Below are 72,089 nucleotides of genomic sequence, written 5' to 3' on the forward strand. Positions count from 1 at the left end.
TACGAGACACATTGAGGACTTCTAGTCTTGGATCCATGAAAAGAATGGGATGTTCTCCGTAAGATCTGCTTACCGCATGCTGGTTAACACCAAGATGAGGAGAGAAGCATGGCTAGAAGGCCGAGCTAATTCCTCAGATATTGACAGGGACTCAAAGGCATGGGAGCAGTTATGGAAAGTTAATGTACCCCCCAAGGTGAAGATCTTTTTATGGAGGCTTGCTCAGCAATCTATCCCCACGGCAGACTTGCTACATCACCGAAACTTGTCCACAAGCACACGGTGCGGCTTGTGCGGGGCAGAAGATTCATGGCAACACTCGTTACTACACTGCACAGTCGCACGTTGTGTGTGGGCGCTGCAAGATCCGGAGCTAGTTGAGGCTTTGAACAACACAACAGAGCCGGACGCGAAGAGGTGGTTGTTTGCCCTAATGGAAATGCTTTCGCCGACAGAGTTTACTCAGGTCGCGGTCACCATGTGGGCGCTTTGGCACTCACAGAGACAGGCGCTGCATGAGAACATATTCCAGAGTCCTTTGTTAACGCATAGCTTCATCTCAAAGTATATCCGGGAAATCGAGGAATGCAAGCCCAAAGTGACTCGAGGAGCTGTGAACCCAAACCGGGTCCAGGTTTAGGCTAAATGGATACCACCGCCGCCGGGAGTGGCGAAGATCAGAGTTGATGGAGCAACGGCGAGAAATACCCTTGATGGTACGTTCAGCGCAGTATGCAGAGATGATACGGGTGTATTTGTTGGGGCACGTAGTGGAAATTCAAAATTTTCTACGCATCACCAAGATCAATCTATGGAGTAATCTAGCAACGAGGGGAAGGGGAGTGCATCTACATACCCTTTTAGATCGCGATGCGGAAGCGTTGCAAGAACGCGGATGAAGGAGTCGTACTCGTAGCGATTCAGATCGCGGTTGATTCCGATCTAAGCGCCGAACCACGGCGCCTCCGCGTTCAACACACGTGCAGCCCGGTGACGTCTCCCACGCCTTGATCCAGCAAGGAGAGAGGGAGAGGTTGGGGAAGACTCCATCCAGCAGCAGCACGATGGCGTGGTGGTGGTGGAGGAGCGTGGCAATCCTGCAGGGCTTCGCCAAGCACCTCGGGAGAGGAGGAGGAGGGAGAGGGGTAGGGCTGCGCCAAGAGAGAGAAAGTCTCATGTCTATGGCAGCCCCAAAACCCCCACTATATATAGGGGAGGGGGAGGGGCTGCGCCCCCATCTAGGGTTCCCCCCCCAAGGGGTGCGCCAGCCCTAGATGGGAGTTGGGGGCGGCCAAGGGGGGGAGAGAGGGGGGCGCCCCACTAGATGGGCCTAAGGCCCATCTGAGCCTAGGGTTTCCCCCTTCCCCCCTTCCTGCGCCCTGGGCCTCTTGTGGGGGGGCGCACCAGCCCATCTGGGGCTGGTCCCCTCCCACACTTGGCCCACGCAGCCCTCTGGGGCCGGTGGCCCCACCTGGTGGACCCCCGGGACCCTCCCGGTGGTCCCGGTATGTTACCGATAGCACCCGAAACTTTGCCGGTGACCAAAACAGGACTTCCCATATATAAATCTTTACCTCCGGACCATTCCGGAACTCCTCGTGACGTCCGGGATCTCATCCGGGACTTCGAACAACATTCGGTAACCACGTATATCTATTCCCTATAACCCTAGCGTCATCGAACCTTAAGTGTGTAGACCCTACGGGTTCGGGAACCATGCAGACATGACCGACACGTTCTCCGGCCAATAACCAACAGCGGGATCTGGATACCCATGTTGGCTCCCACATGTTCCACGATGATCTCATCGGATGAACCACGATGTCGGGGATTCAATCAATCCCGTATACAATTCCCTTTGTCTATCGGTATGTTACTTGCCCGAGATTCGATCGTCGGTATCCCGATACCTTGTTCAATCTCGTTACCGGCAAGTCTCTTTACTCGTTCCGTAACTCACATCATCCCGTGATTAACTCCTTGGTCACATTGTGCACATTATCATGATGTCCTACCGAGTGGGCCCAGAGATACCTCTCCGTTTACACAGAGTGACAAATCCCAGTCTCGATTCGTGCCAACCCAACAGAGACTTTCGGAGATACCTGTAGTGCACCTTTATAGCCACCCAGTTACGTTGTGACGTCTGGTACACCCAAAGCATTCCTACGGTATCCGGGAGTTGCACAATCTCATGGTCTAAGGAAATGATACTTGACATTAGAAAAGCTCTTAGCAAACGAACTACACGATCTTGTGCTAGGCTTAGGATTGGGTCTTATCCATCACATCATTCTCCTAATGATGTGATCCCGTTATCAACGACATCCAATGTCTATGGTCAGGAAACCGTAACCATCTATTGATCAACGAACTAGTCAACTAGAGGCTTACTAGGGACATGGTGTTGTCTATGTATCCACACATGTATCTGAGTTTCCTATCAATACAATTCTAGCATGGATAATAAACGATTATCATGAACAAGGAAATATAATAATAACCAATTTATTATTGCCTCTAGGGCATATTTCCAACAGTCTCCCACTTGCATTAGAGTCAATAATCTAGTTCACATCACCATGTGATTAACACTCACAGGTCACATCACCATGTGACCAACATCCAAAGAGTTTACTAGAGTCAACAATCTAGTTCACATCACTATGTGATTAACACTCAATGAGTTCTGGTTTGATCATGTTATGCTTGTGAGAGAGGTTATTAGTCAACGGGTCTGAACCTTTCAGATCCGTGTGTGCTTTACGAATATCTATGTCATCTTGTGGATGCTACCACGCGCTACTTGGAGCCATTTCAAATAAATGCTCTACTATACGAATCTGGTTTACTACTCAGAGTCATCCGGATTAGTGTCAAAGTTCGCATCGACGTAACCCTTTACGACGAACTCCTTTTCACCTCCATAATCGAGAAAATTCCTTAGTCCACTAGATACTAAGGATAAGTTCGACCGCTGTCATGTGATCCATTCCCGGATCACTATTGTACCCCTTGACCAACTCATGGCAAGGCACATTTCATGTGCGGTACACAGCATAGCATACTGTAGAGCCTACGTCTAAAGCATAGGGGACGACCTTTGTCCTTTCTCTCTCTTCTACCGTGGTCAGGTCTTGAGTCTTACTCAATACTCACACCTTGTAACACAGCCAAGAACTCCTTCTTTGTTGGTCTATTTTGAACTCTTTCAAAATCATGTCAAGGTGTGCGTTCTTTGAAAGTATCATCAGGCGTCTTGATCTATCTCTATAGATCTTGATGCCCAATATGTAAGCAGCTTTATCCAGGTCTTCCTTTGAAAAACTCCTTTCAAACAACCCTGTATGCTTTCCAGAAATTTTACATCATTTCGGATCAACAATATGTCATTCACATATACTTATCAGAAATGTTGTAGCGCTCCCACTCACTTTATTGTAAATACAAGTTTCTAACAAACTTTGTATAATCCAAAAAACTTTGATCACTCCATCAAAGCGTATATTCTGACTCCGAGATGCTTGCTCTAGTCCATGGAAGGATCGCTGGAGCTAGCATACCTTTTAGCATCCTTAGGATCGACAAAACCTTTCTGATTGTATCACATACAACCTTTCCTTACGAAAACTGGTAAGGAAACTTGTTTTGACATCCATCTGCCAGATTTCATAAATGCAGCTAATGCTAACATGATTCCGACAGACTTAAGCATCGCTACGGATGAGAAACTCTCATCGTAGTCAACTCCTTGAACTTGTGAAAATACTCTTTGCCACAAGTCGAGCTTCATAGACGGTAACATTGCCGTCCACGTCCGTCTTCTTCTTAAAGATCCATTTATCTCAATGGCTTGCCAATCATCGGGCAAGTTCACCAAAGTCCATGCTTTGTTTTGATACATGGATCCTATCTCGGATTTCATGGCTTCTAACCATTTGTCAGAATATGGGCCCACCATCGCTTCTCCATAGCTCGTAGGTTCAGTGTTGTCTAGCAACATGACTTCCAAGACAGGATCACGTACCACTCTGAAGTAGCACGCATCCTCGTCGTCCTACGAGGTTTGGTAGTGACTTGATCCTGAAGTTTCATGATCACTATCATAAGCTTCCACTTCAATTGGTGTAGGTGCCACAGGAACAACTTCCTGTGCCCTGCTACACACTAGTTGAAGTGACGGTTCAATAACCTTATCAAGTTTCCACCATCCTCCCACTCAATTCTTTCGAGAGAAACTTTTCCTCGAGAAAGGACTCGTTTCTAGAAGCAATTACTTTTGCTTCCAGATCTGAAATAGGAGGTATACCCAATTGTTTTGGGTATTCTATGAAGATGCATTTATCCGCTTTGGGTTCGAGCTTATCGGCCTGAAACTTTTTCACATAAGCATCACAGCCCCAAACTTTTATGAAACGACAGCTTAGGTTTCTCTAAACCATAGGTCATACGGTGTCGTCTCAACGGAATTGCGTGGTGCCCTATTTAAAGTGAATGCGGTTGTCTCTAATGCCTAACCCATAAACGATAGTGGTAATTCGATAAGAGACATCATGGTATGCACCATATCCAATAGGGTGCAGTTATGCTGTTCGGACACACCATCACACTCTGGTGTTCCAGGCGCTATTAGTCGTGAAACAATTTCCACAATGTCTTAATTGTGTGCCAAACTCGTAACTCAGATACTCATCTCTATGATCATATCACAGACATTTTATCCTCTTGTCACGACGATCTTCAACTTCACTCTAAAATTACTTGAACCTTTCAATAATTCAGACTTGTGTTTCATCAAGTAAATACACTCAGCATCTACTCAAATCATCTGTGAAGTAAGAACATAACGATATCCACTGCGTGCCTCAGCACTCATTGGACTGCACACATCAAATGTATTACTTCCAACAAGTTGCTCTCTTGTTCCATCTTACTGAAAACGAGGCCTTTCAGTCATCTTGCCCATGTGGTATGATTTGCATGTCTCAAGTGATTCAAAATCAAGTGAGTCCAAACGATCCATCTGCATGGAGTTTCTTCATGCATATATACCAATAGACATGGTTCGCATGTCTCATTCTTTTCAAAAAACGAGTGAGTCCAAAGATCCATCTACATGGAGCTTCTTCATGCGTTCTATACCAATATGACTCAAATGGCAGTGCCACAAGTATGTGGTACTATCATTACTATTTTATATCTTTTGGCACGAACATGTGTATCACTGCGATCGAGATTCATTTTAGGTGCAAGACCATTGAAGGTATTATTCAAATAAACATAGTAACCATTATTCTCCTTAAATGAATAACCGTATTGCGATAAACATAATCCAATCATGTTTATGCTCAACGCAAACTCCAAATAACAATTATTTAGGTTTAACACCAATCTCGATGGTGGAGGGAGCATGCGATGCTTGACCACATCAACCTTGGAAACACTTCCAACGCATATCGTCATCTCACCTTTAGCTAGTCTCCGTTTATTCCGCAGCTTTTATTTCGAGTTACTAACACTTAGCAACCGAACCGGTATTTAATACCCTGGTGCTGCTGGGAGTACTAGTAAAGTACACATTCATATAATGTATATCCAATATACTTCTGTCGACCTTGCTTGCCTTCTCATCTACCAAGTATCTAGGGTAGTTCTGCTTCAGTGACCGTTCCCCTCATTACAGAAGCACTTAGTCTCGGGTTTGGGTTCAACCTTGGGATTCTTCACTAGAGCAGCAAATGATTTGCTGTTTCATGAAGTGTCCCTTTTGCCCTTGCCTTCTAGAAACTAGTGGTTTTACTAACCATCAACAATTGATGCTCCTTCTTGATTTCTACTTTCGCGGTGTCAAACATCGCGAGTTGCTCAAGGATCATCATGTCTATCCCTGATATGTTATAGTTCATCACGAAGCTCTAATAGCTTGGTGGCAGTGACTATGGAGAACCATCACTATCTCATCTGGAAGATTAACTCCCACTCGATTCAAGTGATTGTAGTACTCAGACAATCTGAGCACATGCTCAACGATTGAGCTTTTCTCCCTTAGTTTGCAGGCTTAAGAAACTTGTCAGAGGTCTCATACCTCTTGACGTGGGCACTAGTCTGAAATCCCAATTTTAGTTTTCGGAACATCTCATATGTTCTGCAACGTTTCAAAAACGTCTATGGTGCCACAATTCTAAACCGTTAGCATTACGCACTGAACTATCATGCAGTCATCAAAACGTGTATGTCAGATGTTTCGCAACATCTACAGACGACGCTGAGGTTCAGCACACCGAGCGGTGCATTAAGGACACAAGCCTTCTGTGCAGCAATGAGGACAATCCTCAGTTTACGGACCCAGTCCGCATAATTGCTACTATCAACTTTCAACTAAATTTTCTCTAGGAACATATCTCAAACAGTAGAACTAAAGCGTAAGCTATGACATAATTTGCAAAGACCTTTTGGCTATGTTCATGATAATTAAGTTTATCTGATTATTTAATGAACTCCCACTCAGATAGACATCCCTCTAGTCATCTAAGTGATACATGATCCGAGTCAAACTAGGCCGTGTCCGATCATCACGTGAGACGGACTAGTCATCATCGGTGAACATCTCCATGTTGATCGCATCTACTATACGACTCATGTTCGACCTTTCGATCTCTTGTGTTCCGAGGCCATGTCTGTACATGCTAGGCTCGTCAAGTCAACCTAAGTGTTTCGCATGTGTTCCGAGGCCATGTCTGTACATGCTAGGCTCGTCAACACCCGTTGTATTCGAACGTTAGAATCTATCACACCCGATCATCACGTGGTGCTTCGAAACAACGAACCTTCGCAACGGTGCACAGTTAGGGGGAACACGTCTCTTGAAATTTTAGTGAGGGATCGTCTTTTTTATGCTACCGTCGTTCTAAGCAAATAAGATGTAAACATGATAAACATCACATGCAAATCACAAGGTGACGTGATATGGCCAATATCATCTTGCGCCTTAGATCTCCATCTTCGAGGCGCGGCATGATCACCTTCGTCACCGGCATGACACCATGATCTTCATCATCATGATCTCCATCGTCGTGTCTTCATGAAGTTGTCTCGCCAACTATTACTTCTACTACTATGGCTAACGGTTAGCAATAAAGTAAAGTAATTACATGGTGTTTTCATTGACATGCAGGTCATACAATAAATTAAGACAACTCCTATGGCTCCTGCCGGTTGTCATACTCATCGACATGCAAGTCGTGATTCCTATTACAAGAACATGATCAATCTCATACATCACATATATCATTCATCACATCCTTTTGGCCATATCACATCACATAGCATACCCTGCAAAAACAAGTTAGACGTGCTCTAATTGTTGTTGCATGTTTTACGTGGCTGCTATGGGTTTCTAGCAAGAACGTTTCTTACCTACGCAAAAGCCACAACGTGATATGCCAATTTCTATTTACCCTTCATAAGGACCCTTTTCATTGAATCCGATCCGACTAAAGTGGGAGAGACAGACACCCGCTAGCCGCCTTATGCAACTAGTGCATGTCAGTCGGTGGAACCTGTCTCACGTAAGTGTACGTGTAAGGTCGGTCCGGGCCGCTTCATCCCACGATGCTGCCGAATCAAGATAAGACTAGTAACGGCAAGTAAATTGACAACATCGACGCCCACAACTACTTTGTGTTCTACTCGTGCATAGAAACTACGCATAGACCTAGCTCATGATGCCAAATTCAAAATTTTCTACGCATCACCAAGATCAATCTATGGAGTAATCTAGCAACGAGGGGAAGGGGAGTGCATCTACATACCCTTGTAGATCGCGATGCGGAAGCGTTGCAAGAACGCGGATGAAGGAGTCGTACTCGTAGCGATTCAGATCACGGTTGATTCCGATCTAAGCGCCGAACCACGGCGCCTCCGCGTTCAACACACGTGCAGCCCGGTGACGTCTCCCACGCCTTGATCCAGCAAGGAGAGAGGGAGAGGTTGGGGAAGACTCCATCCAGCAGCAGCACGACGGCGTGGTGGTGGTGGAGGAGCGTGGCAATCCTGCAGGGCTTCGCCAAGCACCTCGGGAGAGGAGGAGGAGGGAGAGGGGTAGGGCTGCGCCAAGAGAGAGGAAGTCTCATGTCTATGGCAGCCCCAAAACCCCCACTATATATAGGGGAGGGGGAGGGGCTGCGCCCCCATCTAGGAATCCCCCCCCCCAAGGGGTGCGGCCAGCCCTAGATGGGAGTTGGGGGCGGCCAAGGGGGGGAGAGAGGGGGGCGCCCCACTAGATGGGCCTAAGGCCCATCTGAGCCTAGGGTTTCCCCCTTCCCCCCCTTCCTGCGCCCTGGGCCTCTTGTGGGGGGGCGCACCAGCCCACCTGGGGCTGGTCCCCTCCCACACTTGGCCCACGCAGCCCTCTGGGGTCGGTGGCCCCACCTGGTGGACCCCCGGGACCCTCCCGGTGGTCCCGGTACGTTACCGATAGCACCCGAAACTTTTCCGGTGACCAAAACAGGACTTCCCATATATAAATCTTTACCTCCGGACCATTACGGAACTCCTCGTGACGTCCGGGATCTCATCCGGGACTCCGAACAACATTCGGTAACCACGTATATCTATTCCCTATAACCCTAGCGTCATCGAACCTTAAGTGTGTAGACCCTACGGGTTCGGGAACCATGCAGACATGACCGACACGTTCTCCGGCTAATAACCAACAGCGGGATCTGGATACCCATGTTGGCTCCCACATGTTCCACGATGATCTCATCGGATGAACCACGATGTCGGGGATTCAATCAATCCCGTATATAATTCCCTTTGTCTATCGGTATGTTACTTGCCCGAGATTCGATTGTCGGTATCCCGATACCTTGTTCAATCTCGTTACCGGCAAGTCTCTTTACTCGTTCCGTAACTCACATCACCCCGTGATCAAATCCTTGGTCACATTGTGCACATTATCATGATGTCCTACCGAGTGGGCCCAGAGATACCTCTCCGTTTACACGGAGTGACAAATCCCAGTCTCGATTCGTGCCAACCCAACAGACACTTTCGGAGATACCTGTAGTGCACCTTTATAGCCACCCAGTTACGTTGTGACGTCTGGTACACCCAAAGCATTCCTACGGTATCCGGGAGTTGCACAATCTCATGGTCTAAGGAAATGATACTTGACATTAGAAAAGCTCTTAGCAAACGAACTACACGATCTTGTGCTAGGCTTAGGATTGGGTCTTGTCCATCACATCATTCTCCTAATGATGTGATCCCGTTATCAACGACATCCAATGTCTATGGTCAGGAAACCGTAACCATCTATTGATCAACGAGCTAGTCAACTAGAGGCTTACTAGGGACATGGTGTTGTCTATGTATCCACACATGTATCTGAGTTTCCTATCAATACAATTCTAGCATGGATAATAAACGATTATCATGAACAAGGAAATATAATAATAACCAATTTATTATTGCCTCTAGGGCATATTTCCAACAGTATTCCTAGGAGCCTCGGTGATCAAGATTCCAGGAGTGGTGGATCCAGCTACTCTGGAAGCCTTGGCGTGTCGTGAGGCGCTTGCTCTAGCGTCGGACTTGGATCTTCCCCGGCTTGTTATTGCTTCGGACTGCCAGGGTGTGATCAGGGACATCAAAGAAGGCACAGGAGGATTATATGCTAGTACTGTCAAGGAGGTCAATGAGACGGCACAGGACTTTGATCAATGCACCTTCATATTTGAGGGCAGATCGACAAATATCGAGGCACATAGCCTCGCTAAACACGCTTTCGGACTAGATTATGGTCGCCATGTATGGCTTATAAACCCACCAGACATTCATTGTATTCCTATGAACTTTTATGATTAATAAAGTGTGTTTAGTCTAAAAAAAGCTGGCTATAAGAAATAAACTGTATATTTTTGCTTAGTTGGAGGAAAGAAAATGGGAGAGAGAAGGTAAGCGGGCTCTTGGTGAAGAGTCAGCTATAGCACGTGCTCCTAGGCACTTTGTGAGAGTGAAAGATGGGCCATATAATAAAAAAGTACTAGTACACTCTTTTTTTGGCGAATAGAGTAGTACACTCTTCTAATCAACTATTGTACATATTGGCTACAAGATGGGCTATACATGACATGGCAATGGCTTATAGCCAGCAATTGGCTATACTATTAACCATGCTTTAAGGGTAAAATTACATACGTCTGGTCAATGTTGGCGTTGCCTCTGTGCTGCGGATAATTTGGATGACTGAAAATACGGAAGGCTGTGCGGTTCGAATGAGCCGAAAGAACGCGAAATCACTAATTAAGGAGTACTCGTTGCAAAGAACACTCCACCTTCCCAGGTCACGACAAGTGGCGCACATGCAGCGCGCCACTTGTCGCAACCTGGTAGTTTTCCCTTTTTCTAAGATCCGTTTATTCACAAGTTTTTATCTCTTAAACCGTGCGTCCAAATCTCAAACCGTTTTCACCATTGGATTCCTCGCGTAGAGATCTTCAAAACTAGATCCAATGTTGATAGGTTTTGACGAACTTTTTTTTCATGAAAAAAAACCAACGAGAAAAACTAGACAAAAAACCCAACCGGGAGCATGGTTTTTCCCTTTCTGAAAGAGGCACGCCTGTGCCTTTCGTGAAATCACAACCGTGCCTCTCGGGGAAGCAAAACCGTGACTCTCGTGGAAGAAAAAAAATAGAAAACTCGTTTTTTTTCTTTCCGAAAGAGGCACGCCCGTGACTCTCGCGAAAGCACAACCGTGCCTCTGGCGAAAGCAAAACCGTGACTTTCGTGAAAGAAAAAAAAACAGAAAACGCGTATTTTTTTCCCTTTCCGAGAGACACGGCCATGACTCTCGCGAAAGCAAAACCGTGACTCTCGCGAAAGAAAAAAAAACAGAAAACGCGTTTTGTTTTTCCCTTTCCGAGAGGCACGGCCGTGACTCTCGCGAAAGCACAACCGTGTCTCTCGCGGAAGTAAAACCGTGACTCTCGAGAAAGGAAAAAAAACAGAAAACACGTTTTTTTGGTTTCCGAAAGGCACGGCCGTGAGCGAGAGTCGTGACTCTCGCGGAAGAAAAACCGTGACTTTTCGCAAAAGGGAAAAAAAAAAACACGTTTTTTCACGTAAAAAAAAATTTCGAAAATTTTTTTGGTCGCAAACCTAAGGAAGACCGGGGGAAAACCAAAACGTCGAAAAAACCGTTTAAAAAACCGAAAACGCGTGTGGAAAAAAAAATCTGAAGGGAGCGTACAAAGCGCGACACGTGGCGGATGACTGAGAACGCACTAAGTGGCGCTGATCGTTGCGAGGCTCCCGAAGAAGCGCTTGTTAACTAGTTGCTCTCGAAAGAACGTGGCCGACAGGGAGAAAATGGCCTTCCCTCTATTTGGGCCTGCATAGGCTCAGCAGGTGGAGCCCAATCCACTCGTCAAATAGAACGAAGCTGCCCATTTACCAAAATAATAAAGCTGCCGCACTGGCTCAACGCTGCAAAACGCCACGCGTCAGCTTGTCGCCGGCCCCACGCATGCTCCGAGCGCGTCAAGCAAAACTATATAACAGCGCACTCCACACAAGACACTGAGTTATCCATCCACGGTCCAGTATAATCCCAAGCTAAAGCAAAGCACCGAGCTAGCTAGTCACTCGCCGTTCACCGATCGACCGGCAGCAGTGCAGATGGACATGGGCAGCGAGCAATGGAGCTCCCCGTCCACGTCCACGTCGACGCACGACCAGCACGCGGCGGCGCCGCCGAAGCGCCCCGCGGGGCGCACCAAGTTCAAGGAGACGCGCCACCGGTGTTCCGCGGCGTGAGGCGCCGGGGCGGCGCCGGCCGGTGGGTGTGCGAGGTGCGCGTGCCCGGCAGGCGCGGGTGCAGGCTCTGGCTCGGGACCTACGTCACCGCCGAGTCCGCCGCGCGCGCGCACGACGCCGCCATGCTCGCGCTGGGCGGCCGCTCCGCCGCGTGCCTCAACTTCGCGGACTCCGCGTGGCTGCTCGCCGTCCCGTCCGCGCTCGCCGACCTGGCCGACGTCCGGCTCGCGGCGCTCGCCGCCGTCGCGGGCTTCCAGCGCCGGGAGGCCGCCGGTTGCGCCGCGACCGTTCCCGTGGACGAGGTGTTCGACACCTCCAGTTCGTCCACCTCTGGCTCGTGGGCAACGCCGCAGCCTTGTGCGGCCGCCGACGGAGTGTTCGACGTGCCGGCGGCAGCACTGGCCAGCGACATGTTCGACTTCGAGTTGGATGTGTCCTGGGTGATGGACCTGGGCTCGCCGGCGACGTCGCAGCCTGGTTGTGCGGACAAAGTGTTGGAGGTGCCGGCGGCCGCACTGGGCGGCGACATGTTCGACTTCGAGCTTGACATGTCCGGGGAGGGATGGCCAGCGCTCTCGCGACGTCCGCGCCCCACGCGCGTGCGCCGCCGCCCCCACCTCTGCCGCCCCCGCCGCTTGCCCTCCCTCCGCCCCCGTTCAAGCCCACCACCCTCGCCACCCCTGCATCCGGCCCGTCCGCGCCGCGGCGCCTCTCCTCCGCGTCGGCATCGGGGCTGGTTCCCGATCCAGATGCGCCGTCGCCGTCGCCGCATCCGGGGCTCTCCCGCTCGTCCCCCGGGATGGTCGCCGGTTTGCCCCCACCGTCCGGCGACTCGGCTCCATCGACTGAAGCCTCTCCGCCCCCGCCTCGTCTTCGATCCATTGTGGTCCGGGAGCCCGCCGCCGGGATTTGTGCTGACGGCCGTTCCGATGTTGCACGGGTCGCTGCTGGAGTGCCGCGGTCTGCCTGCTGCGTGCAGGCTTTCCCGGAGGTTGATGCCGTTGTTGCTGCTCCGCCCTCCTCTTCACGGACTCGTCCCAAATCTGTGGTAATCCGGGACGCGGCCTTGGCTCCGGGGGGAGGGGATTCCTCTCCTGCCTCAGACCATGGAGGATGGATTGAAGTGCGTGGGAGCAAGGGATGTGCAAATGCTTCCAGCAGCGGTCGGGCTGTGCCGCCGAAGGCGCGGCCGGTGGTTAGTCCGTCTGAGCGCGCCGCCTCCCTCAAATGGATGGACGGACGATGCTTTCGGTGTCTCAGCCGCAAGCATTTCGCCAAGGATTGCGAGGAGCCGCTAAAGTGCTGGCGTTGCTACAAAGATTTCCATCTTGCCAGTCAGTGCCCTGGCCCTTCGTCGAAGCTCTCCTCGACGGTGCCTTCCCACGGTCCTCGACTTGGTGTTGGGGATCGCCGTGACGCGCCGGCTAGCCATGCTTCTAGGCAGCGCTCATACGCCGAGGCTCTCTTAGCGCCACCCCTTGGAGATCGCTTGGCTCGTAGTGTGGACGGCTGTGTCTTCCCTCTCGCCCCGGTTGAGCAGGATCTCCTTGCTGCTATGCTCTCGGCTAGGCCGGTGGGCATCGATCCGTGGCCTAACGATCCTATGCTTGATGAAGCAATGGCGCCTTCCCCTCAGGTTTTGCCTGTCATCCTTGGTCCTAGGGACTGCTCCGCTTGGGGCGATGACATGTGGTTCAGCCATGGTGCCTCAGTCCGTAGGGAGTGAGGAATATGTTGATCCTATGTGCTCGGAGGCTACTCTTCTGTCGCCACACCATGGAGGCTCCTCCTCATCTTTTGTGGTGCACTCCCTTGTACGTCTGATGCCGAGTCCAGAGGAGCCGCTCGGTTTCAACGCGCCTGATGTTCTGGCTGAGCCTATGGACGAGGTGTGCAATGTTGTTGCGAAGGTGGCGCAAACTAAAGCGGCACCACTATCTCTGGAGGACTTTCTCAGCAAGGTTACATGTTCGCTCCCACAACCTCTGCTTGGGACCCCAGTGCCTTCGCATGGGGAGAAGAATGGCGGGCGACGGAGCGGGCGTCTGGATAAGAAGAACAAGGCGTGCAACATCCCGACATCCAAGCGTGCAGAGTATAGAATGTTGGAGGCTTTTGATGAGTTGCCGGAGGTCAGCAAAGCAGAGGGGCCAGAGCAAAAGATGCAAGCATACCTGGACATGTACAAAAAACCGCTCTCACCGCAAGTGATCGAGGCGTTGAGCTCTTTGGCGAGGATCGCTGGGAAGTCAAAGTTGGACCTGTCAGGATGTTTTCCACATGATAATGTTAACACATGATTCTTTGAGGCCGAGTCAGAATAGTCTTTCGGTATGGACAGTTTCCCTTCGGCGAGTGGCAGTTATTTTGGTTGCACTTGTGCCTCGCCTAACTGCCTTGGGCTTGGGTGCTTTGGTGTCTGGCTCTGATGATGTCCCTTGATGCTGCAGTTGTCTTATCCCTGTCCTTAAGTTCTAGTGCCTTTTTTCTCGTTTTCTTTTTTCTTTCTTTTTCGGTTTTCATTCGGTTTTCCCTGATTAGCCGAGAATGTTAAGTTTTCGGGTCCAGTTTTCCTTATAAACTGGACCAACTTTCTTCTTCTCAATGAAATGCAGAACCCTGCCCCTTTCGAGGTGTTCTCGAAAAAGAAAAGGACCGGGGCTCGTACTACGCGGATTCCGCGGAGGGGCTGCTCCTCGAGCCTCCGCCACCGGCAGATGCCGCCGAGGCGTGCTGGGACTACTACTACGGCGACGGCGGAGGTGACGCCGCGCTCTGGAGTCAGTAGTGAAAGAAATTGCCCTGGTTTGACTTTCTCGATGGAACGAACGAACTGAATATAGGACCACTTTGTCCGGCATATGAACATTTATCCATGAACCCTTAAACGCCTAAAAAGAATCTGATGGCTTTGCACGAAATCAAACGCTGTAATTGTAGTACTCCCTCTGTAAACTAATATAAAAGTGTTTAGATTACTATTTTAGTAATCTAACGTTCTTATATTAGTTTATGGAGGGAGTACGTACGAACAAAAAGGACAAAACAAAGGGCAATGAGAGACTTTGCAGGTGGAAGATTAACGCGCTAATGCACAAGATGTGCCCAAGAAACCACCCAGGTCAGCCGGTTTCAAGCCACCGTTCCGGGGTTCCTAGTGGCCACGCGAGCTGACGCGGCGCTCCGTGCCGCCTGCTTCCTAAATCCTACGGCCAACAGGGCAAAGATGCATGGTGTGTGTGACATGCCACCTTTCCTTCTTGGCATCGACGTGCCACGGCCCCCAGAATGGTCTTCCTAGATGGTTTATTTGCGTCGGCGCCGAAAAACGGCCCAGTCGCGCCCCTATGACCCCGAATTCTGCCGGCTCGGTCCGTTTTTGCGCCCGGTGCTCGCAGGCCAAACCCGGCGCACTGGGGGCGCTCGGGGGCTCCGGCGCAAGGGGGAAGCGTTTCCGGGGCCACATTGACAGACGAAAAGTCAAGCCACCCGCCTAGATTCGCCTCCTACCCCCCGCGCTCGGCCGCCACCCTGCCGATTCCGGCGCCGACCACCGTCCGCCGCAGCTAGGTAGACCATCTCCCGCCGGGAAAAAGAAGGGGTTTCGCCGAGGCAGCCTCTCCGCCGCCGCCTCGGCACCTTTTCCGGCGCTCCGGCCGCGCAGGGCCTGTACACCGGCGGGCTTGCGTCCACCGCACCCGCAAGGCGTTCGGTGAATTGCCCGGCCCGGCGATGGACTCTGAAGATGAGGAGGCGCTCGCGGCGTTGCTGGATGAGGAAGCCGAAGCCGACGTCTAGGAGCAGGAGCATCTCATGGGCGAAACCCGCCGAACCACACCGAATATGGGCTGATTCACGCAGATATCGGGCCTTTTTTAGCCGAAAGCTAGGCTGCAATCGGCGCCTGGGGACGACCGGGGGGCGACGACTGGGTGCCGAACCGCCCCGGCGCCGAGTTTATCGCCGGCGCACCCCCAGGCAGCTCTTTTTCGGGCCTGGGGGCCGAACGGCTGAAGATGCTCTTAGATATTTGTGGAACGGAGCAGTTTTTTGTCGCATTTCTATTCTCGGAGGTTCGGCTAAGCGATAGCGGAGAACAGTTCTAAGCCGCAAAAACCGCGGCGAAAAGGACACATCGGCCACCATTTGAAACAAAACTATGGGTGCTGACGCTGGACCCGCCGGAATTGATTCCGGAAATAGGTTTCATCCGTTCATGTGTGGCGTTCATGTGACGGGGGAGGTGGACCAGAGTACGCTAATTAGTCTATAATAGAAATATGTGGTCGACAGGAGGAGCCCAATCAGATCCGGACTCACGTCAAAATCCTTGTCGCCACGCTACGTGAGCTCACTCAAGTGGAGGCAGATGAGTGTGAGGACAGAGGAGGCCGCGGGCGGGGCACACCATGTCGCTGTTTGTCTGGGCCTCCTTCCTCAATTCATCCCGTGGCCAAGTGGCAGGATGCTAGGATATTTCTTCCTTCTTTGGGTAACAATTATGACAGGATGATGTGCCACTTTGGTTAACTGTAAATATATTCAGGCCAACTCCGACGTAGGAACCAAAATCGCCCGGGCTAAACGGACAGACGAGCCGGCGCAACGCACGACCTCATTTGTAAAAACGTCCACTTCTGGTCCGGCTCGTCTCATTCTGGGCGTAAAATTGGTTTGGCTTTGCGGTCAAATGAACACAGAATGAACACGCATGCGGCCTCTCGCCGTCCGTCACAGACCCGTGCGTTGGCCATCTAACTACCTCCAACCTACCCCACTCAATGGACATGGATGGGTGGGCCCGCCGGTCAGCCAGCCAGACAGCCCCGACCACGTCTTTTTTATGGCGAAGCCGTGGACTTCCACTTCCTCACCATCTCCATTGCTCCCTCCCTCCAAGAAAGCAAACCCTAGCCTAGCGCCGCTACCCACCTTGCTCCCCGCCGCCCATGGGGTTCTGGAAGTGGCACCCTGACAAGAAGACCAAGCGCGACCACGAGGCGGGGTCGTTGTCCGCCTCATCTGGAAGCGCGGCCACCCACTCCACCTCGCCGGCATCCTTCTCCATCTCCCCTCCGGCGACCACGCCAGGCTTCCGGCCCTACGTCAAGGTCGCCATCTGCCACCGGTACTGGGAGACCGGCATGCCGTTGCCGTGGCCAGATGCCCACCTTCCCAATGGGTGGCATGTAAGCCCGCATCGGGTGCCCATCCCCCCCGTCCGGCGAGCGGCCGCGCGTGCCTCCAGGAGATCGCCCGTCGTCGCTCCCGGATTCCGCGTCAGTACATCGCCGACCGTAGGTACGACGTCGACTCGCCCTTCCGGGACACATGGTTCCAGGACGAGCACGACATGCGCCGGCAAACTTTTTTGTCGGCCGTGCTCATAGGCCGCCCCGTGTGTCCCAGAGTGCCCCTCGTGTGTGCGCATCGAGCCCGACAAGAGCGCGCGGCCTGACGCTAATGCCCTCTCCCTTTCCGTCGCCGCCGCCCCCGCCCCCGCAACCTCCCACCATGATGTCCGAGGAGGAGGAGCGATTGGTGCATGCCGTCATGGAGGACTTCGAGCGGGAGCACAAGCGCTGTCAGGAGGAGGAATGTGAGGGGTTGCAGGAGATGCTGGAGTTGTCGGCAGTGGGAGACGTCTGCGTGTCGGAGCTGGACGTGAAGCAGGAGGTGAAGATGGAGGTGAAGGAGGAGGCCACGGAGGAGCGTGCATGGGCGCCGTGGTCACCACCACCGTCGCCGCCGCCGCAGAACTCGCCCGTCCAATTATGGGAGCCGCCGCCCCATCTCTGGACACCCCACCCTACATTGACCTGGCTAGGCGACGACGAGGACAGTGGCGCCTGATGACGGCGACGGCATTGGAGGCACGCGGGGCGGACGAACTACCTTTTTATGTTCTTTTTAATTTCAACTTAAGTACTATGCGTGGGCCATGACTATGGTGGATTGTTTAATTAAGTTTGTTATATATTTATGTTTTAAGCTATTTTGCAATGCCTTTTTTAAAATTACAATGCCTTTTTGGGTGTTTTTTTCTAGGTCCGACACGGACAATGTTTGGGATGCGGCTGCGCGTTGGGTGCACCGATCCGCGGACGACCCAAACCGTACACGGGCGTCCATTTTGCCGCTCCAAATGGACAGAATCCGGATCAAACGGATGTCCTTCTGGAGATGATAGCCCCTCTAGAAGTTCATCTGGTTGAAGTTAGAGTCAAATTTTTGGATAGCTACTTCAAATCCATCGGCTATGCCAAGAAATACCAGCGCTCTGGAGATGATAGCCCTCTCGCCGGCCCTGCGGTGGCCGCTACCGCCAGCAAACTTTGCAGCCGTATCCGTTGATGGTTCCTTCGCACCGCGGTTGGTGCAACAACAGTCGGGATTGTGTTAAGAAGGGACAATGGGTCGGTAATTTTTGCAGGTTACCGTCATATCTTCAAATGTAATAATGCACTAGAAGTGGAGCTACACGTGATCATGCAAGAAATGGCTCTTGCGCTCGAGCACACAAACCTTCCGGTTATCGTGCAGTCCGATTCCTCAGAAGCCACTGCAGTACGCTCAAGTTATCGCATTTCTGGTTCGGCACACGGCCACATTGTTGCGAAGATCAATGCTATGCTTTCGGATAGGAGTTTGTTCCTCAGAAGCTACGGCATGAACAAAATGTAGCTATTGTTTAGCAAATTATAGTCGTACAGATCGTGTCACGGGTGCTTTTGTTGTAACCCAGAACATTGGGATAAAACTCCCCTTTCACCGGAAAAAAAAATGGCAACAACTGACTTTGCAAGAGGAAGATTAACGCTGGGTAAGAGCATTTACAACCGGACGCCTCAATCCATCTCTCGTACGCCTGCAGACGCGCCCGGTCAGTGACCGGACAGGAGAGAGGAGGAAAAGCGTGACCAAACCGGACCCCTCATATCATCCCTATAAGCTCGGGCTGTCCGCGAACCCTAATATCCATCTCAAATGTATGGGGGATATGAGGGCTCGCGGACGTGCCCGGGCGCATCCGGGTAGTTCGCCACGTCGGACGCGGCCCCACCCCGTACCACATTTTCTCTTTCTTTATTCATTCTTTTATTTCTCTTTTTTGATCTCCACCAATCACATGCAAATGTCCAGTCATATGAGGAGGAAAGTGAAGAGTGTAGCTGCGCGGACAAATAAATAGGGGCTTAAAGTGGATTGACCGGGTGCGTGAGCGAACGTTTAAGGATCACATTTACTATGTCCGGCCATAGATGCTGTAATCACACAGAGGCAGTTCGGACGCGCTAATGCAGAAGATGTGGCCTAGAAACCATCCAGGTCAGCCGATTAAAGCCACCGTTCCGGGGTTCCTCGTGGACACGCGAGCTGACGCGGCGCTCTGTGGAGCCTCCTTCCTAAATCCTATAGCCAACAGGGCAAAGATGCATAGTGTGTGAGCGTGACACGCCACCCTTCCCTCGTGGCTTTGGCGTGTCACCTTAGATATTTAGGTCCGTGCCACTTAAATATATTTGTGGAACAGAGCAATTTTGTCCCATTTCTATTCCTGGAGGGCATCACTTTGTAGAAAGCAGACGAGCGGGAACAGTTTTAAGCCGGAAAAACCGCGGCGAAATTTACACGTCGACCACCACTTGAAGGAAGACAATGGGTGCTGACGTTGGACCCGCCGGAATCGATTCCCAAAATAGGTCTTATCCGTTCATGTGTGGCGTTCATGTGACAAAGGGAGGTGGTCAAGACTACCCTAATTAGTCTATACGAGTACAAAATATGTGGTCGACGGGTGACGGCCCAACCAGATCTTTTCCTGGGCTCATGTCAAAATCCTCGTCCCCACGCTACGTGAGCTCCGCTCTCTCAAGTGGAGGCAGGTGAGTGTGAGGAGGAAGCAGCTGCCGCGGGCGGGGCACACCACGTCGCTGTCTGGGCCTCCTTCCTCAATTCATCCTGTGGCCAAGTGGCAGGATGGATATTTGTTCCTTCTTTTGGCAATAATGATGACAGGATGATGTGCCACTTTGGTTATTATACTCCTATATGTATTTAGTCCCATTGCCGATTTGTTCCGGGGGGAAAGGCTCTTGTCCTAGTGATTATTTCTTTCCTGGCATCACTCGTGCCTTTACCTCTATATATAACAGCAGTGATGCCAGTTTAGAGTTAGGCAGACGTACCTGGTCTCATGGGTGACACATCTGAATCTAGTTTCTTTGATTGATACTATCTCGTTTCAAAATAATTGAATTTTTGGGTTTGTTACAAGCCAAACTTGTTTAAATTTGACCAAGTCTATTGAAATATTAACATTTATAACAGCAAATTAGTCTCATCGCACTATGTTTTTTTACATCGCACTATGTTTATTTGGTGTTGTAGGCCTTACATATTTTTTCTATAAAGTTGGTCAAATGTAAGAAAATTTGACTTGGAATAAATTTAAAACTTTAATTATTTTGAAACGATAGGAGTAAATGCCAATCAGAATCAAGTTAATATGTCAATGAAAATTTACCTTGCTTGCAACTTAAGCCTCCTCCTTCAGCAGCAGTTCACCATTACTCTATAAAGGATCCTATAGTACTCGTCTCCCTAGGCTCCTCGCGGGCGAGAACACCTCATGGGCGTCCATTGCCGGCTGGCTTCCGACAGAAGCCTCTCGGGGGTGCAGGCTCTGGCTCGAGAAGTACGTCACCGCCGAGTCCACGACACGCACGCACGACGCCGCCATGCTCGTGCTCGGCGGCCGCTCCGCCGTGTACCTCAACTTCCCAGACTCCGCGTGGTTGCTCGCCGTCCCATCCGCACTCGCCGACCTGGCCAACGTTCGGTGCGCAGCGCTCGCTGCCGCGCGGGCTTCCAGCGACGGGAGGCCGCAAACTACAACACGACCATTCCAGTGGACGAGGAGTTGGACACCTCCAGCCCCAGTGCGGATAACACCGGCTCGTGGGCAACGCCGCAGCCTTGTGCGGCTGCGGACGAAGTGTTGGACGTGCCGGCAGCAGCACTGGCCAGCGACATGTTCGACTTCGAGTTGGATGTGTCCTGGGTGATGGACCCAGGCTCGCGGGCGACGTCGTATCCTGGTTGTGCGGACAAAGTGTTTGATTTGCCGGCTGCCGCATTGGGCGATGGCGACATGTTCGAGTTCGACTTGGAGCTGGACATGTTTGGGGAAATGGACCTGAGCTCCCACTACGCGGATTTCGCCGAGGGGCTGCTCCTCGAGCCTCCGCCACCGGCCGATGCCATAGAGGCGTGCTGGCAGAATGGGGACTACTACAACGACGGTGGTGGTGACGCCACGCTCTGGAGTCAGTACTGAAAGAAACTATCCTGATTTGACTTTCGCCATGGAACGAACCAACTGAATCGGCTTGCGGTATACTCCGTCCCAAAATAAGTGACACAATTTTGTACTAATTTTAGTACCAATTTAAGTTGGTACTAAAGTTAGTACTCCCTCCGTCTAGGTGAATAAGTCATCTTAGGCTAGCCATAGTGGGGGTAACTTAGATAGTAACTTAACACATCCCAAGACAATTTTGCTTATGTGGCAAGTATTTAATGAGAAAAGAGGTGCTTGTGGTAACATAATATGTTACTGTAACATAGCGCTTCCCGAGACAAAATGAGTCTATGAGGTAATAAATGAAGCCATCTATAATACTACTACTATATTACTTTGCACTATGAAGGTAGTAACATAGATAAGTTACTCCCCAGTATGACCAGCCTTAGGTTGTGCACCGTGACCAAGGAAAAGTGGAAAAGGAGAGAACTTAATGTTTATTTGCTAATTAATAGCATTGCATGCATGAACTAACCACTGCATGTTGTGTTTGATAGTCTCAAAACATTTAAAGCATGCACGCCCACATCTTTTATTGGTTGATATGTAAGAAACATTAGACGAGATGGAGTTAATGCACCGCGCCTAAGTGTTTTGGGATTATTTGATTTTCGTAAGGTGACTTATACACCTAGACGGAGGGAGTACAAAATTGAGTTCGTACTAAAGTTAATGCAAAGTTGAGTGACTTATTTTGGGACCGAGGAAGTACTTATTAAAGTTCATTCACGGAACGCATAAAAAGAATCTGACGACTTCTCACGGAATCAAACACAGTAGGAAGATTTACTGCTGGGTAATCCGACAGAGGCAGTCCAAACGCGCTAAGGCTAGTCATAGTGGGAGTAACTTAGATAGTAACATTGCGAATTCCAAGAATTTTTTGCTTATGTGGCATGTAGTTAATGAAGAGAGAGGTGTTTGAAGTAACATAATATGTTACTACTATAACATTAGCGCTTTCCGAGAAATGATGAGTCTACAAGCTAATAAATGAAGCCATCTATGATACTACTACTATATTACTTTGCACTATAAAGGTAGGAGTAATAACTTAGACTAGTGTCATATGCATGACACTAGTATAAGTTACTCCCCACTATGACCAGCCTAATGCACAAGACGTGGCCTAGAAAACGTCCAGGTCAGCCGGTTAAAACCATGGCTCCAGGAAGGATTCCTCGTGGCCACGCGATCTGACGCGGCGCTCCGTGCCGCCTCCTTCCTAAATCCCATGGCCAACATGGCAAAGATGCATAGCGTCACCTACTCACCTTAGATATTTAGGTCCGCGCTACTTAAATATCAGTGAAACAGAACAGTTTTGTCCCATTTCTATAAAAAGAAGATGAGCGGATAACAGTTTCAAGCTGGAAAACCGCGGCGAAAAGGACACGTCCACCACCAGTTGAAGGAAAACAACGGTCGCCTGTCATCATTGTTGCCAAAAGAAGCCACAAATATCCTGCTACTAACATCTTGCCACTTGGCCATTGGATCAATGGAGGAAGAAGGCCCAGACAGCGACGTAGTGTGCCCTGCCCGCGGCATCTGTTTCCTGCTCACACTCATCTGCCTCCACTTGAGTGAGCTCACGTAGCGTGGCGACAAGGATTTTTACGTGAGTCCGGATCTGATTGGGCTCCTCCCGTCGACCACATATTTTTATTGACTAATTAGGATCAATTCCGGCGAGTCCACACAAGAACGGATATATGACCTATTTTTAGGATCAAATTCCGGCGAGTCCAACGTCATGATGTGCCACTTTGGTTATAGTATGTATTTAGTCCCAGGGGAGGTTCTTGTCCTGGTGATTATTTCTTGCCTGGCAACACCGGTGCCTTTTCCTCTATAAAAACACCAATGCCAGGATGACAAAGAGGTGATGTGTCACTTTATTAGAGTTAGACAGACGTAGGAGTACTTGGTCTCATGGGTGACACATCTGAATCTAGTTTCTGTGATTGATACTATACCCGTTTCAAAATAACTGAAGTCTTGGGTTTGTTACAAGCCAAACTTGTTTAAGTCTGACCAAGTCTATTGAAAAATATATTGACAATTATAACACCAAATTGGTCTCATGGGATATTTTATGAAATATATGTTCACACTATGTCTATTTGGTGTTGTAGAGGTCTTAGCATATTTTTTTCTATAAAGTTGGTCAAATGTAAGCAAATTTGACTTGGAATAAACTTAAAACTTCAATTATTTTGAAACGGGTGGAGTACATGCCAATCTGAATAATGTTAATACATATGGCAATGAAAAATTACCTTGCTTGCAACTTAAGCCTCATCCTTCGGCAGCAGATCATCATTACTCAATAAAGGATGCTGGAGTACTCTTCTCCCTAGGCTCCTCGTGGGCGAGAGAGCCTCCTAATCGTCCATTGCCGGCTAACTTGCGGGGAAAGCCTCTTGGGAGCGCTCCGGGCCGTCCGATCTGCCCGGACGCTTGGACCCGGGAGACCCGGCTCGAGGGTCCATAACGGGTGGACCGCTGGGCGTGCCAGGGTCCACAGTCATTGGGCGGCTTCGGGCGCGCCCGCGGGTGAGGCACCACGCGCTTTCTTGCGTGCCAAGCCGTGCCTAGAGCCGCGTGGCGGCATGCATGCCCCGCGCCGGATGATGGAGCAGAATTCTGTCAGATCCCTACATAGGATTCCTCATGGGCCGGAGCGCGCATATAGGATCAGATTGGGGTACACAAGAGACAAGGATTTACCCAGGTTCAGACCTTCGTTGTGAGGTAATACCCGACATGCTACATGTATTGTATGGATGTGGCCTCGTTGAGGTGTACATGTGTTGGATCTGTTGAAGATCTATTCGATGCCCCCCTTGGGAGGCCCCTACCTCCACTTATGTAGGTGGATGAGGGGTAGGGTTACATGGTTGTTGCCACTACTAGAAAAAGGCTTATACATAGAAGTTTACCAGTAGCGTGTGTTTTGGAGCCCACGCTACTGATAATTAGTAGTAGCGTGTGTTACAAACCGCGCTACTGGTACAACTTAGCAGCAGCGTTGGTTTCTAGAGGGCACGCTATTGGTAAGTTAGCCACACCACACCGCCCCGGCCAAAAAATAGTAGCAGCGTTGGTACCCTAACAAGCGCTACTGTTAAGATGGTAAGTTAGCCACACCACACCCCCCGGCCAAAAAAAGTAGCAGCGTTGGTACCCTAACAAGCGCTACTTATAAGAAAATAACAGTAGCGCGGGGCCACTAAGAAGCGCTACTGCTACTTCTTCTATGTGTAATCTTTCACCAGTAGCGTGTTTTTTTGGGCAAGCGCTATAGCTAGTTTTATGTACCAGTAGATATTTTGGCTGGCACACATAGCACTAGCGCGCTTTGGTGCCCAGCGCTACTGCTATGGTCGCCAGCCAAAATATCTGCCACCTTTCCCCCCTTCTTCTTCCTCCCCCTTTCTTTCTCCCCCTCCCTCTTGAACTTGCTTGTCCTTCAATGCTTCCCCCTCTTCTTTGCCCCTCCCCCCTCCATTAATGCCCTCCCTCCTTTCTCTTCCTTGTTTTTGCCCCTCCTCCCCTTCTCTTCTTTGCCCCTCCACCACCCCCTCCATTAATGCCCTCCCTCCTTCCTCTTCCTTTCTTTTGCCCCTTCTCCCCTTCTCTTCTTTGCCCCTCCGCCACCCCCTCCATTAATGCCCTCCCTACTCCCTCTCATAGCTCTATCTAGAGCTACTAGCTAATTATAAGAAGGTGCTCGATATTCCTCTCGACAAATAGGTGAGAAAAAAAAGAGTTGTGCAAGAATGGAAATATGTGTGTTTGCGATTAGGACCGAAACTATGTGCGATATGAATATACCGAATTGTGTGTGGCATGTGAGTGACATGAGTTGCCTATGTTTTGCCGAAATGTCGATTCATTTCCGTTTCGGCGAATTTCGCGCAAACTCAATATGTCCTATGTTTAGGGAAGGTCATGTCGAATTTTTGCATGAATTTGATCCATGCATGCATATATATGTGGTTATAATATTTGCTCCGCGCGCAGGTGATCATGAACGTCAATGGAAGGATGGTGGAAAGATACTGGCAATCCGCTGTGGATGACATGTATGAAAAAAGACTGAAGGATGTTTTATGTCCGTGTCGAAAATGCAAAGGAAGAGTCAGGCTCGACCCCTTTCAGGGTGGTAAATTCAAGGTGCACCTGCTCATGCATGGTTTCATGCATGGCCATACTCGGTGCATAACTGAAGATGATGATGATGATGATGATGAGTGTTGGGAATCGTAGCATAATTTTAAAATTTTCCTACGCTCACCAAGATGCATCTATGGAGTCTACTAGCAACGAGGGGAAAGGAGTGCATCTACATACCCTTGTAGATCGCGAGCGGAAGCGTTCCAATGAACGTGGATGACGGAGTCGTACTCGCCGTGATCCAAATCACCGATGACCGAGTGCCGAACGGACGGCACCTCCGCGTTCAACACACGTACGGTGCAGCGACGTCTCCTCCTTCTTGATCCAGCAAGGGGGAAGGAGAGGTTGATGGAGATCCAGCAGCACGACGGCGTGGTGGTGGATGTAGCGGGTCTCCGGCAGGGCTTCGCCGAGCTTCTGCGAGAGAGAGAGAGGTGTTGCAGGGGAGGAGGGAGGCGCCCAAGGCTGTAGGTTGCTGCCCTCCCCCCCTTTATATAGCCCCCCTGGGGGGGGGCGCCGGCCCTAGAGATGAGATCTCGTGGGGGGGGGGGCGGCCACAAGGGGGGGGGGGAAGGGGTTGCCTTGCCCCCCAAGGCAAGGGGGAACTCCCCCCTAGGGTTCCCAACCCTAGGCGCATGGGGGGAGGCCCAAGGGGGGCGCCCCAGCCCACTAAGGGCTGGTTCCCTTCCACTTTCAGCCCACGGGGCCCTCCGGGATAGGTGGCCCCACCCGGTGGACCCCCGGGACCCTTCCGGTGGTCCCGGTACAATACCGGTAACCCCCGAAACTTTCCCGGTGGCCAAAACTTGACTTCCTATATATAATTCTTCACCTCCGGACCATTCCGGAACCTCTCGTGACGTCCAGGATCTCATCCGGGACTCCGAACAACTTTCGGGTTTCTGCATACATATATCTCTACAACCCTAGCGTCACCGGACCTTAAGTGTGTAGACCCTGCGGGTTCGGGAGACATGCAGACATGACCGAGACGCCTCTCCGGTCAATAACCAACAGCGGGATCTGGATACCCATGCTGTCTCCCACATGCTCCACGATGATCTCATCGGATGAACCACGGTGTCGAGGATTCAATCAATCCGTATGCAATTCCCTTTGTCAATCGGTATGTTACTTGCCCGAGATTCGATCGTCGGTATCCCAATACCTTGTTCAATCTCGTTACCGGCAAGTCTCTTTACTCGTACCGCAATGCATGATCCCGTGACTAACGCCTTAGTCACATTGAGCTCATTATGATGATGCATTACCGAGTGGGCCCAGAGATACCTCTCCGTCACACGGAGTGACAAATCCCAGTCTCGATCCGTGCCAACCCAACAGAAACTTTCGGAGATACCCGTAGTGCACCTTTATAGTCACCCAGTTACGTTGTGACGTTTGGCACACCCAAAGCACTCCTACGGTATCCGGGAGTTGCACGATCTCATGGTCTAAGGAAAAGATACTTGACATTGGAAAAGCTCTAGCAAACGAAACTACACGATCTTTTATGCTATGCTTAAGATTGGGTCTTGTCCATCACATCATTCTCCTAATGATGTGATCCCGTTATCAATGACATCCAATGTCCATAGTCAGGAAAACATGACTATCTGTTGATCAACGAGCTAGTCAACTAGAGGCTTACTAGGGACAGGTTGTGGTCTATGTATTCACACATGTATTACGATTTCCGGACAATACAATTATAGCATGAATAATAGACAATTATCATGAACAAAGAAATATAATAATAACCATTTATTATTGCCTCTAGGGCATATTTCCAACAGTCTCCCACTTGCACTAGAGTCAATAATCTAGTTACATTGTGATGAATCGAACACCCATTGCGTCCTGGTGTTGATCATGTTTTGCCCTAGGGAGAGGTTTAGTCAACGGATCTGCTACATTCAGGTCCGTATGTACTTTACAAATATCTATGTCTCCATTTTGAACACTTTCACGAATGGAGTTGAAGCGACGCTTGATATGCCTGGTCTTCCTGTGAAACCTGGGCTCCTTCGCAAGGGCAATAGCTCCAGTGTTGTCACAGAAGAGAGTCATTGGGCCTGACGCATTGGGAATCACCCCTAGGTCGGTAATGAACTCCTTCATCCAGACTGCTTCCTGTGCTGCCTCCGAGGCTGCCATGTACTCCGCTTCACATGTAGATCCCGCCACGACGCTTTGCTTGCAACTGCACCAGCTTACTGCTCTTCGATTCAAAATATACACGTATCCAGTCTGTGACTTCGAGTCATCCAGATCTGTGTCGAAGCTAGCGTCGACGTAACCCTTTACGACGAGCTCTTCGTCACCTCCATAAACGAGAAACATATCCTTAGTCCTCTTCAGGTACTTCAGGATATTCTTGACCGCTGTCCAGTGTTCCTTGCCGGGATTACTTTGGTACCTTCCTACCAAACTTACGGCAAGGTTTACATCAGGTCTGGTACACAGCATGGCATACATAATAGACCCTATGGCCGAGGCATAGGGGATGACACTCATCTCTTCTATATCTTCTGCCGTGGTCGGGCATTGAGCCGTGCTCAACTGCACACCTTGCAATACAGGCAAGAACCCCTTCTTGGACTGATCCATATTGAACTTCTTCAATATCTTGTCAAGGTATGTACTCTGTGAAAGACCAATGAGGCGTCTTGATCTATCTCTATAGATCTTGATGCTAATATATAAGCAGCTTCTCCAAGGTCCTTCATTGAAAAACACTTATTCAAATAGGCCTTTATACTTTCCAAGAATTCTATATCATTTCCCATCAATAGTATGTCATCCACATATAATATGAGAAATGCTACAGAGCTCCCACTCACTTTCTTGTAAACACAGGCTTCTCCATAAGTCTGTGTAAACCCAAACGCTTTGATCATCTCATCAAAGCGAATGTTCCAACTCCGAGATGCTTGCACCAGCCCATAGATTGAGCGCTGGAGCTTGCATACTTTGTTAGCATTCTTAGGATCGACAAAACCTTCCGGCTGCATCATATACAACTCTTCCTTAAGGAAGCCGTTAAGGAATGCCATTTTGACGTCCATCTGCCATATCTCATAATCATAGTATGCGGCAATTGCTAACATGATTCGGACGGACTTCAGCTTCGCTACGGGTGAGAAAGTCTCATCGTAGTCAACCCCTTGAACTTGTCGATAACCCTTAGCGAAAAGTCGAGCTTTGTAGATGGTCACATTACCATCTGCGTCCGTCTTCTTCTTAAAGATCCATTTGTTTTCTATGGCTCGCCGCTCATCAGGCAAGTCAGTCAAAGTCCATACTTTGTTTTCATACATGGATTCTATCTCGGATTTCATGGCTTCTAGCCATTTGTCGGAATCCGGGCCCGCCATCGCTTCTTCATAGTTCGAAGGTTCACCGTCGTCTAACAACATGATTTCCAGGACAGGGTTGCCGTACCACTCCGGTGCGGAACGTGTCCTTGTGGACCTACGAAGTTCAGTAACTTGATCCGAAGCTTCATGATCAGCATCATTAACTTCCTCCCTAGTCGGTGTAGGCACCACAGGAACATTTTCCCGCGCTGCGCTACTTTCCGGTTCGGAAGGGGTGACTATCACCTCATCAAGTTCCACTTTCCTCCCACTCAATTCTTTCGAGAGAAACTCCTTCTCCAGAAAGGACCCGTTCTTGGCAACGAAGATCTTGCCTTCGGATCTGAGGTAGAAGGTATACCCAATAGTTTCCTTAGGGTATCCTATGAAGACGCATTTTTCCGATTTGGGTTCGAGCTTTTCAGGTTGAAGTTTCTTGACATAAGCATCGCATCCCCAAACTTTTAGAAACGACAGCTTAGGTTTCTTCCCAAACCATAATTCATACGGTGTCGTCTCAACGGATTTCGACGGAGCCCTATTTAAAGTGAATGCGGCAGTCTCTAAAGCATAACCCCAAAATGAGAGCGGTAAATCGGTAAGAGACATCCAATAGAGTGCGATTACGACGTTCGGACACACCATTTCTCTGAGGTGTTCCAGGCGGCGTGAGTTGTGAAACTATTCCACATTTCCTTAAGTGTGCACCAAACTCGTGACTTAAATATTCTCCACCACGATCTGATCGTAAGAATTTTATTCTCCTGTCACGTTGATTCTCAACCTCACTCTGAAATTCCTTGAACTTTTCAAAGGTTTCAGACTTGTGTTTCATTAGGTAGACATACCCATATCTACTTAAATCATCAGTGAGAGTGAGAACATAACGATATCCTCCGCGAGCCTCAACACTCATTGGACCGCACACATCGGTATGTATGATTTCCAATAAGTTGGTTGCTCGCTCCATTGTTCCGGAGAACGGAGTCTTGGTCATCTTACCCATGAGGCATGGTTCGCACGTGTCAAATGATTCGTAATAAAGAGACTCCAAAAGTCCATCTGCATGGAGCTTCTTCATGCGCTTGACACCAATGTGACCAAGGCGGCAGTGCCACAAGTATGTGGGACTATCGTTATCAACTTTACATCTTTTGGTATTCACACTATGAACATGTGTAACATCACGTTCGAGATTCATCAAAAATAAACCATTGACCAGCGGGGCATGACCATAAAACATATCTCTCAAATAAATAGAACAACCATTATTCTCAGATTTAAATGAGTAGCCATCTCGAATTAAATGAGATCCAGATACAATGTTCATGCTCAAAGCTGGCACTAAATAACAATTATTGAGGTTTAAAACTAATCCCGTGGGTAGATGCAGAGGTAGCGTGCCAACGGCGATCACATCGACCTTGGAACCATTCCCAACGCGCATCGTCACCTCGTCCTTTGCCAGTCTCCGTTTATTCCGTAGTTCCTGCTTTGAGTTACAAATATGAGCAACCGCACCGGTATCAAATACCCAGGAGCTACTACGAGTACTGGTAAGGTACACATCAATTACTTGTATATCACATATACCTTGGGTGTTGCCGGCCTTCTTCTTGTCCGCTAAATATTTGGGGCAGTTCCGCTTCCAGTGACCACTTCCCTTGCAATAAAAGCACTCAGTCTCGGGCTTGGGTCCATTCTTTGACTTCTTCCCAGTAACTAGTTTACCGGGCGCGGCAACTCCCTTGCCGTCCTTCTTGAAGTTCTTCTTACCCTTGCCCTTCTTGAACTTAGTGGTTTTATTCACCATCAACACTTGATGTTCTTTTCTGATCTCCCCTTCCGCTGATTTCAGCATTGAATATACCTCGGGAATGGTCTTTTCCATCCCCTGCATATTGTAGTTCATCACAAAGCTCTTGTAGCTTGGTGGAAGCGACTGGAGGATTCTGTCAATGACCGCGTCATCTGGGAGATTAACTCCCAGCTGAGACAAGCGGTTGTGCAACCCAGACATTCTGAGTATGTGCTCACTAACAGAACTGTTCTCCTCCATTTTACAGCTGAAGAACTTGTCGGAGACTTCATATCTCTCGACCCGGGCATGAGCTTGAAAAACCAGTTTCAGCTCCTCGAACATCTCATATGCTCCATGTTTCTCAAAACGCTTTTGGAGACCCGGTTCTAAGCTGTAAAGCATGCCGCACTGAACGAGGGAGTAATCATCAGCACGCTGCTGCCAAGCGTTCATAACGTCTTGGTTCTCAGGAATTGGTGCTTCACCTAGCGGTGCTTCTAAGACATAATCTTTCTTGGCTGCTATGAGGATGATCCTCAGGTTCCGGACCCAGTCCGTATAGTTGCTGCCATCATCTTTCAGCTTGGTTTTCTCTAGGAACGCGTTGGAATTGAGGACAACGTGGGCCATTTGATCTACAATACATAGTGTAAAGATTTTAGACTAAGTTCATGATAATTAAGTTCATCTAATCAAATTTTTAATGAACTCCCACTCAGATAGACATCCCTCTAGTCATCTAAGTGAAACATGATCCGAATTCAACTAGGCCGTGTCCGATCATCACGTGAGACGGACTAGTCAAGATCGGTGAACATCTCCATGTTGATCGTATCTTCTATACGACTCATGCTCGACCTTTCGGTCCTCCGTGTTCCGAGGCCATGTCTGTACATGCTAGGCTCGTCAAGTCAACCTAAGTGTGTTGCGTGTGTTCCGAGGCCATGTTTGTACATGCTAGGCTCGTCAACACCCGTTGTATTCGAACGTTAGAATCTATCACACCCGATCATCACGTGGTGCTTCGAAACAACGAACCTTCGCAACGGTGCACAGTTAGGGGGAACACATCTCTTGAAATTTTAGTGAGGGATCATCTTATTTATGCTACCGTCGTTCTAAGCAAATAAGATGTAAACATGACAAACATCACATGCAAATCATAAAGTGACATGATATGGCCAATATCATTATGCTCCTTTGATCTCCATCTTCGGGGCACCATGATCATCTTCGTCACCGGCATGACACCATGATCTCCATCATCATGATCTCCATCATTGTGTCTTCATGAAGTCGTCACGCCAACGATTAATTCTACTTGTATGGCTAACGCGTTTAGCAACAAAGTAAAGTAAATTACATGGCGTTATTTAATGACACGCAGGTCATGCAAAATAATAAAGACAACTCCTATGGCTCCTGCCGGTTGTCATACTCATCGACATGCAAGTCGTGATTCCTATTACAAGAATATGATCAATCTCATACATCACATATATCATTCATCACATCTTCTGGCCATATCACATCACATAGCACTTGCTGCAAAAACAAGTTAGATGTCCTCTAATTGTTGTTGCAAGTTTTTACGTGGTTTGTAGGTTTCTAGCAAGAACGTTTTCTTACCTACGTATGACCACAACATGATTTGCCAATTTCTATTTACCCTTCATAAGGACCCTTTTCATCGAATCCGTTCCGACTAAAGTAGGAGAAACAGACACCCGCTAGCCACCTTATGCAACTAGTGCATGTCAGTCGGTGGAACCTGTCTCACGTAAGCGTACGTGTAAGGTCGGTCCGGGCCGCTTCATCCTACAATGCCGCCGAAACAAGAAACGACTAGTAGCGGCAAGAAGAATTGGCAAACTCAACGCCCTCAACTGCTTTGTGTTCTACTCGTGCATAGTAACTACGCATAGGCCTGGCTCATGATGCCACTGTTGGGAATCGTAGCATAATTTTAAAATTTTCCTACGCTCACCAAGATGCATCTATGGAGTCTACTAGCAACGAGGGGAAAGGAGTGCATCTACATACCCTTGTAGATCGCGAGCGGAAGCGTTCCAATGAACGTGGATGACGGAGTCGTACTCGCCGTGATCCAAATCACCGATGACCGAGTGCCGAACGGACGGCACCTCCGCGTTCAACACACGTACGGTGCAGCGACGTCTCCTCCTTCTTGATCCAGCAAGGGGGAAGGAGAGGTTGATGGAGATCCAGCAGCACGACGGCGTGGTGGTGGATGTAGCGGGTCTCCGGCAGGGCTTCGCCGAGCTTCTGCGAGAGAGAGAGAGAGGTGTTGCAGGGGAGGAGGGAGGCGCCCAAGGCTGTAGGTTGCTGCCCTCCCTCCCCCCTTTATATAGGCCCCCTGGGGGGGGGGGGGCGCCGGCCCTAGAGATGAGATCTCATGGGGGGCGGCGGCCACAAGGGGGGGAAGGGGTTGCCTTGCCCCCCAAGGCAAGGGGGAACTCCCCCTAGGGTTCCCAACCCTAGGCGCATGGGGGGAGGCCCAAGGGGGGCGCCCCAGCCCACTAAGGGCTGGTTCCCTTCCACTTTCAGCCCACGGGGCCCTCCGGGATAGGTGGCCCCACCCGGTGGACCCCTGGACCCTTCCGGTGGTCTCGGTACAATACCGGTAACCCCCGAAACTTTCCCGGTGGCCGAAACTTGACTTCCTATATATAATTCTTCACCTCCGGACCATTCCGGAACCTCTCGTGACGTCCGGGATCTCATCCGGGACTCCGAACAACTTTTGGGTTTCCGCATACATATATCTCTACAACCCTAGCGTCACCGGACCTTAAGTGTGTAGACCCTGCGGGTTCGGGAGACATGCAGACATGACCGAGACGCCTCTCCGGTCAATAACCAACAGCGGGATCTGGATACCCATGCTGTCTCCCACATGCTCCACGATGATCTCATCGGATGAACCACGGTGTCGAGGATTCAATCAATCCGTATGCAATTCCCTTTGTCAATCGGTATGTTACTTGCCCGAGATTCGATCGTCGGTATCCCAATACCTTGTTCAATCTCGTTACCGGCAAGTCTCTTTACTCGTACCGCAATGCATGATCCCGTTACTAACGCCTTAGTCACATTGAGCTCATTATGATGATGCATTACCAAGTGGGCCCAGAGATACCTCTCCGTCACACGGAGTGACAAATCCCAGTCTCGACCCGTGCCAACCCAACAGACACTTTCGGAGATACCCGTAGTGCACCTTTATAGTCACCCAGTTACGTTGTGACGTTTGGCACACCCAAAGCACTCCTACGGTATCCGGGAGTTGCACGATCTCATGGTCTAAGGAAAAGATACTTGACATTGGAAAAGCTCTAGCAAACGAAACTACACGATCTTTTATGCTATGCTTAAGATTGGGTCTTGTCCATCACATCATTCTCCTAATGATGTGATCCCGTTATCAATGACATCCAATGTCCATAGTCAGGAAAACATGACTATCTGTTGATCAACGAGCTAGTCAACTAGAGGCTTACTAGGGACATGTTGTGGTCTATGTATTCACACATGTATTACGATTTCCGGACAATACAATTATAGCATGAATAATAGACTATTATCATGAACAAAGAAATATAATAATAACCATTTATTATTGCCTCTAGGGCATATTTCCAACAGATGAGGACATCGACGGGGCAGGAAATAACGACATGGGGCCACCAGACGAAGAGATGACCGATTATGTGCTCGAAGAGGAAGACGGCCTCGGAAATGTCGATGGCGAAGAGGCAGTTCAAGGCGGAGAAGATGCGGACACGCCGCCGTCTTTGTCGCTACTAAGTTCAGCCATGCGGGACCCGCATGTTCGAGACCTGCTTCGCAAGAAGACGACTAGCTATAGAGCTGCTTCAAGAGAGGAGGCCAAACTGGCGAACTGGAGGTAGACTCGATGACTCCTTTGTATGATGGTTGCAATCCCGAGGTGACCCGCTTGAGTTTCACACTAGAACTTCTAAAGATGAAGGCAAAAAACAAATGGACAGGTACAAGCCTGGATGAGCTTCTGAAGTACCTAAAGAAGGTTCTTCCCGCGGGAAGCCTGTGTCCTACTAGTGTCGAGGAGGCAAAGAAAATCGTGTGCCCTCTTGATCTGCCACATATTAGATATCACACATGCATCAATGTTTGCATCATATATCGGGACGAGCACGCGGAAAAAACCATATGTCGAAAGTGCAATGCTTCACGATATAAAAAGGCCGGAAAGAAAGCTCCACAGAAAGTTGTATGGTACTTTTCGATCACTCCGCGTCTACAGCGGTATTTCGTAGATCCTAAGGAAGCAAAGCTTATGCGCTGGCACGCGGAGAGGGTGAAGCCAGATGACGGAGATGAGCCGAAGCTGAGACACCTCGCAGATGCTAGCCAGTGGAGAGCATTAAATGCTGAATTTGAATTTTTCGCAAATGATCCAAGGAACATCGTGCTTGGCGCTAGTAGTGATGGCATGAATCCATTTGGCAACCAGAACACCAATCATAGCACATGTCCCGTGTTTGTATGGATGTACAACCTCCCCCTGGTTGTGCATGAAGGAAAAAATACATACACATGGCTATGCTTATTCAAGGGCCGAAACAACCGAGAAATGATATAAATCTGTATCTCGGGTTACTGAAAGAGGAGTTACAGACCTTATGGACAACGCCGGCCAAGACATGGGATGCAAGCAAAGGAGAGTATTTCTACATGAGAGCCGCGCTGATCACGACGGTGCAGGACTATCTCGGTTATGGCTATCTCTCCGGCCAGTGTGCCACGGATATTGCGGATGCACGAGGTGCATGGATGATACAACTTCTCTGCAGCTATCGAAAGATGGCGGGTCTTTGAAAATCGTGTACATGGGGCATCGAAGATGGCTCGAGAAGGATGGCCCATGGAGAAAGCGTGGAGATCTATTCAATGGTAAGGCTGAGCATCGAGGTCCTCCACATAAGCGTAGCGGTGCAGAAATATATGAGTTATTGAAGAACTGGGAAGAGTGCCCCTCGCCGGGAAAGACGAAGAAAAAGGCGCCAGAGCCCCTGCTGAAGATATGGAAGACGAGATCTGTTTTCTGGGACTTGGAATACTGGCCCATAGTCGACACGCCTCATAGCCTTGATCAAATGCATATCACAAAAAATATCCTTGAGAGTTTTCTTGGAACATTGATGAACATGCCGGAGAGGACCAAGGATGGGCCGAAGGCAAGAAAAGACTTGGAATTTTTGAAAATCAGGAAAGATCTCCAAATGCCCGGTAAAAGGTCGTCAGAGGAGACCGAGACGGAGACAGAGAGGAAAGATAGGGGAAAAAAGTAAACAAGAAGGAAGAACAATATTGCCCCCCCCCTCTTGCTTCACCTTAGATCCGAAGGAGGTCGATCAATTGTTCAAGTGCCTTGCCGGAATCAAAGTTAGTTCCGGATACTGTGGGAAGATAAGTAGATATCTGGACACTAAGAAAAAAAGGTTCAGTGGGATGAAGTCTCACGACTGTCATGTGATGATGACGCAGTTACTCCCGGTTGCACTTAGAGGGATTATGGACACACATGTGCGTGAGACGCTTACTGACCTATGCCACTTTTTTGATGCTATCTCTCGAAAGTCGATCAGTGTGAAGCAACTCCATAGGCTACAGGAAGAGATCGTTGTCATACTGAATGAGCTAGAGATGTACTTCCCGCCCGCGTTCTTTGATGTCATGGTGCATCTATGTGTCCACATCGTGGACGACATCATCGACCTAGGGCCGACATTCCTGCATAGCATGATGCCGTTCGAGAGGATGAATGGGGTCATCAAAGGATTCGTTCGTAACATGTCCCGTCCAGATGGAAGCATAACCCAGGGATATCTGACCAAAGAGTGCATCTCTTTCTGTGAGAGTTATCTGACCAAAGACCTTGTTGTTGGTTTGCCCGTCAACAAACACTGTGGAAGGCTCGAAGGCGAAGGTCACACCAACGGTCATAGGGATGTGAATGTGTTACGCTCGGGCCGACAAAACGAACTTGACAGGGCAAACTTAGTAGTGCTACAACACCTAGATGTGCTAGAAGATTTCGTGACACTACACAAAGAGACCATCACAAAGATGTACCGTGACCGTGGGGTGCACAGGACGGACGCTGAAGTTATTAGAGAGCACAACTCCACTTTCGTGTGTTGGTTCAAAGAGTGAGTTCTGGCTAATCCCCCAGAAGAGGGTTGTCCGAACGGAACACTCATATATGCCTTAGCACATGGCCCCTCGACCAACCTCGCGACTTATGAAGCATACGATATCAACGGATACACGTTCTACATGGAGGAGAAAGATATAAACAGTGATGACCAAAACTCAGGGGTGACGATGGAAGCCATGACCGGGAATGTAATTGAAAGATATTACGGAAGGGTCGAAGAGATATGGAGCTTAACTACTCTGGATTGCATAGCGCGACGATGTTCCGTGTCAGATGGGCTAAGAATGTACACAGAGAAAACCGACATTTCACTACCATGTGTATACCCGACTCCGATAGCAGTACCGTCAACGCCATCGCCAAAAATGAGCCATGGGTAGACGCTAAACACGTGACACAATGTTTCTTCATAACTGATCCGATCAATCCCAGCCGTGTTGTCGTGAGGAGAAGCAAAAGGAGCATCGCCGGAATGGATGGAGTCGCCAACGAGGAAGACTATGACCAGTACGGTGATCCGATGAGGGAAGATGATGCTGATGACGACGAAACATATGTCAAAAGAAGAATGAAGACTACATTACCTACGAAAGATCGTAATCCCCGGAGAAGGAAAAGTCACGACCATGGGCTCAATTATTCGACAACGAACAAAAGAGGGAAGAAGATCAGTCTGAAGCATCGTCGTCGCCCAAGCTGACAAACTAATCCCCAAAGTTTGTGTGTGTCTAGCTATTTTGTATACCTCCGATAGCGGTCAAATGATGTAAGATATATTATACTAATTATTATCCGGAGGGTAACAGTGGTATTGCTCAAACGACGGACCAAATTAATGGAAGGAAAGTGCAAATGAAAGATAAGAAAAATAAAAGTGCAAATGAAAGAAAAAGAAAAAGAAAAAGAAAGGAAGTTTTGCAAAATGAAAAGAAAAGAAAAAGAAAAAGGAACTAATAAGTTATGGAAAATGAAATGCAAGAAAAATAAAAAAAGAAAGAAAAAGAAAAAAAGAAAAAAAGTTAGCAGTAGCGCGTTTTGGCCTGGGCAGCGCTATAGCTAAGAAAAATAAAAAGAAAAAGAAAAAAAGAAAAAAAAGTTAGCAGTAGCGCGTTTTATCCTGGGCAGCGCTATAGCTAAGAAAAAGAAAAAGAAAAAAAGTTAGCAGTAGCGCTGTTTTGCTAAACCAGCGCTATAGCTAACTTAGCTATAGCGCGTTTTGCCCACACGCGCTATAGCTAAGTTGCCTACAGCACCGGTCCGCTAGCTCCCCTCTTTCCTATCTCTCACTCGCGCCGCTCGTCGATCCCCTTTTCTCTGACGCCACCGCCGATGCCGCACCGCCGACGCCGCACCGCCCATGCTGCCGCCGACGCCGCCCCGCCCACGCCGCCGCCGACGCCGCACCACCCACGCCGCCGCCGACGCCGGACTCGACCTCGGCCCCGACCTTGACGCCGGCCACCGACCCCCTCCCGCTCCGGTATGGCCCCCCCGCCCCCTCTTCCTTCCTCTCTAACCCCTCAGCCCCGTCTCTCTCTCTCTCTCTCTCTCTGACCCCCTCCCGCTCCGGTATGTCTCTGCAGATCAACAAGGCTCAGCGACCCCGGTGACCCAAACGCCGACCACCGACCCCGACCCCTCAGCGCCTTCCTCCGTGAAGCAGTCGGCGACGCCCAGCAACGCGAGCGAGCACTTTGTGGACAGGTGCCTTTCCCTCCCCTCCCCCTCCCCCGCCCCATGCATGCGAGCTTAATTTAATTGTTGTTAGTGTTAGTGTTAGCCCAGTGATGGTGCTTAGCTTAATTGTTGTTAGTGTTAGTTAGTGTATTCTGCTGGTTTCTGTGGTGGTACGAGCAAGTTTAATTTACTGTTACTACTGTTCTGACTAAATTCAGTTAAATGAAAATGAGCTTTGACAGAGAATTAAAATGAGCTTTCACAGAATATTGAAATGAAAATTAGCTTATGTTGCTTTGTTTTTAAATGAAAATGAAAATGAAAATTACAGTTTTTGCAAATTAGCTTATGTTCCTGTCCATTTTGAAAATGAGGATTTTTAATGGAAGTGCTTGAAAGTTTGGTCACTCTCTCTCTCTCTGACCAAATTAGGTCTTTCTGCACATCGAATCTAGGCGCAGATCGACGAGGAGGAGAAGGACGCCCTCAACCCCCCCGGCCCCCCTCTGCCCCGGCGACCCCGACCCCGATCCCAACCCCGAGGTGTGCCACCCCCTCTTCCCTCCCCTTCATATGTCAGCACATAATGATGCAAGGGGGAGTGTTCATAATGTGGCTGTTAAAGTGTTCATAATGATGCAATGGGGAGTGGAGCTGTTAGATTGGTTAATGAGCTTGCAGTTTTACTATGGTGGTTGATCTTTTTTGCATCAGTTGGGCAGCAATGTTCATGATTGTGTATATGTCAGCAGCAACAAAGTCTGTGACGTTTGTTTCAGCTTCTTAGAGTGCTCATAATGTGGCTGTTAAAATGGCTGTTAGAGTGCTGAAATGCTTGCTGTTAAAAAGTGACCTATGTTTTGCCGGAAATGTTGATTCATTTCCATTCCGGCAAATTTCAGGCGCTCTATATGTGCACTTTCTAGCAAAGTTCATGCCGAAATTTTTCGTGAATTTCAGCATGACTTGTGCTAGAAAGTTGGACATATCGAGTGCTCGAGATTTGTCACGACGGGAATGAAACGACATTTCCGGCAAAACAAAGGTCACTTTTTTGTCATTATTCACTTTATTATATAAAGCTCGATAATTAAACGACTACGACATTGAACCCTAGGAAACATGACCGACACCGATGAGGCCGGAGGTTCTCAGTCCCAATTAGGTCGAGCACACGCCTACCTCGACTTTCTGGCGGATCAGGAGAGACAGCAAGCTGGGTGTCCAGACCCCCTTGTCATGACGGATGACAACGGTGGTGGCGCCGGCGCCGACACTGATGCCACCAACGACACGACACCGAGACTGGCGTTGATGAGGGAAAGAAGGTGGGACCTCCCAAGCCAGTGAGGGAAAGAAGGAAAAGAGGACACGACGCCCAAATGAGCTCGACACCGGAAGACCGGTGGTCACGGTGGTGCACCCTGGCGAGTTCGAGCCAATAGAGCCGCGAGAAGTGGCAGCGTGTTACGGCAACCAACTAGCATGCATCCTACGGGATACCGCTAACATCAACACCACAAAAATACGGAAGAATGAACATTTGAAGAAGCTGCTTCTAACTAGGTTGCACGCAAGATTCCTCTTCCCCGGTCGGATTGACGATGTCGACCCATGGGATGATGATGCCATGAAAAAAAATCAACAACAAAGCCCTAGGGAAGTTCAGCAACGCATTGAGCGCTTGGAAAACTAGGGTGAAAAAGGCGATTCAAGTAGACGATGAAACCTACGCCGAGATTGTTTCAGACAATCCAAAAATTACGATAGAGGACTTTGAAAAGTTCAAGGAGACTTGCAATGAAGAAGCTGCCAAGGCCAGGTCGGAGAGAGGCAAGCAGCTGTAGGCAAAGAACATGGGGAACCACCGCCTTGGAAGTCATGGTTACACGGGAAAGAGGCCCGTGTGGGCTAAGGAGGACGCAGAACGTGAACGTCAGGGGATCCCAGACCCATTGGCTGAGTTCACCGACCAGCAGGAGCACGACTTCATCAGGGCCCGATTCTCGTGGGACCCCAAGAAAAAGATTTTTTTCACCGACGGGCCGACTAGAAAATTCATGAGAATACTGGTAATTATCCTTGTACCACCTTACATATTAGGTTCTGGTCAACGAAGTCTACTACATTCTAGTCGCATTCGTAACTGATTCACGGTCCATTTTGCAGAGAGAGCAACACAAGCTTGCGTCCGAGAGCGACTCGTCGGCGAAGTACAAGTGGGACACTCCTTTCAACCGGGCCATGAACATAATGATGGGACACCCGCCCGGCCAGCGGCCGCAATATGGACGTGTACACGGTGCCGGGGATGGGGCCACGTGGAAGTAGTATTATAACGAGGACCCCGAGGCCAAAAGACAGAGAAAGAAGTCCAGTCAAGTGACTATCGACGAGAAGGTGGCGCGGGCGATGGAGAAAGCAAAAGCTAAGATAATCGCTGCCTGTAGATCTGATATGGTGGCTGCCTTTACAAGCTTGATTCCAACGGTGGTCACATGGGTGCAACAAAATCCAAACGCGCCACCAAGTGATTTTCCCATGCCCAGCTTCACCGGGAGCAACTCAATGAACACCGCACCCATACCCGTACCTAGTATGGCAACCGCACCCACACCTCCTCCAGCACCTGCTCCTCCACCCAGCTCTCACAACAGCCCTAGCTCCGTCTCTGGCTTGAATGTCGGGCCGTCGATATTGGCTGAGCTCGACGCCCTCACGGTAAATACGCGTCGCACCTTCATCAACTCAACTAATTAATTAATCTTCAGTTGCAGTTCTTTTTGGATCTCTGACGCCGCACGTATATGTCTTTGTAGGCCGACTCCACTCTGTGCACCCTCCTTTACAACATGAAGGGCGGGTTGGTGGATGTGGGGAAGGGTACTATAGTGAAGCCTAAGGATCGATTGTTTCACCGCCGGCAGATGCCTGATAACGCCTTAAGGGTCTCCGTGGCGAGTGTGAAAGCGGGCTATGAGGGTCTCCCTCGTCCGATACAAACCGATGGAGAGGTGACGAGACCCCCACGCAGCTTGGCCAATGCAAAAATTGGCCGATCTTGTGGCCGAAAAATCTTCTTCGTGTCGAGGTGGCCGGGAGCACACCAACGGGACCTCAGGAAGGTATGACCACAACACCACCTACACAAGTACAACCATCGTCTGTGCTGCTTGCTGAGATCGAGAGACATGAGGAAGGAGGGCCAACCGTTCCGCCGGCAGATGATGCCATCTGCCCCATGGAAGAGGATATGGATCATGACATGGAGGAGGCCGATGACCCTCTCCAGTATCTCAATACTGCCTTTGACAACGAAGTAACAATGAGTCAACCATATGAATATGAGATGCATGTACCAAAGCCGGAACGTCCTCGGGAGTGCAAGAAGTCTTTGTTCATGCAATCCTCGCAGGACACGCCTCCAGATGCCGGCTCCACCCAAGCTCAACTAATTAGCCAGAGTCGTCCAAAGCTGAGCCCGACAACACTAGGGGTGGTGCTCAGGGAGGGTCTGACAGACCCACCAGCACCTGAGCCCACCAAGAAGAAGCAGAGGAAGAGACCGACGGCGAGAAAATCCAATAAAGCTGGCAATGTTGGTTCTAGCAGCCAGCCGCCTTCGACCAAGGTTGACCGTGTACCGATGAAACATGCGCCATTAATCCATGTCGCGGGAGAGCCAATGGTACCGGCGAATGCACTAGCTGCCATAGAAGGGGATCTCAGGAGACTCCATGACCATGTGCTTTCGACAGAGAGAAGCCTCCTCGCCTCGGATGATCCAGGATACCCACTTTATACGGTTCATGTGCCGAGCAGTTGCAAGATGTATGTCCACACATGCCCCGCGGACCTCTTCTTCCTGAGGTTTGATTACATCTTCCAGATGTTTCAAATGAGGACACTCGATTTTACGTTCGTCCGCCTGTATGCGCTGCACATGAACTACATCGTCAGGAGAGAGCAAGTCACCGGTCTTGCGGTCGCGGACCCATACTACATGCATGAGGGCTTCTTGTCAATCAACGACGCCAACCGTCAATATGCGAGTCAGTACATCGAAGAATTCTTGGTCAGCAATAAGGACAAAGAAACGATTCTCCTACCTTATCATCCCAGGTAAGTCATCCGCGGATAGCACTATAACACATACATCCTTTCGTGCATTTCAATAGTTACTTTGCACGCATGGAGGCTAAACTTGATCGTGTATTTTGCGCAGCGGGGGGTGTCGTGCCGTTCTCATTGTTCTTTACCCGCGTTACTCCCGCGCTCTATATTTGGACCCGTCGAAGAACATACAGAAGAAAGATTACACACACACATAAAGTATGTTCTGGACAGAGCTATGCTGAGCTTCAGCATGCGGGGTGGCTACATCCAATGCAAAAAAAACAAATAAGGCCGGGCTTTGTTTCAGCAACAAGACTGACTTCTGTTGCATCCAGCAACCGGCAAGAAGTGAGAATGATGGATTCTACGTCATCCATCTAATGATGGAGTACAGAAGGGATGTGCAATCACTTTGCATGAAATCTTCATCCGATACCCATATCCAGAGATGGGCCGAAGCCTTTGGAGCCGTGCCGGATAATCGACTTCGAAATGATTTCTACCGGATCCAACAGGAAATTGCGTCCATCATCATGAAAGATGTCCTCGAAGAGAATAGGATGTTCTACGGCGGCCCAATATCGCGAGCTGACGCCCGAACCCGCATTGCCCTACAACGTCAGGACATGACGCCTTTCACTAAGCTTGGGTGCACCCTTCCGGATATGGACAGATGGGAAGAGTGCACTGCTTAAAAACAATGTGTCTGTTTAGTTACTTGTTACTTTCTGTACGACGAAACTTCGAATCTCTCAGTACGACGAAACTATTAGATGTATGGTGCCGCGCTCTAGTTAATTACTTTCGGTACGATGAAATTTGTTAACTATGTTTACTATATATGTTGCTTCTATTTCATAACTGTTTTGTTGAATTCGCTTCATGGTATATATATGTGCATCTCTGACAGGTATATAGATCAACGATGGCGAGGAAGTGATATGCCGTGTATGTAGGGCATGTTCCGGGTGTGTATGATGAGTGGCCAGAGTGTCAGGCCCAAGTCTCTGGCTTCTCCGGCGGAAGCCAGAAAGGGTTTGATAGCAGAGCGGAAGCCGAAGCTAGTTACTTGAGATTCATAGCACAACAGGGGATTCAGAACCAGCGCCGCTGCAAAAACTACTACATAATACCGCTTTTGATCATCGTGATCGCTCTTATCTTCTATGCGGTCATATCATACTCTACATAGATGATGAAACATGAGTATGTGACCATGTAGTTGCATGTATTGAGAACTTGTAATGACTTGTAACGCTATTTCGAGACATGTGTTCGACCATGATTGATGATGATGAGATATTTGAGACATGTCAAGACTTCTAATAACTTTGGCTCATCGATGACTCACTTGCTTTTCAATGAATATACATGTTATTGTATAAATGGTGGATCTGTTTAATTGTGTACAGAGCCAAAACGTAATTTTTTTTACAAAAGTTAGTAGTGGCGTGGGGGTAAAGATTACCAGTAGCACTCAAGTAACAGTAGCGCTGGCTAGCTCCACGCGCTGTAGATAAATATCAGTAGCGCTGGGTGGAAGCGCGCTACAGCTACTTTAGCTACCAGTAGCGCTGGGTTAAACAAGCGCTACTGCTAAAAAAATAGCTGTGGCGCCGTAGCAGTAGCGCGCCTACCCGCGCTATTAATAGTAAAAAAACCAGCGCTACTGGTAAGGGTTTTCCCAGTAGTGTGCCCAAGTTCTACGAATACATGTATTACAGGACAAGGAATGCATATCCTTCTAGAGGAGGCCCATCGTTAGTGGCGAGGAGCCCAGGCTGTATATAATAACCAGGCTCCGAGGCCGCCCTGGCAGCCTTATTCCCCGGAGGCCGGGTACCCTGGTGTATTGCACCGTCAGTAGCCCTCAAGAGCATCTGGAGTTGGAGTCTTTTGTCTTCGAAAATGAGAACCCAGGTGGGCTCCTACTGTTTTAGCGGCAGTCGTGGCACGTGTTCATGAATTCGACCTCGGGAATACTAGGGTTCACCAGGCGGGCGGCGTCCTGGCCACCCTCAGCGTATTTATCCGTCGGTAGCTTGGCCGCATTAGGGTTGATGCCAAACCGAATGTGTCATCTTGGCCTGCTTGGTGAGGTCTTGAGGGAGTCCTTGGAAGGAAAATCGATCTTTTGCCAGCACACCTTGAAGGAGCTGGAGTTGACACGATCTGTCGGGCTTGTTGCCCCAAGGAGGAAGTCGAGGACAAATGTGCATGGCGAGCAGGGTGTTCGGCTTTCTGTCTTCTCTGTTGTTGGATACATCCGGCTTCAAAGGTCTTCGTCCTATCGAGCGTGCGACCTCCTTGAAGCGATCGAAGATGATATGATATGTCGGGCACATCGCCCCTTGGAGGAAGTCGAAGACCACCGTGCATGGAGAGCAAGGTGTTCAACCTCCCTATCATCTTTGTTGGAGATATCCGGCAGCTCAACTGCAAGGATGGAGCTGGTGTGCTCTGTTGGGCCACGAGCCCCGAAGGGGGACCGGAGCCCGCCGCGCAGGGCGTCCGACCTCCTGGTCTTGTTTTGTCGTTGAAGATGATCGACTTTAGAGGACCGAGTCCGGTGGCGTCTCCGATGCGCCGCGATTGCTTTGTCTTCTGGAGACACTGGGGGCACGATAGTGCACTTGGTGGGTGTAGCCCCCGAGCCTCCGGCCGACTCGTAACGAAATGGCTCCTGCGCTCGAGCACACAAACCTTCTGGTCATCCTGCAATACGATTCTTGAGAAGCCATTGCAGTACTCTCATGTGATGGCATTTCCAGTTCAGCATACGGCCACATTATCATGGAGATCAAAGCGATGCTTTTGGATAGGAGTTTGTTTTTCAGAAGCTACGGTGTGAACAAAATGGAGTTGTAGATCGGTTGACAAATTATAGTCGTATGGGTGGTGTCACGGCTGTGTGGCTCACCCAAGGACCCCCGTGTATTGAGGTTCCTTGCTTTTTGATTGTAACCCCATAACATTGAATTAAAACTCCCTTTCGCTCGAAAAAAAAGAACAAGTAAAAGGGCAGCGACAGACTTTGCAGGAGGAAGATTAACGCTGGATAATTATACAGAGGCGGTAATGCAGAAGATGCGGCCAAGAAACCATCCAGGTCAGCCGGTTAAAGCCACCGCTACGGCATTCCTCGTGGCCACGCGAGCTGACGCGGCGCTCTGTACCGCCTCCTTCCTAAATCCTATGGCCAACAGGGCAACAATGCATAGTGTATCTGTGTGAGTGTGACATGCCACCTTTCCCTCTTGGCATCGACGTGCCACCTTTGATATTTAGGTCCGTGCCACTTAAATATTTGTGGAGCAGAACAGCTTTTGTCCCATTCCTGTTCTCGTAGGTTCGGCTAAGCAATATGAAAGCATCCCATTTCTATTCCCGGAGGCACTTTTTCTAAATCAGCGGCGCACAAATCAACCACCACTTTATATATCCCTTTTTTCGAGTGGCAACAAACTTTATTTATCTCAGAATAATCAGGAATACAAATAATCTCTGGTACTCCCTCCCTCCGTTTCTTTTTAGTCTGTATATAAATTTGATCAAAATCAAACTTTGTAAAGTTTGAATAATATCTAGGAAAAATACCAACATCTACAATACTAAAGCTATATGATATGAAAATTAATTTTATTATGCACCTAATAATGTTGATTTCATATTATGAATGTCAATATTTTTCTTTATAAACTTAATCAAAGTTGACAAAGTTTAACTTTGAGCATACTTTATACGCGGATTAAAAAGAAACGGAAAAAGTAATGGCGAAAGCGAAACATGGCTACCAAAAGATAAAGATAGGTCTTATAGCCGTTCATGCGTGGCGTCCATGTGACCGAGGAAGGTGGACCTAATTAGTACTTCCTCTGTAAAATAATATAAAAGTGTTTAGATCACTAAAGTAGTAATCTAAACATTTTTATATTAATTTACGGAGGGAGTAGTAGTTAATAAAATATGTGGTCGACGGGAGGAGCCCAATCAGATACGGACTCACTAAAAATCCTTGTCGCCACGCTACGTGAGCTCACTCAAGTGGAGGCAGATGAATGTGAGCAGGAAACAGCTGCCGCGGGCGGGCCACACTACGTCGCTATCTGGGTCTTCTTCCTCCATTGATCCAATGGCCAAGTGGCAAGATTCTACGGTAGGATATTTCTGCCTTCTTTTGGCAACAACGATGACAGGATCATGTACTACCACTTTAGTTATATGTATTTAATCCCCTTCCCGGTTTGTTCCGGGGCCTGGCGATTATTTCGTCCCTGGCAACACTGGTGCTTTTTCCTCTATAAAATCACTGATGCCAGGATGACAAAGAGGTGATGTGTGCACTTTAGACAGACGTATATGGTTCCATGGGTGACTGTTCACCTGGAAAATGATCTTGCCCTGGTGTTTGATGTGACTTGTATACTTAGATGTCGTGCGGCAGGCAAACACTACGCAGCTATGTGCCCGGGAACATTTAGAAAATGGATTTGCTAAAGGCGAAAATGTGCTTAAAACACAAAAGGGACTCATAACATAAATTGAAACAAATATGCATCTTGCATATGTCTTGCTCACACTTTCTTCACCTCTCTGTCTTTTGGAAAAGGACAGTGTGGTCTGCTGATTCACCGTTGTTATAGAGTATTTAAGAAATACTACAACAATTCGACCAACCCTAACGAAAAACTACGACTCCAAAAAACTCTTCCAAAAACTAGCACTCTACAACTAATGTTTTGCGAAAAAAACTACCATATCACAAAAGTATCCGATTTGGCTCGTTTAAGCTGGATTAGGATTGGTTGGGGCAACTCGTCAGGCCATGCGTCAGCAGACGCCTCACGGCACCCACAAGACGGCCATTAAGGGCGTTGCTCGGTCGAAACCCACTCGTTGGTGGGTCGTTGGTCAACATGCCAGTCCAACTCACTCTTTCGCCTCTCGCAGTCCACACACACGCACGCAAACACACACACACACACACACACACACACACACACACACACACACTCTCTCTCTCTCTCTCTCTCTCTCTCTCTCTCTCTCTCTCTCTCTCTCTCTCTCTCTCTGGCCTAGGTGGTGAGCAGGGGTGAAGCCAGGATAAAAGGTCGTCGGGGTCAACACGAATAAGTAGCACTAATGTATTCCCTCAAACACAAAGTAGCATCAATATATTGCTAAAAACGTGTAGCTCATACTAACTAACATGTCTATAATATTTTTAGTAACCTCACATAAATAAATAAAACATAGTTGTCAATGTATCATAAGAAAGTAAGCTCACGAAAGTAGTTACTCCTCTATGTTTCTTGACCTTTGTTCCAAGAAACAAATGATGCAGTAGTTCATGAAATCATCACCAGTGATGGGATGTGAGTTGAGGCCTAATCCAGAATGTGGAATCCACATGATTAAATTACCCACCTAGATCTTCAAGCAATTATTAGAAAAAAATAACACGTCAAACAAACCCTAAGATAATTGAAGAATAGAAATTTTAGATAATACAAGAATATGAATTAGATTAAGAAATCAGCTTTAGTATCACTTACAGATCGAAACAGCAGAACAAATCTTGAATTTTTACAGAGGAGATGAGTGAAGACCGGGAGTGCCCAGGTCGGCGGCGGTTTAGCCGTTCAGGCGAACAGAGTGGTTGGGGGCGATGCATGAAGAAAGAACGGAGATGGAGGGGCAAGGGAAATGTGATCGAGCGCAGGTGTGAAGAAGCGATCTGGAGATCGATCTACCGATCTACTCCCTCCGTCCCATAGTATAAGACGGGCCTACGTGCCCCTGCCTGGCCAGCGGGCCTGCGTGTCCCTGCTGATCGGAAGTGGCCAGTGGGCCTGCGTGCTCTTTAGGACTGGGATCAGTATATTTTCACCACCATATTTTTCCTCATGGGATATATTGTATATAACAGTTTTTGGACCAAGGTCATCGGGGTCAATTGACCGCCATGGCCTGGTGGTGGTGGCCATGGCGGTGGTGGTTCCACACAACGGTGGCAGTGATTTGGTTGGCGGAGGGGGTGCTCTTGGGCATGGCGACTGTGCTACTAGACTTCTCGGCGGTGGCTGCGGCCATGACGACGATGGAGGTAGCGGTGTCAACGGCATCGGCTCGTTCTGGGAGGTCGACAACTGGTTGGGTAGCACCAGTTATGCGAGGCAACCAGCTTCACACCCGGCGGAACACCAAGTCCAGTTGTCGTCGGCACCTCGGTGTTCCAGCGGCCGCACGTAGGATCATCTGCTATGTTTATGCCATCTACAAGTAGTTGTTTTGTTGTCTGAATGTGTGAAATTTGTTGTCTGAAATTGCAATGCATGCAATGTCATTTTTTTGATTTAAAATGTGTTAGTATGCAGCCTTTTGTGTTGAATTATGAGTTTCAAATAGTAAGAAATGTTGTCTGCTTCAGATTAACATGAGAAGTTTAATTTTTGTAGTGCTATTGTGTTGTCTCAAAAGGTTATAATTGTTGTCTGAAAATCGGATTTCTATAGTGTCAATTTTCTAAATTAAAGTTTGTTAGTCTGCACCATTTTTGTGTATTTTACAAGTCTTTAATTCAAGAATGAAAATTGTTGCATTCACCAATTTTCTGTTTTTTTACAATTCTTTAAGTGGGATAGGGTGATGAACTGTTGTATTGATTGGTCTACCTATTTATTTATGTTGTTTAGTTGGACAAAAGTGGCAAATTTGGTTTTATTTTAATGAAAGAAATCATGTGCAAAGGGGAATATATGAGAAAGATATATCTTTTCTCACTCTGCTTTCACTGATTGGTAGTGAGGGGTATGGAGAATGTGATTACATGTACTATGTGAAGGTTGAGAAAATGGGAGTTGAAGGAGTACATTATTTAGGTAATGAAGATAGTGTCTAGGAAATGTTGAAACTGTTTCATCATGTTAAAGTTTTGAACATAAAAGTTGTAAAAGCTTATGAACCTACAAGTAGTAGTGCACAGCCTGATGGCAATTACATAAACACACAATAGAGTTGCACTATGAATAGAGTAGCAAGGGCATCTGAGCTTGAGAAGTTGAGGAATGATAGAAAGGCTCAGCTTGAGAAGAGCATGATTCAAAGAGAGACTAATTTAAGGCATTTTGAAGGGGATACTAACGTCTCTCAATTTTGTTCTAATGATGATGTAGTAGATTCAGATAAAAATACTGAAGGTGTTGATATGGATGTACAATATGCCTTCGGAGAGGAAATGTCAATCGAAGAAACCGTCCCATCCTAAGGTGAAAAAAGTGAAAACCCTGGCCCAACAAGTAGATGTCATCACGATCCAGAGCATAAACTAAGTCCATAATGGGTGCTTGAACGAAATGAGTTTTGTTTTCCTAGTGATTTTGGCATTAGTGATGAATAAGAAGAACCCAAAGGACCATACCAATTGAAGAGAGGAATGAAGAAGAAGAAAAAGATGAAGGATAGGGTGGTTTGATGCCTCATTCCTGATTCACATTTGCTGTTGTGCAAGAGCTTGTGCTTTCAAACTGTGCCAGTTGAGAGATGTAGCAAGGGATTTCCATATAAGAACTTTGAGATCTTTTCACTACCATATGAATACCCCAACTAGGATTATTATGTGGTGCTCATAGAGAGAGCATGTATGCCGATTTTAGATGCGTGCCTCCAAGATAGCTCCCGTCGCAGTGATGAAACACTCGCAACAACAACACTTTAACCACCACCAAAGACAACACCCGGACAAAGAAAGAGGTTCTCCAAAAGCGACACCTCCAAGAAGGAAACAATGCACAAGTGTTCTCGTCGCCCGATCAAGGATCTTAAGTTTTCACCCTGGAGAGAGCCCGAGATCCCCAAAACAATGCCTTCGCAAGACCATTACCAGGTACAACCAATGAAGGCCAGACCTTGGGCTTTCACCCGGGAGATCATGGCTTGGTATTCGAGAAGCACCCCCAAAAATGGTGTTCACCAGTGTTGCCACCCCTCCTTGCAAGGCTGCCGTTGCAAGTCCTCACCACCTAACACACATGGAAAACCTATACCGCCATTCTTCAATGCAACCAAAAATCGTCTGCCATTACAAGTCTCCGATCGCAACCACCATGAATTTGTTCACCACTATCAATGCCATGGAAACCTATACTTAGACAGGTCCCATGGCACCGGTAAGACAGCGAAGCTTCGCCCCACACCCTCATGAAGCCACTCTGGCCGAAGATGGGGCGTGCCCGACCGGATCAATAACGATCTAGATATCCAGTGGCGCCAAAAGCTGAGATCTCCGAGGGAAGATAGGAACCCGTCGGTGTCCAGATTGAGGAGACCGACATGAAGCAGATCAAAGTTTTGGAGCTCGAAGAACAGCGGGGCCAACCACCGCGGAGCTCCCCTTGATCCCGACGGGCCGGATCTGGGCAGTGCTGCCATGCATCCCACCGCAGCCACCACTACAGCCGCTCGAGTAGGTGCAGAACACCACCGCGCCAGAGCACAACCCACCAACCACCGGCCCGCGCCGCCGTGGCCTGTTGCGCCTGCAGGCCAGATCCGGTCACCACAGTAAGGTGAGCACCACCGCCACGAAGCCTCCTACGCCGCCGCAACACCAACGCATGCAACCCATGCCGGCGAGCCGCGCCGCGGCACCCTACACCAGAGCCACGCCCAGGCCCAAGGAGGCCGGCCAGCACCAGCCCATCACGCGAGAGGAAGAAGACAGCCTGTCGTCACCACCGTCGGTCGGGCCCGACCGCGTCCTTGGGTTGCGGCGAGGGAGGGGGAGGCAGGAGGAGGCGACTGACTCTGGTGGCGCAGATCGAAGGCCCCTCCCCGTCGCCTCGCGGGGGCGGCGCGTGAGGGGATAGGGTTGGGATCCAAATTTTCTTTTCATTTTATATGTTCTGTCACTTGACTGAGACTTGGTTAAGTCTCAGTTGACTGAGATCTAGCCATATCCATAATATATCCCACGGTGAAGAAGTTCATGCAGTTGAAGTAGAGTAGAATTTCTGGATAGCTACTTCAAATCCATCGGCTATGCCAGAAATACCGGTGTTCTGCATGCGGTGGCCGCGACCGCCAGCAAACTTTGCGGCCCTATCCGTCGATGGTTCCTTCGCACCGGCGGTTGGTGCCACAACGGTCGGGATGGTGTTAAGAAGGGAAGATCGGTAATTTTTCCAGGTTACACTCATATCTTCAACTGTAATGATGCATTGTAAGTTGAGCTACCTGCGATTATGGCTCATGTGCTCAAGCACACAAACCTTGTGGGCATCATGCACTACAATTTTTTAGAAGGCATTTCAGTATTCTCAGGTGATGGCCTTTCCCGTTTGGCATACGTCCACATTGTCATGGAGATCAAAGCTATGATTTCAGATAGGGAGTTTGTTCCTCAGAAGCTACGACGTGAACAAAATGGAGTTGCAGATTGGTTAACAAATTATAGTCACACAGATTATGTCACGACTATGTGGCTCAACCAAGGACCCCTGTAGGGATGGCAATTTTATCCATGGATCTGGATACCCATGGATACCCGACCCGGTTGGGCAAGGGTATGGATCACATTTCTGCCCATGGGTCCGTGGATATGGATACCCACGAGCAGCCGGGTTGGGCACGGTTATAGTTTGTGCTCCATGGATATCCAATGGATACCCGTATGACATGTGGGGCCATATGCCAGTGACAGTAGAAAGAACGAATCAATGGGAAATGGCAGGCAATATGCAACTGGTGCCATAAGCTATATGCTGCAGCATCAACATCTGGTATGTCACACTTAAGGACTCATCGTATTACTTGTTGCCTACTTATGCATGTAGCATATGTTGACATTTTTGAGTGAATGATGATGAGTTAATTTGATCTTTGGGAAGGCTTCATGCTGACTTTTCTATGCCCATGGAGCTCCATGGGTATGTGGGTATCTAGCGGGTTTGGGCATGGGCACAAGTTGTGCCCATGGATAATTTGGTGGATGGGCAGAGGGTATGAAGATGGGTCATGGGTTGGATTTGGACCAGCTCCACCCGCTCCACCCGCTCCAAACCCGACCAATTGCCATCCCTAGACCCCCGTGTTTCGAGGCTCCTTTACTTCTTGATTGTAACCCCATAAAATTGAAACAAAACTTCCTTTCACTCGAAAAGAAAAAAGAGGAACAAAAAAAAGGGCAACTACAGACTTTGCAGGCGCTGGGTAATCATAGAAAGGCGGTTCGGACGCGCTAATGCAGAAGATGTGGCCTAGAAACCATCCAGGTCAGCCGGTTTAGGCCACCATTCCGGGGTTCCTCGTGGCCACGCGAGCTGATGCGGTGCTCTGTTGAGCCTCCTTCCTAAATCCTATGGGCAAAGATGCATAGTGTGAGTGTGGCATGCCACCTTGTCCTTTTGGCATTGCTGTGTCACCTTAGATATTTAGGTCCGTGTTACTTAAATATTTGTGGAACAGAACAGTCTTGTCCCATTTCTATTCCTGGAGGCCATCACTTTTTAAAAAGCAGATGAGCGGAGAACAGTTTTAAGCCGGAAAAACCGCTTAAAGGAAAACAATGGCGCTGACGTTGGACACGCCAGAATTGATTTCGGTTTTATCCGTTCATCCATGTGTGGCGTTCATGTGACGGAGGGAGGTGGACGAGAGTACCCTAACTAGTCTATAAAAACATATGTGGTCGACAGGTGGTGGTCCAACCAGATCTTTTCCTGCACTCATGTCAAAATCCCGTCGCCACCCTAAGTGAGCTCACTCAAGTGGAGGCAGGTGAGTGTGAGGAGGAAGGAGCTGCCGCGGCCACACTACGTCGCTGTCTGTCTGGGCCTCCTTCCTCAGTTGATCCTGTGCCCAAGTGGCAGGGTGATAGGATATTTCTTCCTTCCTTTGGCAACAATGATGACAGGATGATGTGCCACTTTGGTTATATGTATTTAGTCTCGCTGCCGATTTGTTCCAGGGGGGAAGGTTCTTGTCCCGGTGATTATTTCTTCCATGGCGACACTGGTGCCTTTTCCTCCATATAAAAACAGTGATGCCAGGATGATAAACAGGTGATGTGTTGCTTTAGAATTGGACAGACGTGCTTGGTCTTATGGGTGACACGTCTGAATCTAGTTTCTTTCATTGATAGTATCTCCGTTCGAAATAACTACATTTTTGGGGGTTTGTAACAAGCCAAACTTGTTGAAGTTTGACAAAGTCTATTGAAAAATATATTAGCATTTAGAACACCAAATTAGTCTAATGAGATATTTTATCAAATATATTTTTGCACTATGTTTATTTGGTGTTGTAGGTCTTACCATAATTTTTCTCTATAAAGTTGCTCAACTTTAAGCATATCTGACTTAGCATAAACTTAAAACTTCAATTATTTTGGAACGGAGTTATGAAGGGAGTACATGCCAGTCTGAATCAAGTTAACATGGCAATGAAAATTTACCTTGCTTGCTCCTTCAGCCTCCTCCTTCGGCATCAGTTCATCATTGAATATAAGAGGCAGCAACAAGCATCACGACGAGAAGAAAAGGAACAACACGGGCAGCAGCAGTAGCGTCCAGATTGAATGCAGCGGCAAGCAGCAAGCGTGGCATGCAGGCGGGACGTAGCGGTCCGGCGGGTGGCGACTGATTGGCTTCCACGAGGCTCCGCCGCCCGCCGGTGACCGGGGCGTAAGCGAACTGGGCGTAGGTCACTTTGGTTCCTCGTCGTGGAACCAGCACATCCAGATTCAAGTTTTAGACTCGCCACGTGTATTCGTATTTTTGCGAATTCATCATGGTCTTTTCATCGACCCGAGATGATGCTCGACTACAATGTGCTCAAAATGTAAAATGTGCATACTTGAGGTGAGGCCAACTCCAATCGGAAAACACAAATGGACGCGGATTTTGTCTGTTTTTTGTTCATTTAAGTCGGCCGAGCAGACGAATGTGTCTGATTTTGACCCTGGGCATCGGTCCGTCCAATGCGACCGATGCATTTGATCCACGCGGCAAACAGAACAAAATTAAATAGGCATAAAACATTTAAAATAAAGACATGCGTACTAAAACGCCTGTCAAAGTCCACTTATACAATAATTAAAACATAAAACATTAATTAAAACTGAAAAAGTAATTCGCAGCCGCCCGCCGCCCCAAGCTGCAGCCCTAGGTGTCGTCGCTCTTCATGGTTAGGTTGACGAACTCCGGCGTCGCTGCCCATGGAACGCCTGCTAGTAGGCCTCCAGCACAGCCTCCGGCGTCTGCTGCTGCACCTCCTGGCGCCGCGCCGCCGCCTCCTCCTCTTGCTCGCGCCTCTCGACCTCCTCCTCACGTTCCCACTGCATTCGGCGATCCGCCTCCGCCCGCTCCGTCGCCAGTGCGCGTCCCTCCAACTCGTGGATGTGCTGCTGCTCCTCCTTCTCCGTCGCGCCCAGCCAAATGGGCGGCGCAGAGAGGTAGACCGCTAGCTGGCACGTCCACATGTTGCTCTGGGGGGAGGGGGGGGATCATGCGGTGGTGGAATCTTGGAGTGCTTGCTCTAGGCCAGGCCACATGGCATTCTCTGCGCGCAGGGTTCCTCTATGGCACGTCGCGTTGCCTCCTAGAGGGCCGCTCTCCTCGCGCTCCTCACCCAGAACGGCGGCGATGGAGGGCGGGAATCCATTTGGATGACCCCACGACGACGCATGTCGTGCTCCGTCGTGAACCACTCGTCCAGTTCGAGGAATTCGGCGCGTATGCGGGGTCGCGTCGTTACTCCAGCGAGGAGGGCATGATGGTTGTGGATCTCCAGTGCACGCGCGCGCTCGAACTGCGGTACAGCTAGCATCAGGATGCGTTTGGGGTCGAGGTGCCAGTTGTGCGGTAGGTTCACGTCCGACAACAGCAGCTGGATAGGGTGCTCCCAGTGGTAGTGCATATGGTGCACCAGAATGTATTGCCGGCCGAGGCGGCGTGCCAAACTGAAGTTGGCCTCGTGGTCGTGCTTGCCACGCTTGTTGCTGCGGCTGAAGAAGCCCATGGTGACGGCGACGGGCTAGGGTGCGTGCCGTGTGGCGTGGGAGCAAGTTCTAGATGTGGATTGGTTTCGTGAGAAGTGGGTAGGCCCCCCCCCCCCCCCCCCCCCGATATTTAAAAAGGACGTGGCATGTACGCTTCTAGATGCTGATGTGTGGGCCTTAGGTGGATGGATGAGGCCGACACGCGGGCCCGAGGCGGACTCCGGGCGGACGCGCCGCGTGCGCCGCGTGTCCGTCTCGTGTCCGTGTAGACGCAAATTGGACGCAAATTTGCGCCGGAAATACGTCCAAACAAACACCAAGCTGACCAAATTTGCGAATGCGTCGGCGTATTTGCGTATTTGGGCCGTTCATTCTGTCTGTTTCGACCAGTATGGACCAGATGTGTTGGCACGTTGGAGTTGGCCCTAAGTGTATGTATGTATTTGTGAACTATTTTTAAACAAATGCCGGAAACTAAGCACCACCCATCACATCTCATCCAGCTAAAGCTTGAAAAGCAACCAAGAGATGCGCGTCGCGGAACGCCATGAAGCTCCCTTGTGCTCCGCCACAAGTGTCAGCGTGAGTGCGACATGCACATACTCCTTCTCTGCCACTTGCCATTTCCAGGAAACCACCGCTTGCCTTTGCCTATATATGCTCCCCGTCTCCATTCCCCTTCTTCTTAAACAGGCTCCATCCACCGATCGATCAAAACCTCTCAACACAGCCGCTGATTCTTCCAGTACTCCTGCTCCACACCTCCCACGAGCGTCTCCGCCAGCTCTCGACTCAGATGGACGTCGCCGACATCGCCTCCCCGTCTGGCCAGCAGGGGCATCGGGGACACCGGACGGTGTCGTCGGAGCCGCCGAAGCGCCCCGCGGGGCGGACCAAGTTCCACGAGACGCGCCACCCGCTGTACCGCGGCGTGCGGCGCCGTGGCCGCGTCGGGCAGTGGGTGTGCGAGGTGCGCGTGCCTGGGATCAAGGGCTCCAGGCTCTGGCTCGGCACCTTCAACACGGCCGAGATGGCGGCGCGCGCGCACGACGCCGCTGTGCTCGCGCTCATCGGCCGCGCCGCCTGCCTCAACTTCGCCGACTCCGCATGGCGCATGCTGCCCGTGCTCGCGGCCGGGTCGTTCGGTTTCGGCAGCGCGAGCGAGATCAAGGCCGCCGTCGCCGTGGCCGTCGTCGCGTTCCAGCGGAAGCAGATTATTCCGGTCGCCGTCGCCGTCGTGGCGCTCCAGCAGCAGCAGGTTCCGGTCGCCGTCGCCGTCGTGGCGCTCCAGCAGAAGCAGGTTCCGGTCGCCGTGGCCGTCGTGGCGCTCCAGCAGCTGCAGGTTCCGGTCGCCGTGGCCGTCGTGGCGCTCCAGCAGCAGCAGATTATTCTTCCAGTCGCGTGCCTGGCGCCGGAGTTTTACATGTCTTCCGGCGACCTGTTGGAGCTTGACGAGGAGCAGTGGTTTGGCGGCATGGACGCTGGGTCGTACTACGCGAGCTTGGCGCAGGGGATGCTCGTGGCGCCGCCGGACGAAAGAGCGAGGCCGGAGCACGGCGAGCAGAGCGGCGTCCAGACGCCGCTATGGAGCTGCTTGCTCGACTAATTTAGAACTACTTTCAAGTTGTAGATTTAGGAAGAAACATACTAGGCAGTTTGTTCCTTCATTTGTAGTAGTATTTGTGGAGTTCCCGGTTTCTACTTTTGGGGAGAAGGGCTAGATTGCTTAATACACCAATTATTGGTTCTGAACTCGAGAGCGTTATCGTGCACTCCATGAATCCACATCAAAGATATTTTTTGAGAAGGAAAGCAGACACATCAAAGGACGTCACTGTTAGTTGACAACCTGTGAAAATGATTGATTTGGACGGCCTTGCAAACAAAAATCCATCCACTTACGGACGTTTTTTATTTTATAAGTAATCAGCGCTGCTATACACACGATGGTGTGTGGACGATTCCTGAACGACAACGCAGATCAACTCATCCATGCACAACAGTAAAGTGAAGCAGACGGCTGGATTTGGCCGTCGTCTCCTTGTCGTGCACGCAGTATCGTCTTTACAGCAGTTTCGATAAGTAATTATCCTACGCACTAAGGCCAACTCCACCGCGCGACCCCAAACGGACGTCCGCTTTGCCCGGATTCGGTCCGTTTGGGTAGAGCAATGGGGCCGTCTTCGGGCCTGTCCTGTGATGCGGTGGCCGTGCGTCCAGCGCGCGGCCGCATCTATTAGCCCCATCCTGTCCGCCAGGGTCAAAGATGCCCATATTTTCATATCCAAACAAGTTTGCACATCCAAATATTAATTGTCTGAAAATAAAAATAGTTTTACAACTCAATCGAAATTGTCTCTAATAAAATAGTTTTACAACCAAATCGAAATTGTCTTGAATGAACATAATGAACCAATACATCTATTGGTTGCCAATGTGATCCCACACGTGCTCAACCAAGTCATTTTGAAGATCCAAATGAGTGTGCCAATCACGCAGCTCACGATGGAATTGGACAAACTGTTCAAACGTGGCCGGTTCTTGGTGCAGGGGCTCAACATTTTCACCTTGATAATCAAATCCTTGGTCGAAGATCCTGTCATCACGCTCGTCCGCGACGATCATGTTGTGCATGATCACACAAGCAGTCATCACCTCCCAAAGCTTCCATTCATCCCGTGACAGTGCAGGGTTTCAAACGATACCCCATCGGGATTGAAGCACACCAAAAGCATGTTCCACATCCTTCCTAGCACTCTCTTGCATTTGGGCAAATCTCTTTCTCTTCTCACCTTGGGGGTTCGAGATTGTCTTCACAAAAGTTGACCACTGAGGATATATACCATCAGCTAGATAGTATCCCTTGTTGTACTGGTGGCCCTTGATCTCAAAGTTGACAGGTAGGGAGTGGCCTTCTGCAAGCCTTGCGAAGACTGGAGAACGCTGCAGCATGTTGATATCATTGTGAGAACCTGCCATGCCGAAGAAAGAATGCCATATTCAAAGATCCTGCGAAGCCACCACTTCTAATATGACAGTGCATGCTTTGACATGCCCCTTGTACTGGCCCTGCCAAGCAAATGGACAGTTCTTCCACTCCCAGTGCATACAATCTATGCTGCCAAGCATGCCTGGAAAGCCTCTAGCTGCGTTGGTCGCCAACAATCTCTCTATATGCGCGGCAGTTGGCTGCCTCAATTACTCAGGACCAAACACTGCCACCTCGGCCTAGCAGAACTTGTACAGTGACATCAGACATGTGGTCCCACTCATACGCACATACTCATCCACTAGATCGCCTGGAATTCCATATGCAAGCATGCGGATGGTCGCGGTGCATTTCTGGTAAGAGGAGAACCCAAGTTTGCCAAGGGCATCCGTCTTGCACTCGAAGTATGGGTCATGAGCAACCACTCCCTCTCGGATATGATTGAACACATGCCTTGCCATACGAAAACGGCGACGGAATTTATCCGACTTGAAGAGCAGGGTGTTCGCAAAGTAATCGACATAGAGCAGGGCGTGGCCTCTCTCCCTGTTGCGGTTCAGGTTGGGAGCACGGCCAGGGAGTGACCCCCTGTACCGAGGAAGCTCCCGCTCAATGTGGTCGCGAACGACCAGTGCAGCCGCCACAAGATCGTCTCATCCGACGACGAATCGTCTGATGAATAAATGAAGTGGTAGAAGAAAAATTCATCTCCACTGTCCATACATTTGTGGGCAAAGTGCCGAACACCTTGCGGTCGTGGTGGCAAAGAGGTCGCGATGATCACCTCGATGCAGCAGGGGTGGTTGGCGGCCGGCTACTGGCCGCTCTGGAGCACTCGTCGGAAGCTGCCGTGGCCGCCGTGGTATGTTGTCGGCGGTCATATCCCCTCTGCAACCGGCTACGACGGTGACGGCCAAATCTCCTCCAATTGACGGCCAAAACTACGGCGAAAGCGCGGGCGTGGTGGCGGCCATGTCGAGAGATGGGTTGGAGAATAGTGGCGGCGCCGGTGGTGGGGTGGGGCGGGGAGAGGGGGTGGAGGTGTTGGAAGCGAAGGGACTGCTAGTGTCCCTGACAGGCGGGCCACGGGGGGACAAGGGCGTGCGGCGAGCCCATCCGCGCGATGTCATTTTCACCCCAAACTCGGCGCAAGTTTGGACCAGGGATGGGTCGAAAACGGACGAAATCCGGACATTTGTCAATTTGGGGCCGCGCGGTGGACCGCGTTATTCGTCCGTTCAACCCCAAACGGACGCACCTGGACAGGATGGGATCGCGCGGTGGAGTTAGCCTAATCCCTCAAGAGCAACTCCAGCGGTCGTGAGCACGCTCACTCCATATGTATACGAAGGCTGTAAGAGCATCTCCACCCGCGCCCCCAACAGGCCCCCTAGGCAAATTTTTAGCGCCGGCGCCCAAAAATCGGCCCAGTCGCGCTTCCAGGAGCCCGTTTTTCGCCGGTTTGGGCTGAAACTGGCGCCGGCGGACTCAGGTAGAACCCGGCGCGCAGGGGGCGCCCGGGGGCGCCGGGGCAAGCGATTTTGGCGCGAACGAACTGCGGGCCCGCTGAGTCAGCGACACTAACCTCGTCGTCCTCACAACGCCTCGGTTTCCCGCGGGGAATCAATGCCAAGGCTGTCGCCGGTCAGCCTTCCATTGATTCCTCACGGGCGGCGCGGCGACGCCCCCCCTCTCGCCACGCGTACACATGGCGCCCAGGCCGCCATAAAGCAACGCCTCCCCCTAGCCTGTGGCCACACCCCGCCCACCGCCGCCGAGCTCTGCCTCTCCCTCTCTCTCCCTGCGCGCAGCCGTCACCGACGCTCCTCCCCCTCTCTCCCCGTGCCCATGGGCAAGCGGTTCCCCGGCGATGGGGCAGCGGCCAATGGCTTCGGCCGCCGCTCGTTGCACATGTGGGAAGCCCACTTGCTATTCGAGGCCAACATCCCGGCGCCTCCCGACATGCATGTGCTGGGGCGGTGGAAGCTCAGCGCCGATGGCGTCCGCATCCCCCCGCTGCCTGACGTCACCGTGCGCGCCGACTACTTCGCCTACGAGGTCACCGGCGTGTGGGCGTTAATGACGCAGGAGCAGCGGGCCCTCCCGCAGTACGCCGCCGGCAACCACGAGGCGTGGGCGGCGTACTTCCAGCACCGACAGGCGCAGCGGCTGGCCTCCACCAACGGGGCGCCGGTGGTGCGGCGGATGAAGAACAGCGAGGGCCGCCGCCTGTGGTGGGGCGCCCCTTGTTGAGGAACGTAGTAATTTCAAAAAATTTCCTACGCACACGCAAGATCATGGTGATGCATAGCAACGAGAGGGGAGAGTGTTGTCCACGTACCCTCGTAGACCGACAGCGGAAGCGTTATCACAACGCGGTTGATGTAGTCGTACGTCTTCACGATCCGACCGATCAAGTACCAAACGCACGGCACCTCCGAGTTCTACACACGTTCAGCTCGATGACGTCCCTCGAACTCCGATCCAGCCGAGTGTTGAGGGAGAGTTTCGTCAGCACGACGGCGTGGTGACGATGATGATATTCCACCGATGCAGGGCTTCGCCTAAGCTCCGCAACGGTATTATCGAGTTGTAATATGGTGGAGGGGGGCACCGCACACGGCTAAGAGATCTCAAGGATCAATTGTTGTGTATCTGGGGTGCCCCCCTGCCCCCGTATATAAAGGAGCAAGGGAGGAGGAGGCCGGCCCTAGGAGGAGGCGCACCAATTGTGGAGTCCTACTAGGACTCCCTAGTCCTAGTAGGATTCCACCTCCCATATGGAATAGGAAAAGAGGAAGGGAAAAAGAGAAGGAAGGAAGGGGGCGCCCCCCTTCCCTAGTCCAATTCGGACCAGACCAAGGGGAGGGGTGCGGCCACCCTTGAGGCCCTTTTTCTTCTTTCCCGTATGGCCCAATAAGGCCCAATACGTATTCCCGTAACTCTCCGGTACTCCGAAAAATACCCGAATCACTCGGAACCTTTCCGAAGTCCGAATATAGTCGTCCAATATATCGATCTTTACGTCTCGACCATTTCGAGACTCCTCGTCATGTCCCCGATCTTATCCGGGACTCCGAACTCCTTCGGTACATCAACATACATAAACTCATAATAAAACTGTCATCGTAACTTTAAGCGTGCGGACCCTACGGGTTCGAGAACTATGTAGACATGACCGAGACACGTCTCCGGTCGATAACCAATAGCGGGACCTGGATGCCCATATTGGCTCCCACATATTCTACGAAGATCTTTATCGGTCAGACCGCATAACAACATACGTTGTTCCCTTTGTCATCAGTATGTTACTTGCCCGAGATTCGATCGTCGGTATCTCGATACCTAGTTCAATCTCGTTACCGGCAAGTCTCTTTACTCGTTCCGTAACACATCATCCCGCAACTAACTTATTAGTCACAATGCTTGCAAGGCTTATAGTGATGTGCATTACCGAGTGGGCCCAGAGATACCTCTCCGACAATCGGAGTGACAAATCCTAATCTCGAAATACGCCAACCCAACAAGTACCTTTGGAGACACCTGTAGAGCACCTTTATAATCACCCATTTACGTTGTGACGTTTGGTAGCACACAAAGTGTTCCTCCGGTAAACGGGAGTTGCATAATCTCATAGTCATAGGAACATGTATAAGTCATGAAGAAAGCAATAGCAACATACTAAACGATCGGGTGCTAAGCTAACGGAATGGGTCAAGTCAATCACGTCATTCTCCTAATGAGGTGATCTCGTTAATCAAATGACAACTCATGTCTATGGCTAGGAAACATAACCATCTTTGATTAACGAGCTAGTCAAGTAGAGGCATACTAGTGACACTCTGTTTGTCTATGTATTCACACATGTATTATGTTTCCGGTTAATACAATTCTAGCATGAATAATAAACATTTATCATGATATAAGGAAATAAATAATACTTTATTATTGCCTCTAGGGCATATTTCCTTCAGTCTCCCACTTGCACTAGAGTCAATAATCTAGTTCACATCGCCATGTGATTTAACATCAATAATTCACATCACCATGTGATTAACACCCATAGTTCACATCTCTATGTGACCAACACTCAAAGGGTTTACTAGAGTCAATAATCTAGTTCACATCGCTTATGTGTTTAACACCCAAAGAGTACTAAGGTGTGATCATGTTTTGATTGTGAGATAATTTTAGTCAACGGGTCTGTCACATTCAGATCCGTAAGTATTTTGCAAATTTCTATGTCTACAATGCTCTGCACGGAGCTACTCTAGCTAATTGCTCCCACTTTCAATATGTATCTAGACCGAGACTTAGAGTCATCTAGATTTAGTGTCAAAACTTGCATCGACGTAACCCTTTACGATGAACCTTTTGTCACTTCCATAATCGAGAAACATATCCTTATTCCACTAAGGATAATTTTGACCGCTGTCCAGTGATCTACTCCTAGATCACTATTGTACTCCCTTGCCAAAATTAGTGTAGGGTATACAATAGATCTGGTACACAGCATGGCATACTTTATAGAACCTATGGCCAAGGCATAGGGAATGACTTTCATTCTCTTTCTATCTTCTGCCGTGGTCGGGCTTTGAGTCTTACTCAATTTCACACCTTGTAACACAGGCAAGAACTCTTTCTTTGACTGTTCTATTTTGAACTACTTCAAAATCTTGTTAAGGTATGTACTCATTGAAAAAACTTATCAAGCGTCTTGATCTATCTCTATAGATCTTGATGCTCAATATGTAAGCAGCTTCACCGAGGTCTTTCTTTGAAAAACTCCTTTCAAACACTCCTTTATGCTTTGCAGAATAATTCTACATTATTTCCGATCAACAATATGTCATTCACATATACTTATCAGAAATGCTGTAGTGCTCCCACTCACTTTCTTGTAAATACAGGCTTCACCGCAAGTCTGTATAAAACTATATCCTTTGATCAACTTATCAAAGTGTATATTCCAACTCCGAGATGCTTGCACCAGTCCATAGATGGATCGCTGGAGCTTGCATATTTTGTTAGCACCTTTAGGATTGACAAAACCTCCTGGTTGCATCATATACAACTCTTCTTTAATAAATCCATTAAGGAATGCAGTTTTGTTTATCCATTTGCCATATTTCATAAAATGCGGCAATTGCTAACATGATTCAGACAGACTTTAGCATAGATACGAGTGAGAAACTCTCATCGTAGTCAACATCTTGAACTTGTCGAAAACCTTTTTGCGACAATTCTAGCTTTGTAGATAGTGATACTACTATCAGCGTCCGTCTTCCTCTTGACGATCCATTTATTCTCAATTGCTTGCCGATCATCGGGCAAGTCAACCAAAGTCCACACTTTGTTCTCATACATGGATCTCATCTCAGATTTCATGGCCTCAAGCCATTTTGCGGAATCTGGGCTCACCATCGCTTCTTCATAGTTCGTAGGTTTGTCATGGTCTAGTAACATAACCTCCAGAACAGGATTACCGTACCACTCTGGTGCGGATCTTACTCTGGTTTACCTACGAGGTTTGGTAGTAACTTGATCTGAAGTTACATGATCATCATCATTAACTTCCTCACTAATTGGTGTAGAAGTCACAGGAACAGATTTCTGTGATCCAATAAGGGAGCAGGTACAGTTACCTCATCAAGTTCTACTTTCCTCCCACTCACATCTTTCGAGAGAAACTCCTTCTCTAGAAAGGATCCATACTTAGCAACGAATGTCTTGCCTTCGGATCTGTGATAGAAGGTGTACCCAACTGTCTCCTTTGGGTATCCTATGAAGACACATTTCTCCGATTTGGGTTTGAGCTTATCAGGATGAAACTTTTTCACATAAGCATCGCAACCCCAAAATTTTAAGAAACGACAACTTTGGTTTCTTGCCAAACCACAGTTCATAAGGCGTCGTCTCAACGGATTTTGATGGTGCCCTATTTAACGTGAATGCAGCTGTCTCTAATGCATAACCCCCAAAACGATTAGTGGTAAATTGGTAAGAGACATCATAGATTGCACTATATCCAATAAAGTACGGTTATGACGTTCGGACACACCATTATGCTGTGGTGTTCCAGGTGGCATGAATTTGTGAAACTATTCCACATTGTTTTAACTGAAGGCCAAACTCGTAACTTAAATACTCTTCTCCACGATCAGATCGTAGAAACTTTATTTTCTTGTTACGATGATTTTCTGCTTCACTCTGAAATTATATGAACTTTTCAAATGTTTCAGACTCTTGTTTCATTAAGTAGATATACCCATATCTGCTCAAATCATCTGTGAAGGTCAGAAAATAATGATACCTGCTACGAGCCTCAATATTCATCGGACCACATACATCTGTATGTATGATTTCCAACAAATCTGTTGCTCTCTCCATAGTTCCGGAGAACGGCGTTTTAGTCATCTTGCCCATGAGGCACGGTTCGCAAGCATCAAGTGATACATAATCAAGTGATTCCAAAGTCCCATCAGTATGGAGTTTCTTCATGCGCTTTACACCAATACGACCTAAACGGCAGTGCCACAAATAAGTTGCACTATCATTATTAACTTTGCATCTTTTGGCTTCAATATTATGAATATGTGTATCACTACGATCGAGATCCAACAAACCATTTTCGTTGGTGTGTATGACCATAGAAGGTTTTATTCATGTAAACAGAACAACAATTGTTCTCTAATTTAAATGAATAACCGTATTGCAATAAACATGATCAAATCATATTCATGCTCAACGCAAACACCAAATAACACTTATTTAGTTTCAACACTAATCCCGAAAGTACAGGGAGTGTGCGATGATGATCATATCAATCTTGGAACTACTTCCAACACACATCGTCACCTCGCCTTTTACTAGTCTCTGTTTATTCTGCAACTCCCGTTTCGAGTTACTACTCTTAGCAACTGAACCAGTATCAATTACCGAGGGGTTGCTATAAACATTAGTAAAGTACACATCAATAATCTGTATATCAAATATACCTTTGTTCACTTTTACTAGTCTCTGTTTATTCTGCAACTCCCGTTTCGAGTTACTACTCTTAGCAACTGAACCAGTATCAATTACCGAGGGGTTGCTATAAACACTAGTAAAGTACACATCAATAATCTGTATATCAAATATACCTTTGTTCACTTTGCCATCCTTCTTATCCACCAAATAGTTGGGGTAGTTCCGCTTCCAGTGACCAGTCCCTTTGCAGTAGAAGCACTTAGTCTCAGGCTTAGGACCAGACTTAGGCTTCTTCACTTGAGCAGCAACTTGCTTGCCGTTCTTCTTGAAGTTCCCCTTCTTCCCTTTGCCCTTTTCTTGAAACTAGTGGTCTCGTCAACCATCAACACTTGATGTTTTTCTTGATTTTTACCTTCGTCGATTTCAGCATCACGAAGAGCTCGGGAATTACTTTCGTCATCCCTTGCATACTATAGTTCATCACGAAGTTCTACTAACTTGGTGATGGTGACTAGAGAATTCTGTCAATCACTATTTTATCTGGAAGATTAACTCCCACTTGATTCAAGCGATTGTAGTACCCAGACAATCTGAGCACATGCTCACTAGTTGAGCGATTCTCCTCCATCTTTTAGCTATAGAACTTGTTGGAGACTTCATATCTCTCAACTCGGGTATTTGCTTGAAATATTAACTTCAACTCCTGGAACATCGCATATGGTCCATGACGTTCAAAACGTCTTTGAAGTCCCGATTCTAAGCCGTTAAGCATGGTGCACTAAACTATCAAGTAGTCATCATATTGAGCTAGCCAAACGTTCATAACGTCTGCATCTGCTCCTGCAATAGGTCTGTCACCTAGCGGTGCATCAAAGACATAATTTTTCTGTGCAGCAATGAGGATAATCCTCAGATCACGGATCCAATCCGCATCTTTGCTACTAACATCTTTCAACATAATTTTCTCTAGGAACATATCAAAAATAAAACAGGGAAGCAACAACGCGAGCTATTGATCTACAACATAATTTGCAAAATACTATCAGGACTAAGTTCATGATAAATTTAAGTTCAATTAATCATATTACTTAAGAACTCCCACTTAGATAGACATCCCTCTAATCATCTAAGTGATTACGTGATCCAAAGCAACTAAACCATGTCCGATTAACACGTGAGATGGAGTAGTTTCAATGGTGAACATCACTATGTTGATCATATCTACTATATGATTCACGCTCGACCTTTCGGTCTCTGTGTTCCGAGGCCATATCTGTATATGCTAGGCTCGTCAAGTTTAACCTGAGTATTCCGCGTGTGCAACTGTTTTGCACCCGTTGTATTTGAACGTAGAGCCTATCACACCCGATTAACACGTGGTGTCTCAGCACGAAGAACTTTCGCAACGGTGCATACTCAGGGAGAACACTTTTATCTTGAAATTTTAGTGAGAGATCATCTTATAATGCTACCGTCAATCAAAGCAAGATAAGATGCATAAAGGATTAACATCACATGCAATCAATATAAGTGATATGATATGGCCATCATCATCTTGTGCTTGTGATCTCCATCCCCGAAGCACCGTGCTCGTGATCTCCATCTCCGAAGCACCGTCATGATTACCATCGTCACCGGCACGACACCTTGATCTCCATCGTAGTAGCGTTGTCGTCTCGCCAACTTATTGCTTTTACGACTATCGCTACCGCTTAGTGATAAAGTAAAACTATTACATGGCGATTGCATCTCATACAATAAAGCGACAACCATATGGCTCCTGCCAGTTGCCGATAACTCGGTTACAAAACATGATCATCTCATACAACACATTATATCACATCATGTCTTGACCATATCACATCACAACATGCCCTGCAAAAACAAGTTAGACGTCCTCTACTTTGTTGTTGCAAGTTTTACGTGGCTACTACGGGCTTAGCAAGAACCGTTCTTACCTACGCATCAAAACCACGACGATAGTTTGTCAAGTTGGTGCTGTTTTAACCTTCGCAAGGACCGGGCGCAGCCACACTCGGTTCAACTAAAGTGAGAGAGACAAACACCCGCCAGTCACCTTTAAGCAACGAGTGCTCCGAACGGTGAAACCAGTCTCGCGTAAGCGTACGCGTAATGTCGGTCCGGGCCGCTTCATGTCACAATACCGCTGAACCAAAGTATGACATGCTGGTAAGCAGTATGACTTATATCGCCCACAACTCACTTGTGTTCTACTCGTGCATAGCATCAACGCGTAAAACCAGGCTCTGATACCACTGTTGGGGAACATAGTAATTTCAAAAAATTTCCTACGCACACGCAAGATCATGGTGATGCATAGCAACGAGAGGGGAGAGTGTTGTCCACGTACCCTCGTAGACCGACAGCGGAAGCATTATCACAACGCGGTTGATGTAGTCGTACGTCTTCACGATCCGACCGATCAAGTACCGAACGCACGGCACCTCCGAGTTCTACACACGTTCAGCTCGATGACGTCCCTCGAACTCCGATCCAGCCGAGTGTTGAGGGAGAGTTTCGTCAGCACGACGGCGTGGTGACGATGATGATGTTCCACCGACGCAGGGCTTCGCCTAAGCTCCGCAACGGTATTATCGAGGTGTAATGTGGTGGAGGGGGGCACCGCACACGGCTAAGAGATCTCAAGGATCAATTGTTGTGTATCTGGGGTGCCCCCTGCCGCCGTATATAAAGGAGCAAGGGAGGAGGAGGCCGGCCCTAGGAGGGGGCGCACAAAGTGTGGAGTCCTACTAGGACTCCCTAGTCCTAGTAGGATTCCACCTCCCATATGGAATAGGAAAAGAGGAAGGGAAAAAGAGAAGGAAGGAAGGGGGCGCCCCCTTCCCTAGTCCAATTCGGACCAGACCAAGGGGAGGGGTGCGGCCACCCTTGAGGCCCTTTTTCTTCTTTCCCGTATGGCCCAATAAGGCCCAATACGTATTACCGTAACTCTCCGGTATTCCGAAAAATACCCGAATCACTCGGAACCTTTCCGAAGTCCGAATATAGTCGTCCAATATATCGATCTTTACGTCTCGACCATTTCGAGACTCCTCGTCATGTCCCCGATCTCATCCGGGACTCTGAACTCGTTCGGTACATCAACATACATAAACTCATAATAAAACTGTCATCGTAACTTTAAGCGTGCGGACCCTACGGGTTCGAGAACTATGTAGACATGACCGAGACACGTCTCCGGTCAATAACCAATAGCGGGACCTGGATGCCCATATTGGCTCCCACATATTCTACGAAGATCTTTATCGGTCAGACCGCATAACAACATACGTTGTTCCCTTTGTCATCAGTATGTTACTTGCCCGAGATTCGATCGTCGGTATCTCGATACCTAGTTCAATCTCGTTACCGGCAAGTCTCTTTACTCGTTCCGTAACACATCATCCCGCAACTAACTTATTAGTCACAATGCTTGCAAGGCTTATAGTGATGTGCATTACCGAGTGGGCCCAGAGATACCTGTCCGACAATCGGAGTGACAAATCCTAATCTCGAAATACGCCAACCCAACAAGTACCTTTGGAGACACCTGTAGAGCACCTTTATAATCACCCATTTACGTTGTGACGTTTGGTAGCACACAAAGTGTTCCTCCGGTAAACGGGAGTTGCATAATCTCATAGTCATAGGAACATGTATAAGTCATGAAGAAAGCAATAGCAACATACTAAACGATCGGGTGCTAAGCTAACGGAATGGGTCAAGTCAATCACGTCATTCTCCTAATGAGGTGATCTCGTTAATCAAATGACAACTCATGTCTATGGCTAGGAAACATAACCATCTTTGATTAACGAGCTAGTCAAGTAGAGGCATACTAGTAACACTCTGTTTGTCTATGTATTCACACATGTATTATGTTTCCGGTTAATACAATTCTAGCATGAATAATAAACATTTATCATGATATAAGGAAATAAATAATACTTTATTATTGCCTCTAGGGCATATTTCCTTCACCCCGGGCCGCACTCTCCACGCCGTCCTCCAGCTACTCGAGGGCGGCAACGACCCGCCGTTGACGTACCCTGCCGCCCCGGCACGCCAATGGATGCCGAGGAGGATGGCTTTTTCTTCCTCCTCCTCCTCCCGCTCCTCCTCACACTCCTCCGGGTCGCCAGCGCTGTTCAGTGTCAAGGCCGAGCCCGCGGAGACGCCGCTCGGCCGGCGCACCCGCAGCGTCGGTATCGTCTTCAACGAGGGCAGGCACGCCTCCTCCTTGGCTCCTCCCTGCTTTGTCAAGCCGAAGACAGAGCCAGGGCTCGCCGCCGCCGTGAAGACAGAGCCAGGGCTCGCCGCCGCCGTGAAGACGGAGCCGGAGCTCTCCGTCGCGGCGGCCTTGAAGTGGGCGCGCGAAGACTGGGCGCGGACGGAGCTGTAGCGCCAGTGCCGCGCCCTAGAGCAGATCGCCACTCGGCGCCGTGGCCGTGATGAGGGAGGCGTCGTCGTTCTCGACGACGACAGCGATGAGGACGCGCAGCCAACGGTCCGCCAGGGCGACCCCGGGCAAGGGTCCAGCACGGGCGGCCGCGTGAAGGAGAAGGACGACGAGGAGAACGGCGATGGCAGCGACGGCGGTGACTTCACCGCACTCAGCGCGTTCTTCGGCTGTAGTTGCGTCCTTTGTTTTTTTAAGTATTTCACTTTGCTATGTAAAAAAGGTTTAAGTCACCTAAGTAATGTCATGTTTGTCGAATTTTAGCCGAATTTTTGTCCCATTTGCCAAATTTTAGCTGAATTCCTTAAAAAAACGCCTTCTGGGGGCGACCCTGGGGCCGGCGGCTGGGAACCCCAAAGCCCCTACACCGATTTTTACGCCGGTTCGCCCCCAGGCGGCAATTTTACGAGCCCCCTGGGGGGCCAACGGCTGGAGATGCTCTAAGAGCAACTCTAGCAGACCCCGTAAAACGCCGACCTGCATAAGGCTTTTGTAGTTCACGGAAAAGGGTATATACGGGCCTGCGCGGGCGCGCTCAGACTCAGACCCTGCAAAACGGACCCGTAAAAAAGGATATTCGGTGAATATGCTCTTTTATGGGTCGACTATGCGGGGTCTCCTCGGGCACCGCCGCGTCGATCCGCAAACCGAAGACGCCCAATTATCGAATTTGACATCGATTCCGACAAATGAGTTCCAATTCAAACAATAGAACACAGTTCACACGCAAATAAAAGCTTAGTTTTGTAGGACAAACGCAAAAAGGGGTGTTGCAAAAGTGACGACCACGTCCGGCATCATCTTGGTCGATCTTCACTTCGCGCCACCGAGTCCATCGAGGTCATCGCAACCACCGAGTCCACCTCCGGCACTTGTTCCAACTCCGGCACCAAAATCATCGGCTGGTGCACTGAACGCATCGGCGACGTTGGTTCCAAACCCTGTTGAGAACATCTCCGGCACTGTAACACGCACTGGCCGACGCAAGCATTCTCATCTTCAAGATATTTCTTCTTGCCATGTCATGCCATTCTTTGGTGAGGTCGTCCATGTCATTGCAGTTCAATGTCATGAACTTGTTCTCTTCAGCAAGCAACTTGGACATCACTTTGTTTTCAGCGGCACATGCTCTTCTCTCCTCAATGACCGCTTTGCGCAGCCCCTCGTCCTTGGGCAATTGCCGCTATAGTGAGTGACAAACAAGTCACGAGCTACCGCAATGGCGAAAAGCAAAGAAAATTGAAGGGACCGAAGAGGTATACCTTCCGGCCATTTCGTCAAACACCTCGCTTGCGGTGGAAGCAGCGTCGTTGAGCGGCATCGCCGGGGAACCTCTTGCCGGGGCGGAGGGAGTGGATGAAGGAGCCGGCTTCTTTGTAGCCGGAATCCTCTTCCGCTTTACGCCCGAGACCTTGCCGACCTTGTCCGCCGCCGGCCAGGATCGCACAACGGCGTTGGCGCCCGGAGCGCGGGCCTTCCCGGCGGGGGCAGCGGGATTCCCACCCTCCACGACCACGTTGCCCTGCCGCTTGCGGGCAAGCGCAGTGGTGCCTTGGGCGACGGTGGAGCCAACATGGCCGGCGACGAGATCCGCCGGAGGGGATTGAGCGTGCGCGACCTCGACGGTGACGGCGGACGGCAGGGAGTCATCCATGGCGGTGAATAACAGCCGGGGAAGATGCACCGAAGCGGGCGGTGGCGGGGGCAATGGTGGCGGAGGGGTGGGGAGAGGGAGCGGACGCGCGGAAATGTCCCTCCTGCCAAATCTCGCTGCGGATAGGGGCCGAGCTCGGGTCGGCCTCCCGCCCCGTGAATCTAAAGGTTGGGGAGATATTTTGCCGCAGCCCGTAAAAAAAATTACGGGTCGGACGCGTTTGCGGTGTCTGATCGGGCAGGATTTTCTACGCCGACCCATATTTTGGTGGTTATTATGCGGACCGCGGCTATATACGGGGTCTGCTTGAGATGCTCTAAGGGGGCACACCAATACAGAATCGTCATAAATGTAGCCTTCATATTTTTTTTATCATGGGACCCGTTTATCAGTGAAGGGATCACGTTTCCTTCCTCAACAATGGTATTTTTTCCATACTAGATTTTAAC

The 72,089-nt window shown here is 49.3% G+C and overlaps 1 protein-coding gene and 2 pseudogenes across 1 annotated transcript; all 3 read left to right on the forward strand.

The window, feature by feature from the left end:
- Positions 1-11,377: 11,377 nt before the first annotated feature.
- On the forward strand, positions 11,378-15,266 carry LOC123122238 (dehydration-responsive element-binding protein 1H-like; annotated as a pseudogene).
- A 4,387-nt stretch (positions 15,267-19,653) lies between these two features.
- Positions 19,654-21,163, forward strand: LOC123120766 (dehydration-responsive element-binding protein 1H-like; annotated as a pseudogene).
- Positions 21,164-56,126: 34,963 nt separating this feature from the next.
- On the forward strand, positions 56,127-57,377 carry LOC100037632 (dehydration-responsive element-binding protein 1B). Its single transcript, XM_044542386.1, has one exon. The coding sequence runs from the start codon at positions 56,345-56,347 to the stop codon at positions 57,152-57,154; it is 810 nt and encodes a 269-aa protein (XP_044398321.1). The 5' UTR covers positions 56,127-56,344; the 3' UTR covers positions 57,155-57,377.
- The last annotated feature ends 14,712 nt before the right edge of the window (positions 57,378-72,089 follow it).

Source organism: Triticum aestivum, chromosome 5D (genome assembly GCF_018294505.1).
Source record: "Triticum aestivum cultivar Chinese Spring chromosome 5D, IWGSC CS RefSeq v2.1, whole genome shotgun sequence".
Lineage (NCBI taxonomy): Eukaryota > Viridiplantae > Streptophyta > Magnoliopsida > Poales > Poaceae > Triticum > Triticum aestivum.

Coding starts and splice junctions, on each gene's coding strand:
- LOC100037632 (XM_044542386.1), top strand. CDS start 56,345: ATGGACGTCGCCGACATCGCCTCCCCGTCTGGCCAGCAGGGGCATCGG.